Below are 72,089 nucleotides of genomic sequence, written 5' to 3'. Positions count from 1 at the left end.
ACTATATCCTTAGATAGCTTCTCTGTAAACTATATCCTTAGATAGCCTCTCTGTAAACTATATCCTTAGATAGCTTCTCTGTAAACTATATCCTTATAGATAGCTTCTCTGTAAACTATATCCTTAGATAGCTTCTCTGTAAACTATATCCTTAGATAGCTTCTCTGTAAACTATATCCTTATAGATAGCTTCTCTGTAAACTATATCCTTATAGATAGCTTCTCTGTAAACTATATCCTTAGATAGCTTCTCTGTAAACTATATCCTTAGATAGCTTCTCTGTAAACTATATCCTTATAGATAGCTTCTCTGTAAACTATATCCTTAGATAGCCTCTCTGTAAACTATATCCTTATAGATAGCTTCTCTGTAAACTATATCCTTATAGATAGCTTCTCTGTAAACTATATCCTTAGATAGCTTCTCTGTAAACTATATCCTTATAGATAGCTTCTCTGTAAACTATATCCTTATAGATAGCTTCTCTGTAAACTATATCCTTATAGATAGCTTCTCTGTAAACTATATCCTTATAGATAGCTTCTCTGTAAACTATATCCTTAGATAGCTTCTCTGCAAACTATATCCTTAGATAGCTTCTCTGTAAACTATATCCTTAGATAGCTTCTCTGTAAACTATATCCTTATAGATAGCTTCTCTGTAAACTATATCCTTAGATAGCTTCTCTGTAAACTATATCCTTAGATAGCTTCTCTGTAAACTATATCCTTATAGATAGCTTCTCTGTAAACTATATCCTTAGATAGCTTCTCTGTAAACTATATCCTTAGATAGCTTCTCTGTAAACTATATCCTTATAGATAGCTTCTCTGTAAACTATATCCTTAGATAGCTTCTCTGTAAACTATATCCTTAGATAGCTTCTCTGTAAACTGTATCCTTATAGATAGCCTCTCTGTAAACTATATCCTTATAGATAGCTTCTCTGTAAACTATATCCTTATAGATAGCTTCTCTGTAAACTATATCCTTATAGATAGCTTCTCTGTAAACTATATCCTTAGATAGCTTCTCTGTAAACTATATCCTTATAGATAGCTTCTCTGTAAACTATATCCTTAGATAGCTTCTCTGTAAACTATATCCTTAGATAGCTTCTCTGTAAACTGTATCCTTATAGATAGCCTCTCTGTAAACTATATCCTTATAGATAGCTTCTCTGTAAACTATATCCTTATAGATAGCTTCTCTGTAAACTATATACTTATAGATAGCCTCTCTGTAAACTATATCCTTAGATAGCTTCTCTGTAAACTATATCCTTAGATAGCTTCTCTGTAAACTATATCCTTATAGATAGCTTCTCTGTAAACTATATCCTTATAGATAGCTTCTCTGTAAACTATATACTTATAGATAGCCTCTCTGTAAACTATATCCTTAGATAGCTTCTCTGTAAACTATATCCTTAGATAGCTTCTCTGTAAACTATATCCTTAGATAGCTTCTCTGTAAACTATATCCTTATAGATAGCTTATCTGTAAACTATATCCTTATAGATAGCTTCTCTGTAAACTATATCCTTATAGATAGCCTCTCTGTAAACTATATCCTTATAGATAGCTTCTCTGTAAACTATATCCTTATAGATAGCTTCTCTGTAAACTATATCCTTAGATAGCTTCTCTGTAAACTATATCCTTATAGATAGCTTCTCTGTAAACTATATCCTTAGATAGCTTCTCTGTAAACTATATCCTTAGATAGCTTCTCTGTAAACTATATCCTTAGATAGCCTCTCTGTAAACTATATCCTTAGATAGCTTCTCTGTAAACTATATCCTTATAGATAGCTTCTCTGTAAACTATATCCTTAGATAGCTTCTCTGTAAACTATATCCTTAGATAGCTTCTCTGTAAACTATATCCTTATAGATAGCTTCTCTGTAAACTATATCCTTATAGATAGCTTCTCTGTAAACTATATCCTTAGATAGCTTCTCTGTAAACTATATCCTTAGATAGCTTCTCTGTAAACTATATCCTTATAGATAGCTTCTCTGTAAACTATATCCTTAGATAGCCTCTCTGTAAACTATATCCTTATAGATAGCTTCTCTGTAAACTATATCCTTATAGATAGCTTCTCTGTAAACTATATCCTTAGATAGCTTCTCTGTAAACTATATCCTTATAGATAGCTTCTCTGTAAACTATATCCTTATAGATAGCTTCTCTGTAAACTATATCCTTATAGATAGCTTCTCTGTAAACTATATCCTTATAGATAGCTTCTCTGTAAACTATATCCTTAGATAGCTTCTCTGTAAACTATATCCTTATAGATAGCTTCTCTGTAAACTATATCCTTATAGATAGCTTCTCTGTAAACTATATCCTTAGATAGCTTCTCTGTAAACTGTATCCTTAGATAGCTTCTCTGTAAACTATATCCTTATAGATAGCCTCTCTGTAAACTATATCCTTAGATAGCTTCTCTGTAAACTATATCCTTATAGATAGCCTCTCTGTAAACTATATCCTTAGATAGCTTCTCTGTAAACTATATCCTTAGATAGCTTCTCTGTAAACTATATCCTTAGATAGCTTCTCTGTAAACTATATCCTTATAGATAGCCTCTCTGTAAACTATATCCTTATAGATAGCTTCTCTGTAAACTATATCATCATCATATCATATCATAATTATTTATTTCATTTCAGTTTGGTTTTTACATATTCATTTTACATATTTTTCTTCTTTTTTTTTTTTTTACATATTCCAAAACTGAAAAGAAAAGGAGCAGGAAGAAGATAAATCTTATTTATACCTGCCCCTTAGATAGCTTCTCTGTAAACTATATCCTTAGATAGCTTCTCTGTAAACTATATCCTTATAGATAGCTTCTCTGTAAACTATATCCTTATAGATAGCCTCTCTGTAAACTATATCCTTATAGATAGCTTCTCTGTAAACTATATCCTTAGATAGCTTCTCTGTAAACTATATCCTTAGATAGCTTCTCTGTAAACTATATCCTTAGATAGCTTCTCTGTAAACTATATCCTTATAGATAGCCTCTCTGTAAACTATATCCTTAGATAGCTTCTCTGTAAACTATATCCTTAGATAGCTTCTCTGTAAACTATATCCTTAGATAGCTTCTCTGTAAACTATATCCTTAGATAGCTTCTCTGTAAACTATATCCTTAGATAGCTTCTCTGTAAACTATATCCTTAGATAGCTTCTCTGTAAACTATATCCTTATAGATAGCTTCTCTGTAAACTATATCCTTATAGATAGCCTCTCTGTAAACTGTATCCTTATAGATAGCTTCTCTGTAAACTATATCCTTAGATAGCTTCTCTGTAAACTATATCCTTAGATAGCTTCTCTGTAAACTGTATCCTTAGATAGCTTCTCTGTAAACTATATCATCATCATATCATATCATAATTATTTATTTCATTTCAGTTTGGTTTTTACATATTCATTTTACATATTTTTCTTCTTTTTTTTTTTTTTACATATTCCAAAACTGAAAAGAAAAGGAGCAGGAAGAAGATAAATCTTATTTATACCTGCCCCTTAGATAGCTTCTCTGTAAACTATATCCTTATAGATAGCTTCTCTGTAAACTATATCCTTAGATAGCTTCTCTGTAAACTATATCCTTAGATAGCTTCTCTGTAAACTATATCCTTAGATAGCTTCTCTGTAAACTATATCCTTAGATAGCTTCTCTGTAAACTATATCCTTATAGATAGCTTCTCTGTAAACTATATCCTTATAGATAGCCTCTCTGTAAACTATATCCTTATAGATAGCTTCTCTGTAAACTATATCCTTAGATAGCTTCTCTGTAAACTATATCCTTAGATAGCTTCTCTGTAAACTATATCCTTATAGATAGCCTCTCTGTAAACTATATCCTTAGATAGCTTCTCTGTAAACTATATCCTTAGATAGCTTCTCTGTAAACTATATCCTTAGATAGCTTCTCTGTAAACTATATCCTTAGATAGCTTCTCTGTAAACTATATCCTTAGATAGCTTCTCTGTAAACTATATCCTTAGATAGCTTCTCTGTAAACTATATCCTTATAGATAGCTTCTCTGTAAACTATATCCTTATAGATAGCCTCTCTGTAAACTGTATCCTTATAGATAGCTTCTCTGTAAACTATATCCTTAGATAGCTTCTCTGTAAACTATATCCTTAGATAGCTTCTCTGTAAACTATATCCTTAGATAGCCTCTCTGTAAACTATATCCTTATAGATAGCCTCTCTGTAAACTATATCCTTATAGATAGCTTCTCTGTAAACTATATCCTTATAGATAGCTTCTCTGTAAACTATATCCTTAGATAGCTTCTCTGTAAACTATATCCTTAGATAGCTTCTCTGTAAACTATATCCTTATAGATAGCTTCTCTGTAAACTATATCCTTAGATAGCTTCTCTGTAAACTATATCCTTAGATAGCCTCTCTGTAAACTATATCCTTAGATAGCTTCTCTGTAAACTATATCCTTAGATAGCTTCTCTGTAAACTATATCCTTAGATAGCTTCTCTGTAAACTATATCCTTAGATAGCCTCTCTGTAAACTATATCCTTAGATAGCTTCTCTGTAAACTATATCCTTAGATAGCTTCTCTGTAAACTATATCCTTAGATAGCTTCTCTGTAAACTATATCCTTAGATAGCTTCTCTGTAAACTATATCCTTAGATAGCTTCTCTGTAAACTATATCCTTATAGATAGCTTCTCTGTAAACTATATCCTTAGATAGCTTCTCTGTAAACTGTATCCTTATAGATAGCTTCTCTGTAAACTATATCCTTAGATAGCTTCTCTGTAAACTATATCCTTAGATAGCTTCTCTGTAAACTATATCCTTAGATAGCTTCTCTGCCACACTCCGCCACACTCCAGAGATTCCCAAGTTCACGCATGGAGATCAGCGGCAGATCATGGATCAATATTTGCGCTAATATCAACCCAATTTCCTCCTCCCTCCCGCCAGCCAGCCAGGCAGGCACCGGGTGTCTGTCTGCCTGCCTGCCTGTCTGCCTGCCTGTCTGTCTGCCTGCCTGTCTGCCCAAACTAAGGCATGTCAACAGAGCCTCGCCATGCGGCCACACTACGCTACGCTACGCGGTGCATGCTAATTTACACAGCCTTCATCCCGTTGTACAATTTAACAAATGACTTAACAAATGTAATCTCACTTAACCATGAGAAGAGAAGAGAGCAGGGGGGGGGGGAGCGGGATTTGCCATGAATAAAACATTAAAGCCAAGCTCATGATATTAATCCATTTTGACCCGAGGACAATTCTACAAATGTCTTCTAAATCCTGCACAGTTTTCTGAAAAACCCTATGTTTCTATGTCAGTGGTTCTCAACCCTTTTCATGTCAAGGACCCCCAAAAATATATGTAATTGCAGGCCACCAACCCCCCATCTAAAAATATGTTGTTCCAGGGAAAAGGAAAGGAAAGGTCAAAGGTACTATGTTTACCCTGCAGGGTAACTGGACTAAGGAAAGGAAAGGTACTATGTTTACCCAGGGTAACTGGACTAAGGAAAGGAAAGGTACTATGTTTACCCAGGGTATAACTGGACTAAGCTCAAGAGCTTGTTTACAGCCAGGCCCTGCTCATAGAACATTTCATGGTAGAGGTTCAATGCCTTGTCCAAGGGCACTTCAGCGGTGGTCATTTTAACGTTCGGCCACCGCTGCCAGAGGCAAAGATATGAGTTAAAAACGTTCGCTCTGAAAGAATATATATTCAAGATAAGATTTGCACCATTTAAAAAATAGCAGACCTACAAGCTCGTAGCGCGGCACTCGGTGCCGCGCTACGAGCTTGTAGATCTGCTATTTTCCAATAGCCTAAAGCACAACATAACGCTTTAAAAACCCCAAAAGGTGTTCCCGTTCAGAATGGGTTAAGAGAGAGAAAGCGGGGGTCCTTTGAGGCCGACAGGATCATCTCTGTGTCGTCGAGCACAAAGAAAGAGAAAGAGGAAAACTGTCCATTATTTGATTTGAAATCACATTTTCTCGTCTACATAATTAGCATAATAAGCTGTGTGTGTATTTCACAGCCCTATAAACGCAGCTTCCGGCCACATGCATTTAAAAAGCTGTAATACGCTACTAATTGTCATGAATAAAACATTAGGTTAACGTTTAACCCATAAAGTGTGTTGATACAGTATAGAACTATACATCTGTACGTATATTACGATAAGTCAATATAACTCGTACATCTATCTACATGATAATACATTATATAGTGTATATTTGTATGGTAGAGTATGTTAATACTGCATTAACCCATTCTGAACGGGAACCCATGTTGGTGTTAGCATCATGTTATGCTTTAGCTATTGAAAAATAGCAGATCTACAAGCTCATAGCGCGCCACCGAGTGGCGCGCTACGAGCTTGTAGGTCTGCTATTTTTGAAAAATCGAAGAACGACTGTGACATTTTTAGAATCTGATCTCAGGTCAGAATGGGGTTAATCAGACCAGTGTGTGTCCAGCGGAAACCTCGTATGAATCTGATCTCAGGTCAGAATGGGTTAACATACTAGTGTATCATCATGAGAAAGAAAGACCTGCTGTGTTGGTGAACCTGGAGCATTACAAAGTGACTTTAACCCATTTTAGACATGAAGACAATTCTACAAATCCTTTCTAAATCTACAAGGGTTTTCTGAAAAAAACCAGTCAGTGGTTCTCAAACTATTTCATGTCAAGGAGCCAAAAGATTATATTTCGCCGAGCCCCCATGTGAAAATATCTAGTTCCAGGGACCCCCCCCCCCCCCCCAGAAGCAAAGATTTGAGTTCAAAATGTTCACTTTGAAAGAATATATATTCCTAATTTGCGACACATTTTCACATTATTTCTATGAGCTTGTAGATCTGCTATTTTCAATAGCTAAAGTATAACATAATGCTTAAAACCTCAAAAGGGGTTCCCGCCCACCCAAAATGGGATAACAGTTTGGCTCAAGTCGATGTTAATGATATATAAAATGTATGGTTGATATCAGTTGGATATATTTTTAATGGGCAGGTATAAATAATATTTATCTTCTTCCTGCTCCTTTTCTTTTCTGCTATGGAATATGTAAAAAAAATAAAAAATAAGTACAAAGTAAAAATGAATATAATCATGTAAAACCATAACTGAAATTAAATAAATAAATATGAATGAATGAATGAATCTTTTTTCTAGAGTACATTGTGCTTCAAAGCATGTTGACCAATGAGAGGCCTTGGGGCGGTCGGCCACTCACGGGCCGTCTAGTAACGAGGGGGGGGGGGGGGGGACGTCCGTCGTGGGGGACAAATGTTCCACTGTGAAATATAATCACATGTTCCTTCTAGATGGCGTGCTAATTAATGTCATTCCTGTTGCTCTCGTGTGTGTGTGTGTGTGTGTGTAGTGTGTGCGTGTGTGTGTGTGTAGTGTGTGTGCGTGTGTGTGTGTGCGCACTGCATAGTGTGTGTGTGCGCGCGTGCGTGTGTGTGTGTGCTTGTGTGTGTGTGTGTGTGCTTGTGTGTGTGTGTGTGTGTGTGTGTGTGTGTGTCACAGGGATCGGGGTCAGCCGAGACGAGACAGACACACACGCATGCAGTCCTGGAACAAGTACTCTAAATGTTTTTACTTAAGTAAAAGTATAAATACTCCAATGTAGATGTAGTAGGCTACTCTGTTACAAGCACGAGTCCTGTGTTCAAAATGTACTCAAGTATAAAGGTACAAAAGTATTGGCATAAAAATGTATACTAGAAGCAAAAGTACTCGTATGGAGCGTCCCAGTCCCGCCCCCTTTCATGACGACGCCAGGCCCAGTCCCGCCCCCTTTCATGACGACGCCAGGCCCAGTACCGCCCCCTTTCATGACGACGCCAGGCCCAGTCCCGCCCCCTTTCATGACGACGCCAGGCCCAGTCCCGCCCCCTTTCATGACGACGCCAGGCCCAGTCCCGCCCCCTTTCATGACGACGCCAGGCCCAGTCCCGCCCCCTTTCATGACGACGCCAGGCCCAGTCCCGCCCCCTTTCATGACGACGCCAGGCCCAGTCCCGCCCCCTTTCATGACGACGCCAGGCCCCAGGGAAATAATTCCCCATTCATTTTTTTACCCCTATAGACATTTCAAAAAGTATTTATTTAAAATTTCACATTATTTCTACGAGCTTGTAGATCTGCTATTTTTCAATAGCTAAAGTATAACTTTTAAATGCTTAAAACACCAAAAGGGGTATTCACCCAGAATGGGTTAAAAGACAAAAGTCATGTTGATGTTGGTGTTCTGGATAACGATGCGATGTGACCCGTCCCAGAGCCCCAGAACTACAGTGACACCAACCAGTAAGACGCGCAAACGCGGGAAGCGAACGCAGCTCGTACATATTTGGGTTTTGGACGTATAGCTGCTTTGGGGACTCCTTATATGGTTATGGCTGAGTCATGGTGGCGTAATCACTCAGCTCCATATATGGGCACAAAAGCGGGATAGACAGACACAGACAGACATGATCTGCTAGGTCTCATAGTAAGTGCTCACTGCGTTCGCAATGAGTGTTTTTCGTACAAAACAAATGCTTGGCATGGGTCCAGAATAACTCCTAGTGTGACATGAACTTAAAGCATAATTCTTTGAAAATTTTAAATGTTTGCCTTATGTAGGTTTTCAATGGTTCCAATTAGTCCAACCTCTGAATTCATCATGATCCAAAATGTATATAATTAATAAACTCTTTTTAATGTTATTTGGACGACCCTAAGGATCATAAAAAAAAACTTGAGTGTGTGCGCGTGTGGGTGTGCGTGCGTGCACACGTGGGTGTGTGTGTGTGCGCGTGCACACGTGGGTGTGTGTGTGTGCGCGCGCACACGTGCGTGTGTGCGTGCACGGCGCGCCATCATCACCATGGGATTATTAACGCTCAGAGGCTCCCAGGCAATTATAAAAATCAAACAGATAGCCGCTTAACAGAAAATGACTGCAGCAAATCTGTCATCAATTTAAAGGCAATCCTGCAGCCGTGGACTCCATATCTCTGACTAGTCGGTGTACAGTGTTGTCCAATGGTTTGGTACAAATGTACAGTATGCCTACAGTACAGATCCCCATTTAACCCGTTCTGACCCGAGATCAGATTCTCAAAAATGTTCTTCTACATCCTGACAGTTTTCTGAAAAAGCTATGTTTCTATGTCAGTCGTTCTTTGATTTTACAAAAATAGCAGACCCACAAGATCGTACGAGCTTGTAGATCTGCTATTTTTCAATAGCTAAAGCATAACATAATGCTAACACGAAAAAGGGGTTCCCGCCCCAATATGGGTTAATGTCATTTATATCTCTGGGACCCCCAATTCATATTGTAAAAATCAGTGTTTACAAATGGAACCAAAATGGACACTATAACGGGTCCACTTCAGTGGCAACAATCACGTTAACCATGTACAACCCAGATTCGGCACAAACAAGGGACTAAATTATTTTCGCTCCTATGCCACCAAAATGCGGAACGCCCTACCAACAGTCATTAAGACATGTGAATCCCTTGACTCCTTCAAAACCGCTTTCAAAGGGCACCTATACGGACGGCTGCAATTATAAACTGGCCCCCGTAAAATCTGAATCCCCCCCCCCCCCTTTTTCCCCTCACTGTATATGTTTATTTTCCCTTTTTACCTCCTTAATGATGAATTCCTGTTCTGTTCTTTAACTATATAGAAGTGTCTATTTGTACGTCTCTAAATGTTTTGATGAATTGAACAATGTGGACCCTGTTGTAAACAAGTGTAATGCTTAGTTGGGTCGTCCACTCACAGTTAACAGTCTTTGTATTGAGTTTGTGCTTGAAATGTACTGTAATTCTGCAAACTGTTAATAAATATTTCAATCAATCAATCAAAACCCACATCCTTTCGTGTAATATTGCTCAAATGACAGTCAGTCAGGAACTATATGTCCACGGGGAAGGAGAAATCAATTAGGACTGGGTTATTAATCCCATAAACCCCCCCCCCCCCTCCCCCGACACATAGCCGCTAAGCCCTTTGCGTTGCCACCGTGGCGCTCCACTGAGGACGCCAACACATTGTTCAACATGGATGACGTTAGCGTAAATAATCCTCTGAACAACACGTTTGTTTGTTGTCCAACACTTTTAGCCCAAAAAGAAATAGACGATCTATGAGACACAGACTGGTTTCTGAACTGCCCACAGCCCTCCTATGAGACACAGACTGGTTTCTGAACCGCCCACAGCCCTCCTATGAGACACAGACTGGTTTCTGAACTGCCCACAGCCCTCCTATGAGACACAGACTGGTTTCTGAACCGCCCACAGCCCTCCTATGAGACACAGACTGGTTTCTGAACCGCCCACAGCCCTCCTATGAGACACAGACTGGTTTCTGAACTGCCCACAGCCCTCCTATGAGACACAGACTGGTTTCTGAACCGCCCACAGCCCTCCTATGAGACACAGACTGGTTTCTGAACCGCCCACAGCCCTCCTATGAGACACAGACTGGTTTCTGAACTGCCCACAGCCCTCCTATGAGACACAGACTGGTTTCTGAACTGCCCACAGCCCTCCTATGAGACACAGACTGGTTTCTGAACTGCCCACAGCCCTCCTATGAGACACAGACTGGTTTCTGAACCGCCCACAGCCCTCCTATGAGACACAGACTGGTTTCTGAACTGCCCACAGCCCTCCTATGAGACACAGACTGGTTTCTGAACCGCCCACAGCCCTCCTATGAGACACAGACTGGTTTCTGAACTGCCCACAGCACCCCATGGTAAAACCTGTCCGTAACGTAACACTCACCCCAGCGCGGCTCCCAGCTGCCTCTGGCACTGCGACGAGCCAAAGTAGTAGACGAGCGGGTCCAGGCAGCAGCTGGCGCTGCCCACGCACAGGAACACCAGGTAGAGCGCGTAGGACCCGTCGTGGGGGCGTGGCGCCCGCTCAGCTGCAGGTAGTGGACCAGGAGCAGCGCGTTGGACGGCGTGAAGCACGCCACGAACAGCGCCAGCACCGTCAGCGCCATCACCACCGCGCGGGCCTTGCGCCGGGAGCGGCCCGTCATGCCCAGAGGGATCCTGGTGTTGGAGAGGACGAGGAGGAGGAGGAGTTAGAGCACCATAGAGCCCGCGGACCCCCATTTGAAAAGACATGCCAGGGACCCCCCATAAGAGATAATATGCTTATATTCATTAGCACAGGGATGTCAAACTTAAATACACAATGGGCCAAAATAAATAAATTGGTACAAGTCGAGGGTCGGACTGTGTTTCAACACAGTACAAGATGTGTCCCAGTTATGATGATGCATTGTGAGCTTGTAGAGCTGCTATTGTAGGTGTGGTGCGGTATAACCGAACCGCCACGCAACGAGGTCGAAGTATGGGCACGATGGAAACTAAAAATGAGAACATGCAGAGATTTGCTGTACAGTAACAGCTGTACAGTAACACCTAAAGTCTCTTTAACCCATTCTGACCTGAGATCAGATTAGATCATACGAGGTTTCCACTGGACACACACTGGTCTGATGAACCCATTCTGACCTGAGATCAGATTCTAAAAATGTCAGTCGTTCTTCGATTTTTCAAAAATAGCAGACCTACAAGCTCGTAGCTCGGTTTGCACGCTACGAGCTTGTTCTCCCGTGTCACCGTGTCCCTGAGAACACCCAGGCCGATGTTTTTTCCCACGTTTAGTTTTTTACAAATACTATGCTACAACTACAAGTGTTTACCATATAAATTAAAACATTACCTTACTAAAAGTACTCCCTTTCACAAGTGTTTACCATATAAACCAGTAAGACGCGCAAACGCGGGAAGCGAACGCAGCTCGCAGGGTTTTTTAAAGATTTATTTTTAAGTTATTATTTTTTTAAGTTAAGTTATTTTTAAGTTAAGTTTTTAACTTAGCCATAACCATATAAGGAGTCCCCAAAGCAGCTATACGTCCAAATATGGAGTGTGTTGCATCAATCACAAATAAATCACGTACAAGTTGGACCACGCCATCACACTGATGTCACCATGACTCAGCCAAATCAATCAGCTCCATATATGGGCACAAAATGCAGCCAAATCACTCAGCTCCACATATGGGCACAAAATGCAGCCAAATCACTCAGCTCCATATATGGGCACAAAAGCAGGACACACACACACGGACAGACATGATCTGCAATGTCTCATAGTAAGTGCTCACTGCGTTCGCAATTAAAACATTACCTTACTAAAAGTACAAGGACACTTCATCCCATGTGAATTGGGAGATTGCCGGTTCAAACCCCCTGGGGGTTAGTGTTCAAGTATCTTCGCACCCATTGGTTGCCGTTTTGTGGTTGGACAAAAATCCCCTCTCTCTCCATCCACTACCATTGAAATAAGGTGTTTTAAATCCTCTCTCTCCATCCACTACCATTGAAATAAGGTGGTTTAAATCCTCTCTCTCCATCCACTACCATTGAAATAAGGTGTTTTAAATCCTCTCTCTCCATCCACTACCATTGAAATAAGGTGTTTTAAATCCTCTCTCCATCCACTACCATTGAAATAAGGTGTTTTAAATCCTCTCTCCATCCACTACCATTGAAATAAGGTGGTTTAAATCCTCTCTCCATCCACTACCATTGAAATAAGGTGGTTTAAATCCTCTCTCTCCATCCACTACCATTGAAATAAGGTGGTTTAAATCCTCTCTCCATCCACTACCATTGAAATAAGGTGTTTTAAATCCTCTCCATCCACTACCATTGAAATAAGGTGGTTTAAATCCTCTCTCCATCCACTACCATTGAAATAAGGTGGTTTAAATCCTCTCTCTCCATCCACTACCATTGAAATAAGGTGTTTTAAATCCTCTCTCTCCATCCACTACCATTGAAATAAGGTGTTTTAAATCCTCTCTCTCCATCCACTACCATTGAAATAAGGTGTTTTAAATCCTCTCTCTCCATCCACTACCATTGAAATAAGGTGTTTTTCAGTTGCTTCGTATTGATATTGGGCTGGCCCCCCGAATATCTCTCCGGGCTCGTAAAACCCTACACCCCGACTAGAGCTCTGCGCTCTGCGGATCAGGTACTGCTAGAGGGCCGAACAACTAACAAAAGCACTAGGGGGCGCTACGCTCTTTCGCGGCTGCAGCTCCCAGACTCTGGAAGAGCTTGCCCCTTCACATTCGCTCTGCCCCCTCCATTGGTGTTTTTAAGACTCACCTTAAAACTCATCTTTTCTCCCTGGCTTTTAATCCCTCCTGAGTCCATTTTATGCTTTCATCCTTACATTTTTTGTCATTTTTATTAGTGTGTTTCTCGTTTATATTCTGTGTTCTCCTGCCTGTTCTCTGTTTTTGCCACTGATGTACAGCACTTTGGTCAACCTTGGTTGTTTTAAATGTGCTCTATAAATAAAGTTTGATTTGATTTAATTTGATATTCTGTGCACTACATTTTTATTTTAAACTTGGTGTCAGTAACAGGGAACATCACAGATACAGCATGGTGATTGGGCATTAATTATTTGTTTTTAGTTTTTTTTTCACCCCAAAAAAATGATGTTTTAGCAAATTCATCATAAACAAGGCGGAGCCAGGCATAAAGAGCCTGCTGGTTGGTCAGGCGGGGACCAATCAGGAGGCTGAAGGTGAATTCCAAAGCAGCCACTCTCTCCCTCTCTCTTGGAGACACAGACACGCAGTCGTGTTGTTTAACAAAGAAGAAGAACAACAAAAACTTTGGCCTTGCAATTCTGCTGGGCTGGAGGAGGAGAAGGCCTCCATCTTGTCACCAACGTGAGGCAGCATTATGCTGGGTTGGAGGAGGAGGAGGCCTCCATCTTGTCACCAACATGAGGCAGCATTATGCTGGGCTGGAGGAGGAGGAGGCCTCCATCTTGTCACCAACGTGAGGCAGCATTCTGCTGGGCTGGAGGAGAAGGCCTCCATCTTGTCACCAACGTGAGGCAGCATTCTGCTGGGCTGGAGGAGGAGGAGGCCTCCATCTTGTCACCAACATGAGGCAGCATTCTGCTGGGCTGGAGGAGAAGGACTCCATCTTGTCACCAACATGAGGCAGCATTCTGCTGGGCTGGAGGAGAAGGCCTCCATCTTGTCACCAACATGAGGCAGCATTATGCTGGGCTGGAGGAGAAGGACTCCATCTTGTCACCAACATGAGGCAGCATTCTGCTGGGCTGGAGGAGAAGGCCTCCATCTTGTCACCAACATGAGGCAGCATTATGCTGGGCTGGAGGAGGCCTCCATCTTGTCACCAACGTGAGGCAGCATTCAGCTGGGCTGGAGGAGGAGGCCTCCATCTTGTCACCAACGTGAGGCAGCATTCAGCTGGGCTGGAGGAGGAGGCCTCCATCTTGTCACCAACATGAGGCAGCATTCTGCTGGGCTGGAGGAGAAGGACTCCATCTTGTCACCAACGTGAGGCAGCATTATGCTGGGCTGGAGGAGGAGAGGGCCTCCATCTTGTCACCAACGTGAGGCAGCATTATGCTGGGCTGGAGGAGGAGAGGGCCTCCATCTTGTCACCAACATGAGGCAGCATTATGCTGGGCTGGAGGAGGAGAAGGCCTCCATCTTGTCACCAACATGAGGCAGCATTCTGCTGGGCTGGAGGAGAAGGACTCCATCTTGTCACCAACGTGAGGCAGCATTATGCTGGGCTGGAGGAGGAGAGGGCCTCCATCTTGTCACCAACATGAGGCAGCATTATGCTGGGCTGGAGGAGGAGAAGGCCTCCATCTTGTCACCAACATGAGGCAGCATTATGCTGGGCTGGAGGAGAAGGCCTCCATCTTGTCACCAACGTGAGGCAGCATTCTGCTGGGTTGGAGGAGAAGGCCTCCATCTTGTCACCAGCGTGAGGCAGCATTCTGCTGGGCTGGAGAAGAAGGCCTCCATCTTGTCACCAACGTGAGGCAGCATTCTGCTGGGTTGGAGGAGAAGGACTCCATCTTGTCACCAACGTGAGGCAGCATTCAGCTGGGCTGTAGGCCTCCATCTTGTCACCAACATGAGGCAGCATTCTGCTGGGTTGGAGGAGGAGGAGGCCTCCATCTTGTCACCAACATGAGGCAGCATTCTGCTGGCCTGGAGGAGGAGGAGGCCTCCATCTTGTCACCAACGTGAGGCAGCATTATGCTGGGCTGGAGAAGGCCTCCATCTTGTCACCAACGTGAGGCAGCATTCTGCTGGGCTGGAGGAGGAGGAGGCCTCCATCTTGTCACCAACATGAGGCAGCATTCTGCTGGGCTGGAGGAGGAGAAGGCCTCCATCTTGTCACCAACATGAGGCAGCATTATGCTGGGCTGGAGGAGGAGAAGGCCTCCATCTTGTCACCAACGTGAGGCAGCATTATGCTGGGCTGGAGGAGGAGAAGGCCTCCATCTTGTCACCAACGTGCTGGTCAGACTCAGCGAGCGGTGGCCGTCGCCGTCACAGAGCTGCCGCCACTCACGGACATCTTCTTCAGCTTCCTGTTCAGCTCCTCCAGCTTATGGATCTGTCGGATGAAGAAGTCTCCGTAGCGATGGGCGACTCTCGTGTCGGCGATGTGGATGACGTCCTTGTCGATGTAAAAGTCGAGCTCGGAGGCAGACCGGAGCTCTCCGTCCGGGGCCGAGCCGCCGCCACCGCTCCACGCCACTTTCTTCATCTTGTGCTTGAAGACGAGGAGCTGGATGCGCAGCTCCCGCTCCGTCATGTCCAGGAAGCCCGCCAGCTTGGCCACGGGCATGGCGGTGTACAGCCTCAGGTAGCTGCGCAGGGTGGCCAGCTGGGCCTGCCGCTGCACCTCCTCTGCGAACATATTGAGCTGCTTCTGGACGGGCTCCTTGTGGGAGTTGCCATGGTGGACGCCGCCGCCGTCGTAGTCGGGCGCCACGGGGGACAGGAACTTGGGGCAGGCGAAGGTGAACACCTCCTGGAAGGCCTGCAGCTCGCCCTTCTCCATGCGCAGCATCTTGTCTCCGTAGCGCTCCACCAGCTGCGCGTGGACGCTCTCGTCGAGGCGCGCCGGGTGCAGGGAGTGGGCGATGGCGAGCAGGCCGTGCGTCTGCTCGTTCTGCTTGTTGATCATCTCGTACTTGTAGGTGGAGCGGTGGAAGGCGCTGCGGGTCCTCTCGATGTGCAGCAGGTTGCTGGCGAACGCCTGGATGGCGTCCTGGTAGCGGCTCACCATCAGGTAGGCGAAGCCCACGTAGTAGTAGACGGCGGCCTGGCACTCGGGAACGCGGGGGTACAACGACGCGCCGCTCTTCCCGTTCAGCGGGATCCTCTCCAGGACCTTCAGGGCCTGGTAGTAGTCGCCCAGCAGCGAGTGGAGCCTCAGCAGGCCCACCAGGCTGAAGTACCCCAGCGTGGCGTACAGCGGGCGGCGGCCGTACTCTCCGGCCACGCTCTCCGGATCGCCGCAGACGCCGGTCTTGTCGACCACCGGCTGGCGGTCGACGTCGCTCCGGTCCGCCAGGGAGTGCAGGACGTTGAGCACCGTGTGGACGTTCCAGATCTTCGGGCTGCTCCGCAGGAACGCCGTCTCGTCCTCGGACTTCTTGGCCGTCTTGCCGCGGTACTGGCTGAAGGACTGGAACTGGTAGATGAACTCGTCCACGATGTCCCACAGCCACTGCTCGGGCAGCTCCAGGGGCGCGGGGCCGTCGGCGTTGAGGACGTAGTTGAAGAGGTTGCAGTAGTTGTAGTAGGACTCCACCCTCTGGTCCAGCGTGGGCCCGCCGCCCACCTTGGCGTAGACGTGTCTGTAGTACAGCTCCCGGTAGAGGACCAGGAACAGGGCGTCGTTGCCCACCAGGGACGCGACGGCCTCTGCCTCCGGCCACGGGGAGGTCTTGAAGTAGCTGTCGGTCAGCTTGTTCCAGTTGTTCTCGTACAGGTCCTGGATCTCTGCGATCCTCTGCCTGTTGGTGGTCTCTCCGCCGCCGCCGGACGCCGCGCGGCTGGACGACAGCGGCTCGTACGGCTTCTGGTCGACGAGCGCCGACGAGATGGCCTTGTGGAAGTTGAGCAGGAACCTCTTGACGACCTCCGGGAGGCCGTGGTGATACGACGTCTGCTCGTACTGCCTCTCGTAGGCCGGGTCTTTGGGCTCGCCCGCCGCCGCGTGAAGGTGGTGGTGGTCGTTTCCGTACGAAAAGGGACTGTGCGTCCGTTCGTCCTGGCAAAACATGACGCGGACCACTGGGAGGGAGGTTGTTGATGTGAAGTGGACTATCAGACCTGGAGATGGTTGAAGTGAACTGGATTATCAGACCTGGAGGTTGTTTAAGTGAACGGCCACACCTGGAGGTTGTTTAAGTGAAGTGGACTATCAGACCTGGAGCTTGTTGAAGTGAAGTGAGGGACTTACAAAGACTTACAAACGGTGGAAAGGCAACCACTGACGCTTGTTTGATGTGAACACCGGATTATATATACAGTGGAAATGCTACAGATCTGACACGTCACAGCCTATTGGTGACGTAATGTCTTCCTACATTATGTATTACTTGGTTGGACGCTTGATTCCGATTGGCCACTCGCTGAATACGACAGTGATAAGCGACTAGCTCTATAGCAGGCCGCGGTCCAATTAGACTCAGAGCACCTGTTGGTGCTGCTTGATTTTATGCCGTATCCAACATGACGTCACTTACAGGTAAACGTTGCTCTCAAGAACACTTTTGATGTTTAGTACCGGCTAGCACTTATAATTTGGCTCTTGGCACTTTATGATGATGATACTTTATGATGCTATGATGCCTCACTTTGTACTGTACTTGGTTTGCTACCGATTTTCTCTTTTTTTAATCCTTTTTATCAATTGCACAGATGTGCTCATGCTGCGCAAAAAGCATGGACTACGGATGGGTATATTACAGGAAACTCCCGTTAAACTGTCCAACAGACTCTGCATGGTAAACTCCCCAATTGTACCATCACACTTTTGTATATTACCGTATATTAACTGTATATGCTGCTAAACTTGAGTTTTAGTCTATTAAATATCATGAGATTTTAGTCTACTAAATCTACAGTTGATTCAGTCGACTAAAATCTATTTTGGCGGGCCTTGATGCCGTCGCAACCAAGTGTAAAGTGACTTATACTGGATCTCTTGTCCACTAGAGTCCCTTCCTAACATTTTTAGTCTAGTTTTTATTTGTTGACGAAATTGTCAACACATTTTAGTCTCAGTTTTAGTCACCATAGCTTTACTTTTCATTTAGTTTCCATTTAGTTTTCGTCAGTGAAAAACAGGCAAAGGTCGACGAACAATCTTTAGTCGATGGGAATCAACAGTGCTGCTCTGCCAGTGTTCTGCTTGGTCCTCACGCCTGTCGAAGGAGCACCGGCAGGACGCGTGGAGCGGCCGGGGCTGGACGGTTACCTCTACGACTCTCAGTCCAGATACGACAGCCTCGTAGTTGTCTTGGAGACACACGTCAAAGATAGAACGGTTTCCGCTCATATTAATAACCAAAATGAATCGTAGGTGCAGTGTCAGGGATCTGGTCCTCTGCTGGAGGGTCAGGGATCTGGTCCTCTGCTGGAGGTGCAGTTTCAGGGATCTGGTCCTCTGCTGGAGGGTCAGGGATCTGGTCCTCTGCTGGAGGGTCAGGGATCTGGTCCTCTGCTGGAGGGTCAGGGATCTGGTCCTCTGCTGGAGGGTCAGGGATCTGGTCCTCTGCTGGAGGGTCAGGGATCTGGTCCACTAGTAGAGGTGCAGTGTTCATCATGTCACTGTAAAGAGTTCACATTCTCTGCACCGCTCCGGTTTTAGGCTGACCTGCCTCGTCAGCCATGAGTCACTCACGGTGACACTCTGGCCCAAACATGGAGTGTCACGTAGTTGCACACGCCATGAGGCATGGGCAAATATAATTATGTAACAAATACATATCCCTGATGTCATCAATGTGTCAAGTATACTATGAAACTTATTGATGACATCGGGGTACTCCAGATATGGGGATTTGGGGACAGCCCGGTCACATTGGTGCATGTACTGGGTTGAGCCCATAGACTCCAACGCATTCCGTAAACTTCTGTAGTTTAATAACACTGTACCTTATAGACAGGCAGCCTCTGTAGTTTAATAACACTGTACCTTCGACAGGCAGCCTCTGTAGTTTAACAAACTCCCACTGTACCTTCGACAGGCAGCCTCTGTAGTTTAACAAACTCCCACTGTACCTTCGACAGGCAGCCTCTGTAGTTTAATAACACTGTACCTTCGACAGGCAGCCTCTGTAGTTTAATAACACTGTACCTTCGACAGGCAGCCTCTGTAGTTTAATAAACTCCCACTGTACCTTCGACAGGCAGCCTCTGTAGTTTAACAAACTCCCACTGTACCTTCGACAGGCAGCCTCTGTAGTTTAACAAACTCCCACTGTACCTTCGACAGGCAGCCTCTGTAGTTTAATAACTGTACCTTCAACAGGCAGCCTCTGTAGTTTAATAAACTCCCACTGTACCTTCGACAGGCAGCCTCTGTAGTTTAATAAACTCCCACTGTACCTTCCACAGGCAGCCTCTGTAGACATTTTTAAAGCACAGCTCAAGACCCACTTCTACACTCTTGCTTTTAATTGATCTAATACATTATAAGTTATTAATGTCCTCACTGTATCGCATTACTGCTATTTTTTTTTTAAATGTTTTATGCCTTGCTTTCCTTTTCTTTTCTTTCTCCATTGCTCTGTAAAGCACTTTGAGCTGCATTTCATGTCATGAAAGGTGCTATACCAACAAAGTTGTATTAGTATTTTTAACAGCAAGTAGGACGATAGGACAGATGTTATCTGTCCAGTAAAGAATGTTTAGAGATAGGAGGAGAGGCCTTTTCCTTTTCACACGACATGTGTCTTCCTTCCATGTCCACTGTCTAATCTCCCTCACTTGCCCTATAGCCTAGCCACTTTATGTAGACTTGGATAGTATTTTAAACAGACTTGTAGCTCGTTACGTAGACATCACTACTAAAATTGCATTTTATGTAGTCATAGCACTTTATAGAACACCGTTAGAACACAACGTATAATATATAATATAGTATAGTATGTATAGTTGACATAGATACTCCACTGTTACGTTCTTAGTTTATACACGATTCATGATAACTACTTTTTATATATGTGATGTATGCCATGCTTTTGTTTTTGCTTAATGTAAGTCGCTCTGGATTAAGAGCGTCTGATAAATGACTAAATTGTAAATTGTAAAAAACACACACACACACACACACACACACACACACACACACACACACACACACACACACACACATCAGTCCTTCCTTATCTCCTTCCCTTCCATGCAGCCTTATCTCCTTCCCTTCCATGCAGCCTTATCTCCTCCCCTTCCATGCAGCCTTATCTCCTTCCCTTCCATGCAGCCTTATCTCCTTCCCTTCCATGCAGCCTTATCTCCTCCCCTTCCATGCAACCTTATCTCCTTCCCTTTCATGCAACCTTATCTCCTTCCCTTCCATGCAGCCTTATCTCCTTCCCTTCCATGCAGCCTTATCTCCTTCCCTTCCATGCAGCCTTATCTCCTTCCCTTCCATGCAGCCTTATCTCCTTCCCTTCCATGCAGCCTTATCTCCTTCCCTTCCATGCAGCCTTATCTCCTTCCCTTCCATGCAGCCTTATCTCCTTCCCTTCCATGCAGCCTTATCTCCTTCCCTTCCATGCAGCCTTATCTCCTTCCCTTCCATGCAGCCTTATCTCCTCCCCTTCCATGCAGCCTTATCTCCTTCCCTTCCATGCAGCCTTATCTCCTCCCCTTCCATGCAGCCTTATCTCCTTCCCTTCCATGCAGCCTTATCTCCTTCCCTTTCATGCAGCCTTATCTCCTCCCCTTCCATGCAGCCTTATCTCCTTCCCTTCCATGCAGCCTTATCTCCTTCCCTTCCATGCAGCCTTATCTCCTTCCCTTTCATGCAGCCTTATCTCCTTCGCTTCCATGCAACCTTATCTCCTTCCCTTCCATGCAGCCTTATCTCCTTCTCCTTCCCTTCCATGCAGCCTTATCTCCTTCCCTTTCATGCAACCTTATCTCCTTCCCTTCCATGCAACCTTATCTCCTTCCCTTCCATGCAGCCTTATCTCCTTCCCTTCCATGCAGCCTGGCACCTTGCAGTGTGAGAACCTGCGCTGGACAATGGACCCAGTACTGAATATATTATAGTAAATACCAAGTATTCAAAAGTACAAATTACTAATGGAGGCTCTGTTCCATTCTGGTTAAACAGAGTTAATGATACTAATGAAGGCTCTGTTCCATTCTGTCCCCGCCTGTCGACTACAAAACAATACTACAACATGACGTAACGATATCATCCGCTCCGGCCGGGCTCATATACCAAAATTAAATGGTGCCCAGGCTACGTAGCTCACAGTATACATACATACAGCCCAATAACACCCTCAGAGTAGGTACAGTATAGCTCATATACATACCAAAGTGTAAAATACTGAAGGTGTGACAGCACTAAAGTTACATTACATTAAAAACATGTCTTTGGTCTTTGCATGTGGGCTACTGCTGCTGAATGTGATGAACAACAGTGACCCCTAGTGGATATATTATTTTATGGAATAGTCATTCCATAAAATGGCATGTATGGACAGATTTACCAGTGTCTATTTGGGGAAGTGGCCAAGACTGTCAGAACCCATAAGACATGTTTCTGACAGTCTTTTGGTCCAAGACTGTCAGAACCAGTAAGACATGGTTCTGACAGTCTTTTGGTCCAAGACTGTCAGAACCTACAAGACATGTTTCTCTACAAATGCCTTCTAAATCCTGACAGTTTCCTGAAAAACCCCTATGTTTCTATTATATGTCATTCGTTCTCAAACATTTTCACGTCAAGGACCCCGAAAAAAATATGTCATTGGTCGCCGACCCCCATCTGAAAATATGTAGTTCCAGGGACCCCCCCCCAGAAGCAAAGATTTGAGTTAAAAACGTTCGCTCTGAAAGAATATATATATATATTCAAACATTTGGGCCACATTTTCACGATTTTTCTAAAATAGCAGACCCACAGGCTCATAGCGCAGCACTCTGTGCCGTGCTATGAGCTTGTAGATCTGCTATTTTTCAATAGCTAAAAAGTATAACATAATGCTTAAAAACACCAAAAGAGGTGCCCGCCCCAAAATGGGATAAAGAGAAATGGACAGAATTTTTTTCCGATATTATTATTCACTCAAATGTGTTTTTGCGAGTAAATGCTCTGTCCTCGTGTCCATCTCTTTGTTCCAAAGCTTTTGTCTCATCCAATCAGGCGATCTAATCACGGCGCACAAAAACCAGCCACTATTCAGACTGAGCGACTCGTGTAAAAACCTTTACGCCTTTTACCCTTTTTTTACAAAGACAGTTTTAACCCCTTTTGGGCGGGAGCCCCTTTTGGTGTTAGCATTATGCTATGCTTTTATAGCTATTGAAAAATAGCAGACCTACAAGCTCGTAGCGCGCCACCGAGTGGCGTGCTACGAGCTTGTAGGTCTGCTATTTTTTTTTTTTAAATCAATGAACATGTGGTGCAAAGCTTTGAATATATACTCAAATCTTTGCTTCTGGGAGGTGGTGGTCCCTGAAACAACACATTTTCAGATGGGGGTGATCAGTGGCCAATTTCATATATTTCTGGGGGTCCTTGACATGAAATATTGAGAACCACTGATACAGAAACATGAGGTTTTTCAGAAAAAAATACATTTAAAAAAATACATTTTTGTTATCTGCTATTAAAAATAGCAGATCTACAAGCTCATAGCGCGCCACCGAGTGGCGCGCTACGAGCTTGTAGGTCTGCTATTTTTAGAAAAATCGAAGAACGACTGACATTTTTTTAGAATGTGATCTCAGGTCAGAATGGGTTATAATCAGACTAGTAGTGTGTGTCCAGTGGAAACCTCGTATGAATCTGATCTCAGGTCAGAATGTGGGACTGTATCCTAGCAACCGACAGCCCTCAGTGTGAGGAGCGGGCAGCTCAACAATAGACCCGTTCACTTCACGTCAAAACCTCACATTACTAAAGCTATAGATGTAGCGTTTAGGAGCGATATAAGTGACGGCAGGTACAATGGGCACGTGTTCCACATGGGCACCATCGTAGTACTAGTAGTAATAATAATAATGATGATTATATAGACTCTATATAAGGAGGGTGATTACTGGCACACTGGCAAGTGTGTGAGAGCATTTTTGGTTTTAAATAAACTATTTAAAAAAATGCAGTCAAATAAATGAAGTCCCCTCACATTTTTGTGTAAATTACATCCTGCATTCTACATTCATTAAAACTGAACGTGAAAGAAAATATTTAAAAAGAAGGAGAAACTTTATATTTGTGGACAAGCAAAATATGTTGGAATTGTTCACGTGGTGTCATTAAAATTAATGAATGTTGATATGGCACACTGACGATCTAGAAAATAAAAGCATGGCACTTCATTTAAAAAAGGTTGCAGACCCCTGATAGAGTATATAACTCAAAATGTAAGCACTCAGTGTCTTTAAATCAGGGGTTGGGCAACTTTGACGATGGAGAGAGCCACTATATTTCCACACTCACGCCAGAGGAGCCACAGTGCATATTACTGTCACAGCAAAAATAGCCGATCTACAAGCTCAAAACGTGTCGCAGTTGAGCTTGTAGATCATCTATTTTTTGCTATATTTGAATTGAAATACTGAATAAAATTAGAATCCTGAATGAAAAGTCACCTTTTTGATTTCCAAATGGATTTTATAATACTAATCGTTAAGTACTATAGTCATTGCGAACGCAGTGATTGCGAACGCAATGAGCACTTACTATGAGACCTAGCAGATCATGTCTGTCTGTCTGTCTTTCTGTCCCGCTGTTGAGCCCATATATGGAGCTGAGTGATTTGTTTGTGATTGATGCAACACACTCCATATTTGGACGTATAGCTGCGTTCGCTTCCCGCGTTTGCGCGTCTTACTTGTTTAATACTAGCCATTAAGTATAATTAAAGCAGGTCATGTATGCATGTTTGGAATTGCAACAGCTGAACTCAATACTATATCAGTATTCTGCTATTAACGGGCGGGCCGCATTAAGTGAAGCTGGGGGCCGCGTGTGGCCCCCGGGCTGCCAGTTGCCCACCCCTGCTTTACATGGAGGAAAAAACAGTGAGTTGTGGAAATTGTACTGAGGAAACACTGCTGTGAATAAATACATTTTGACCTGGGAACGATTATACAACTTGTCTTCTAAATCCTGACAGTTTTCTGAAAAACCCTGATGTTTCTACAGTATGTCAGTCGTTGTCAAGGACCCCCAAAAATATATGAAACTGGTCGCCGACCCCCCATCTGAAAATATGTTGTTCCAGGGACCCCCTTCCCCAGAAGCAAAGATTTGAGTTAAAAACGTTCGCTCTGAAAGAATATATATATATATATATTTCAAATTTGTGACACATTTTCACGATTATTCAAAAAATGGCAGACCTACAAGCTCATAGCGAGGCACTCGGTGCCGCGCTATGAGCTTGTAGATCTGCTATTTTTCAATAGCTAAAGTACAACATAATACTTCAAAACACCAAAACAGGTTCTAACACATCTAGACCTGAGCTCGATTCTACAAATGTCTTCTAAATCATGACAATTCTCTGAAAAAACCCTATGTTTCTGTGTCAGTGGTGCTCAAACTATTACCTGTCCTTCGACCCCCCCCCCCCCCCATCAGAAAATGTGTTGTTCCAGGAAGGAACCCGACTGTGAGAGGGAGAGGGTGACTGATTGAAGCCTCTCCTGTGTAAAGGTAATATTATGGTAATTCTGTCCTCTGTCTGGACAGTGGAGAGATCGCCTCTCCTGTGTAAAGGTGATATTATCGTATATAATTCCCGACACATGAAGAAATAAAACTGTCCTTCCGTACCCTGGGTTGTGACTAGCTTTGTCACACCGACTCCCCCCCCCCCCCCCTATGAGCTTGTAGATCTGCTATTTTTCAATAGCTAAAAAGTATAACATAATGCTAGAAACACCAAAAGCAGTTCCCTCCCAAAATGGGCTAAAGTGTGTCAGATTTTGTTTAACAGATTTTGTTTAAACTTAATGGTTTCTCTGTGATAAACACCCAGTGGGGGGTATAACGGGGTATCTTACACATTACACCGATTATAATTACTTCACAAAATACAAGCCAAAAACATACTTCACAAGTAACTTCAAGCATACTTTGCATGAAAGCAGTATAAGTTCCAATTTATTCACAAAGTGGACAGTAAGTATACTGTCCTTTAAGACAGTTTGGGATTCATAAAGATAGGAAAGCTTTTGCCCAGTGTTAAGAGGCACATGTATCATTTATATACAGTATAATTCATAAATGATACTACTGTACATATATGTACAGTAGCATTTATACACGGTCACCTCAACGCGTCCAAACAGACAATAGACAATACAGAAGCATTCAGAATTTAAAGTGCATATATCTCAAGTTGAGTTGATTACTGATGTGAACATAAAACATTAAAGGATAATGCCATGCTAGAAGGCTTTCTTACCTTTCTTTGTAGTTGTTACGTCCCCACCAAAGAGGTCCAGGTGTTATTTGTGCAAAAGCTCCTTATTGGCTATTTCCCCTACCATAAGCCCTAAATGAATTGCATTGAATTGAATGGGAATTGAATGAGGCTATGGGGTGTTGTGCTAATTCCCTTATTTCCATCGAAATAAGTAGTAAAGTGTGCCGCTTGGGATATTATTTACATTATGAAGAGCGATGGAAATAAGCAAATTAGCACAACACCCCATAGCCCCATTCAATTCCCATTCAATTCAATGCAATTCATTTAGGGCTTATGGTAGGGGAAACAGCCAATAAGGAGCTTTTGCACAAAACAACACCTGGACCTCTTTGGTGGGGACGTAACAACTACAAAGAAATGTAAGAAAGCATTCTAGTATGGAATTCTCCTTTAAAAACAAATGTTGTGTACTGTGTATGTTATCCAAGAATGTACAGTACATGTCAGGCGCAATAAAATAAAAATAAAAATACTTCAGCCAGATCCCAACCATGACATGTCTCTGCCTCCTCAAATCTCCTCCACCGTCGCCCAGCGGTGTTGCAGTGAAATTGGTGACCTGCTGAACTATGTGACTTTCACACGACAGTGTCAGCAACGTCCAAAAGATGGACACATATTTCACCAGATCACCAATTTAACACATTGTAGACCGGAGGACGAGTCTACGAATTAATGTCTTCTAAAATCCTGACAGTTTTCTGAAAAAAAACCCCCCCTATGTTTCTATACGTCAGTGGTTCTCAAACATTGACCCCCAAATATATTATAATGTAATTGGCCGCCGACCCCCATCTGAAAATATGTTGTTCCAGGGACCCCCAGGGACCGCCCCAGAAGCAAATATTTGAGTTAAAAACGTTGGCTCTGAAAGAATATATATTCAAAAGTTTGCTCCACATTTCACGATTTTTCAAGAATAGCAGACCTACAAGCTCGTAGCATGGCACTTGTTGCCGCGCTACGAGCTTGTAGATCTGCTATTTTTCAATAGCTAAAGCATGACATAGAGACAGAGAGTTGAGCATTGGGATCAGATTTTTGTCCGGACGGACCCTCAGTGCCATCTACTGGACCATGTACGTATGTTACATAATAATGCCACAGAACTACTCGTTTGTCTACCATTGTTTACATACAAAAATACTAAAATAGTGGATCATTCAAAAGGGAAAAATCACATTTCAGTTCAAGATGAAACCATTTCCAAGCACAATAAGCCCAGCAGCACGTCTCTTTCAAAACAGAGCAGATAATACAGTACTACTGTAATGTTAAAAAGAAACGACATACAAACAAACCTATATACCTGCAAAAATAGAAAGGTTTATGGGGATAGCATTACACGCACACTTCTGAATCACACAAAGACGCAAATATAAATTACTTAAAATAATATATAAAAAAAGGTGCAAACACAGAACATTGCTTAGATATGCCCTGCACATCTTTCTGACATGTTGAACATACTTCAGTAGCTAAACCTCTTCTCTCTTCTGTCATCTCATTATCAAAACATATCAGTAACTGGACGGAGTGTCTATGCATCTTCAGTTCTTCCACATCAAAGTTATTCCTCCAAAAATCACACACAATTTTAAAGAGATTCTCATTCATCTTTCTGACAAACACTGACCCAACCGAGGAGAGTCCTCATGTAGGTTATTACATGAAAACAGAACAATATTCTGTATGAGGGTTTTCTCTGGGCAATAATATCGGTAGAGCGTACAGTGGAGTAATTAAAAGCATTTTTTTTCCCCCCGGGTGAGAAATAATCCCTTTTTGGCCAAAAGGTACCTTTTTAAACCTTGCTTACCTTTGTAAGCAGAAACTAATGGAGTCAAAACCACAGACACAAAGCAGCAACTAATGGGGTCAAAGCACAGACACAAAGCAGCAACTAATGGAGTCAAAGCACAGACACAAAGCAGCAACTAATGGGGTCAAAACCACAGACACAAAGCAGCAACTAATGGAGTCAAAACCACAGACACAAAGCAGCAACTAATGGAGTCCAAGCACAGACACAAAGCAGCAACTAATGGAGTCCAAGCACAGACACAAAGCAGCAACTAAACACAGACACGAAGCAGCAACTAAACCACAGACACAAAGCAGCAACTAAACTCAGACACAAAGCAGCAACTAAACCACAGACACAAAGCAGCAACTAAACACAGACACAAAGCAGCAACCAATGGGGTCCAACCACAGACACAAAGCAGCAACTAAACACAGACACAAAGCAGTAACTAAACACAGACACAAAGCAGCAACTAAACCACAGACACAAAGCAGCAACCAATGGGGTCCAACAACAGAACATGACTAATAGCAGATGGTAAAGAGGTAAAGATAAATATGATGAGTTGTTGGAAAGGTTTCCAACACTTGCGTTAAAAAAAGACAGCTTCCAACTATATCACAATTATGGTACAGATATTAATTCAAGGCCAAAAAATGCTCCCAACAGATTCATTAAAAAAAATGAAGAAAAACTATTTGGGCTCAAGTTCAAGCAACACTTTCTCCCTCGTCGTGGAACTGAAACAGCTATCGGCTGATTTCAAAGTAATCTACGTGTTTCAGGTACTTACACAAGTATATGTAGAGACATGTATGTTGTGATGAATGCTTGGCCCGACGATGGTTGATTTAAGAGTAATTTATGTACCGATCCACAGCCTCCATTGGTCGTCGTGTCTTCAAAACTAAGTTGTACGGCAGTTTTTTTGAATAAGCTTGATCCAATAATAATAATAGCGTTTAGGTAGGAGTAGGAGGACATTGTCTGTCTGTCTGTCTCCTTCTGCCTCAGTGCTGCCTACACACCTGTGCCCCCCTCCCCCCCATCGTCACCCAGCCCTGCAGTATCCTACACACCTGCGGTCACTTCCCTGATCTGCAGTTGTTCTGTCCCCTGTACCATGTTGATCTGTATTGTATTGTGTTGTCTATATCAGGGGTCTGCAACCTTTTTCACCTGAAGTGCCATGTTTTCATTTTCCTGATAGTCAGTGTGTGCCAACCCATATATAATTATGACACCACATCAAAATTAAATATTCCCAATTGATTTTGATTGTCCATATAGGATATACATGACAAGCTTTTACATTACAAGATTTTTGCATTGATCATTACACTCAGAGCAATAACGCACCTAATCCTCGATCCCCAGTCATGAGTTAGGAGTTTGAATGAATGTACAATTATGTGCAGGATGTAAATTATCATGTCATTTGTAGCATAGACTCAATTTAACCGACTACACTTTTTTTGGAATATTTAATTTTAAAAGAAAAACCTTCTCTCTCTCTCACACTAATGCCAGTGTGCCAGTGATCACCCTCCCCTGTGCCCATGTTTGCACCAGTGCCTAAGGTTGCCGACCCCTGGTCTATGGTCATAGTGTTGGGTAGCCCCGCAAGCAGAACCCGAATGTAGTAAAGTTTCTGACACTTTTATGACTTTACTGCATTGGGTCCTGCTTCACGCTAGGCTGTCGCCAGTTACGCACAAACAAATACAATGTAAACACGCTATGAGACGGACTTCTGCGCGCTTTTACCATGGTTATTCATGTATTGACTTACGAATGTGCGAACTATAAGTACCTTACATACCATACCGACACATCTCCTGTGTCGCGGAAGCCGTTAAGTATTTTAAATCCATGATTGATTAAAAATGTCGCTTCTTCCTACCTTGTTTATTGACACCTCATTGTACCGCCTATCTGGCTAGCTAGTGGTGCTACAGCTATGACGGAGCAGATCATAGGCAGGGACGTAGCCCGCAAAGCCAACCGCACATCGGGAGGCGGTACAATAAACGGTAAATAAACAAGAAGAAATCAAAGCGACATTTTTAATCAAACATGGATTAAAAATACTTAACGGCTTCCGCGACACAGGAGATTTTATCAGAGGTATGTAAGGTACTTATAGTTCGCACATCCGTAAACAAACACAATAAAAAGCGTCCTAATTCCGCGCCGATGGACTAAACGATGAGTTTGTGTATATCCGCGTCCCAACAATCGCATTGAAAAATCTTAGCGTGACCAGGAACCCTACGGGTCAGCCCGGTTCGGTTCGGATTGGGCTGACCCAGGGGGTTCCGAGAGGGGCTAAGTGTTGGGGTGCCCTACACTCTGTCTTTCTTTCTTTTATCATTCAATTTTTAAGAGCCTGCCCTGCAGGGACTACAGATGAAATGTAGCTTTGGCTAAACTCAGGCCCATTTACATTGATGTGAAAACTGTTGAAAATGTTGATTAATGAGCTTTAATTGTCCCCGTCAAATAAATAAATCTGCTTGCCACTACGTAATAGGACGGAAATTCCTTAATTCAGATCATTCTCTACAAGTAAAGAAGCAATGTCGCAAACAATGTTTCTGTTTTGGCTTCCATCATGCCATTTCTTTCTTTGTGTGCTTTTCCTTAAAAAAAAATAAACGTTGTACACACAGTACTTATATATTGAAACTAATTGTGTTGTACTTGTAATGGGTCCGGCTCACATGACATTTAAAGGTTTCATGACATTCATTTTCATGTTTTTCGTTTTTAGGTTTTATGACCTCAATTTTACACCCACACACCACCTGCACTTTGAACATTCAGTGGGTTTTCTGTGGTCCTAGCACTAGCATGTCTGAGAGGTCATTTTGACCGTTTTTATTTAGATTTTGAAGTTTACCCATTTTGGTGTTAGCATCATGTTATGCTTTAGCTATTGAAAGAATTGCAGATCTACAAGCTCATAGCGCGCCACCGAGTGGCGCGCTATGAGCTTGTAGGTCTGCTATTTTTGAAAAATCAAAGAACGACTGACATAGAAACAGCTTTTTCTATGTCTTTTTACAACTGTCAGGATGTAGAAGACATTTTTAGAATCGGATCTCAGGTCAGAATGAAAACCGTCAGGATGTAGAAGACACTTTTAGAATCTGATCTCAGGAATGGAAAACTGTCAGGATGTAGAAGACATTTTTAGAATCTGATCTCAGGTCAGAATGGAAAACTGTCAGGATGTAGAAGACATTTTTAGAATCTGATCTCAGGTCAGAATGAAAACTGTCAGGATGTAGAAGACATTTTTAGAATCTGATCTCAGGAATGGAAAACTGTCAGGATGTAGAAGACATTTTTAGAATCTGATCTCAGGTCAGAATGGAAAACTGTCAGGATGTAGAAGACATTTTTAGAATCTGATCTCAGGTCAGAATGAAAACTGTCAGGATGTAGAAGACACTTTTAGAATCTGATCTCAGGAATGGAAAACTGTCAGGATGTAGAAGACATTTTTAGAATCTGATCTCAGGTCAGAATGGTAAACTGTCAGGATGTAGAAGACATTTTTAGAATCTGATCTCAGGTCAGAATGGGTTAATGTATCTTTGCCCATGAAGCGTTCAGAATGTTCCCCTTCCATGAACATCATCTCAGACTTTTTTGACATCTGAAACATTTTGTAAATATGAATTTAACCCATTCTGACCTGAGATCAGAAATCAGATTCTAAAAATGTTTGTTTGAAAATGACAGTTTTCTGAAAAAGCTATGTTTCTATATCAGTCAAAAACGTTATTTTTGATACCAATAATAGAATATAAATGTATATATAATATAATATTTTTTTTTTCCTTTCTCAATTTAAATATACACATTCATATTATTTTTTTTGGAAAAGAAAACCCCCAGACCACAGGAAATATACTGAATGTTAAAAGTTCAGGGTTTTTGGGTGCAATAGCGCTCAGAAAACCTAAAAGAAAAATTACAAAAAAACGTTTTTTTAATGTCCCTTCAAGGTACCTCTTAGCCCCTCTCGGAACCCTACATAAAGCTTTTATGAAATTTGATGGGCGCTTTATAGGTAGGGTCCCTGGTCATGCTAAGATTTTTCAATGCGATTGTTGGAACGCGGATATACACAAACTCATCGTTTAGTCGATCGGCGCGGTATTACGACGCTTTTTATTGTGTTTGTTTACGGATGTGCGAACTATAAGTACCTTACATACCTCTGATAAAATCTCCTGTGTCGCGGAAGCCGTTAAGTATTTTTAATCCATGTTTGATTAAAAATGTCGCTTTGATTTCTTCTTGTTTATTTACCGTTTATTGTACCGCCTCCCGATGTGCGGTTGGCTTTGCGGGCTACGTCCCTGCCTCTGATCTGCTCCGTCATAGCTGTAGCACCACTAGCTAGCCAGATAGGCGGTACAATGAGGTGTCAATAAACAAGGTAGGAAGAAGCGACATTTTTAATCAATCATGGATTAAAAATACTTAACGGCTTCCGCGACACAGGAGATGTGTCGGTATGGTATGTAAGGTACTTATAGTTCGCACATTCGTAAGTCAATACATGAATAAACATGGTAAAAGCGCGCAGAAGTCCGTCTCATGGCGTGTTTAAATTGTATTTGTTTGTGCGTAACTGGCGACAGCCCAGCGTGGAGCAGGACCCAATGGGTAAAGTAAACAAAGTATCAGAAACTTTACTACATTCGGGTTCTGCTTGCGGGGCTAGGTACCTCTATACCCTGAATCTATAGGATCATTCTAACCCCTAACCTCCCTCGCGGCCATGCATGCATACGTTTGACAAAGTCCATTTCCAGTAACCAAAACATTTCACATTCCGATCGGCCACTTTTCTTCAGGGTTAAGTGACCAGTGCATTAAAGGGCCTTCTAGTGTCCTCAGACAGACTGAGGTTCTGGCATCCTCATCATCCTCCTCCTCCTCCTCCTCCTCCTCCTCTAAGACAGACTGAGGTTCTAGTCTCCTCCTCCTCCTCCTCCTCCTCTAAGACAGACTGAGGTTCTAGTCTCCTCCTCCTCCTCCTCCTCTAAGACAGACTGAGGTTCTAGTCTCCTCCTCCTCCTCCTCCTCCTCCTCCTCTAAGACAGACTGAGGTTCTAGTCTCCTCCTCCTCCTCCTCCTCCTCTAAGACAGACTGAGGTTCTAGTCTCCTCCTCCTCCTCCTCCTCCTCCTCCTCCTCTAAGACAGACTGAGGTTCTAGTCTCCTCCTCCTCCTCCTCCTCTAAGACAGACTGAGGTTCTAGTCTCCTCCTCCTCCTCCTCCTCTAAGACAGACTGAGGTTCTAGTCTCCTCCTCCTCCTCCTCCTCCTCCTCCTCCTCTAAGACAGACTGAGGTTCTAGTCTCCTCCTCCTCCTCCTCCTCCTCCTCCTCCTCTAGGACAGACTGAGGTTCTAGTCTCCTCCTCCTCCTCCTCCTCTAGGACAGACTGAGGTTCTAGTCTCCTCCTCCTCCTCTAGGACAGAATGAGGTTCTGGCCTCTCGCCGGGGCAGAACACCAGGCGGATCAGTGCCGAGGCCAGGCGGACCAGCAGCCTCAGCGCCAGGAAGGCGAACGGCACCGTGATCTCCATCAGGTGGAAGATGGACGCGCTGAACCTGCTCAGGACGCACGTCAGCAGGAAGCTCCCGAACGCCACGCCGGGGTACAGCGCCAGCTTGGCCAGCATGAAGGCGTGCTCCGAGCCGCCGTGCCGCACCTTGGGGTGCAGCGTGGCGCGCTCGTCCCACAGCGCCACCACCCAGATGGCCAGCTGGAACATGCCGGCGAAGAAGATGATCACGCAGCTGATCTGGATGGCCTCCAGCTCGTTGCGCGAGTCCCGCGGGAAGCCGTGGGTCAGCTGGTAGGCCAGCGGCAGGCCGCCCACGCAGGCCAGCGAGAAGGTGTTGAGGAGGCCCATGAGGCGCGTGGCCCGCGTCACGTGGAGGAACAGGGAGTGGTGGACGAACCACAGCAGGCCCACCGTGGCGAAGGAGCCGAAGTAGGCCAGGTACTCGGGGCCGTAGGACCGGAGCGCCGCCACCAGGCTGCCGCCGAACTGCTTCTCCACCGTGGCGGGGTCGGGAACGTTGTCCTCGCTGTGGAGGGGGAGGGAGGGAAGGAGGGAGGGGAGGGACGGACGACCCCACCACGGAACAACGGGACACATGGAGACAGTAGGGAGGCACGATGTAATCGCTAGCATTGTTGCACAACCACTTCAGATACTTTATACATCCACGTATGATAGAATCAAAGGTTACAATGGCTAGACTAAACATGGTCCATAAAATTAAATACGGAGAGGTCCCAGCAGTTTTAAGAACATGTTTTTCAGGCAGGTAAACGAGGTACACAACCATTTCACCAGAGCCAGTATTGCAGATGTGGTGCTCCCTGCTTTTAAAAGTCAAGTGGGCAAAAGGCTCATTCATTTATATAGGAGCCACACAGTGGAATAGCCTGGAATCCAGCGTTAAACTGACCAACAATTTTGACATTTTGACATTCTGACATTTAAACAGAAGACTAAAAAATGGCTACTGGAAAAGGTTCCCCTATAAAGGGTCATCTTAGAGCGACGGATAGGGATGTACTTGTTGTGTTGTGTATGTAATGTATATGTACTGTTATGTATTTGTGATGTATTTTAAAGTATTGTTCAGTGTGAGAGGACCCCAGTGGAAATAAGTCTTTGGACTTTTCTGTGTAATCCTTGAATCGCTGATTATAATGTTGTATTATGATTGCTTTTCTAAATAAATCAAATCAAACAACAGCATCCTAAGGTTAGCAAGGAATATCAACTCTAATACTAAGCATGTGTTGTATGGAGAGTATAAGGAATATCACCTCTAATACTAAGCATGTGTTGTATGGAGAATATAAGGAATATCACAGAGTCTAAGACTAGCCATGTGTTGTATAGAATATAAGTAATATCACCTCTAATACTAGCCATGTGTTGTATAGAATATAAGGAATATCACCTCTAAGACTAAGCCATGTGTTGTATAGAATATAAGGAATATCACCTCTAATATAGAGAGTATAGGTTGGTCCTTCAGGAAGGAGATACGGTGTTCCATCAATCATACAATAAGGTCAGACTAAAGAGGTCCTTTGTCCACCAGTCGACTCTGAGGCTTAATCAGGAGTTGTAGTAGCCACGGGGTAATCTAGGGACTTTGAGTCTTAATCAGGAGTTGTAGTAGCCACGGGGTGATCTAGGGACTTTGAGTCTTAATCAGGAGTTGTAGAAGCCACGGGGTGATCTAGGGACTTTGAGTCTTAATCAGGAGTTGTAGTAGCCACGGGGTGATCTAGGGACTTTGAGTCTTAATCAGGAGTTGTAGTAGCCACGGGGTGATCTAGGGACTTTGAATCTTAATCAGGAGTTGTAGAAGCCACGGGGTGATCTAGGGACTTTGAGTCTTAATCAGGAGTTGTAGAAGCCACGGGGTATTCTAGACGCTGGACATTGCTCTTGTCTTCATGTCTTTATGGATGTAATATCGTTTTGTTCTTTGTGTTTATGTCAAATGTGTGTACCAGTATATATGTTCTGCATACTTGGCTAGACAAATTTCAGTGTGAACTGACAATAAAGTACTGTATCATATCATATCATATCACAATCGGAATCAGCCATAAAAATGCCATATCGGTATCGGAAAAACAGTCTCAAAATAATACAGATGATTTAATCGGTTTTTCACCAGCAAGAAATAAAATGAAAATTAAAAATGTATTAAATCAAATATTTCTAGAACCTCTAGTCTACAACAAAAGCCAAATCACTCACACACACACACACACACACACACACACACACACACACACACACCTTCTTACTGTAACTTAGGGCTGTCAGAACGAATTTCATACTATGAATGAAAATGGAAGAAAAAAAAATATTCGAAAGCTAAAATTGCCATTCAAATGTACCTTTTATCATTTATTAATTCCATTTTATATTTTTATTTCGTTACATACTGTATTTTACCCACTCGCTAAATGTATTGAGTAACGAATCCACCGCTGTGAAATCACCCCGGACGCTTCTTGCCTCCCAGCGTGTGAAAAGGGTCACGTGATATCAACACTAGACTACTGACAGAGAGAGAGCGTCAGACCAGAGCCATCTAATAGAAGAGTTAGGACATTGAGGGGGCAGAAACCCAGAGCCATCTAATAGAAGAGTTAGGACATTGAGGGGGCAGAAACCCAGAGCCATCTAATAGAAGAGTTAGGACATTGAGGGGGCAGAAACCCAGAGCCATCTAATAGAAGAGTTACAACATTGAGGGGGCAGAAACCCAGAGCCATCTAATAGAAGAGTTAGGACATTGAGGGGTCAGAAACCCAGAGCCATCTAATAGAAGAGTTACAACATTGAGGGGGCAGAAACCCAGAGGCATCTAATAGAAGAGTTACGACATTGAGGGGTCAGAAACCCAGAGCCATCTAATAGAAGAGTTAGGACATTGAGGGGGCAGAAACCCAGAGCCATCTAATAGAAGAGTTAGGACATTGAGGGGGCAGAAACCCAGAGCCATCTAATAGAAGAGTTAGGACATTGAGGGGGCAGAAACCCAGAGCCATCTAATAGATGAGTTAGGACATTGAGGGGTCAGAAACCCAGAGCCATCTAATAGAAGAGTTAGGACATTGAGGGGGCAGAAACCCAGAACCATCTAATAGAAGAGTTACAACATTGAGGGGTCAGAAACCCAGAGCCATCTAATAGAAGAGTTAGGACATTGAGGGGGCAGAAACCCAGAGCCATCTAATAGAAGAGTTAGGACATTGAGGGGGCAGAAACCCAGAGCCATCTAATAGATGAGTTAGGACATTGAGGGGTCAGAAACCCAGAGCCATCTAATAGAAGAGTTAGGACATTGAGGGGGCAGAAACCCAGAACCATCTAATAGAAGAGTTACAACATTGAGGGGGCAGAAACCCAGAGCCATCTAATAGAAGAGTTACGACATTGATGGGGCAGAAACCCAGAGCCATCTAATAGAAGAGTTACAGGACATTGAGGGGGCAGAAACCCAGAGCCATCTAATAGAAGAGTTAGGACATTGAGGGGGCAGAAACCCAGAACCATCTAATAGAAGAGTTACAACATTGAGGGGTCAGAAACCCAGAGCCATCTAATAGAAGAGTTAGGACATTGAGGGGGCAGAAACCCAGAGCCATCTAATAGAAGAGTTAGGACATTGAGGGGGCAGAAACCCAGAGCCATCTAATAGATGAGTTAGGACATTGAGGGGTCAGAAACCCAGAGCCATCTAATAGAAGAGTTAGGACATTGAGGGGGCAGAAACCCAGAACCATCTAATAGAAGAGTTACAACATTGAGGGGGCAGAAACCCAGAGCCATCTAATAGAAGAGTTACGACATTGATGGGGCAGAAACCCAGAGCCATCTAATAGAAGAGTTACAGGACATTGAGGGGGCAGAAACCCAGCGCTGTTCTAATGCAGCCTGAACTGAGACAAGACAAACATGTTCTTTCTTTTAGTTATAACCAGGGGGGCAGTCAGACAGATAATTTGTGAAGCCACTGAGGAAATCGGGATTTCCTGAAAGTTCATATAATGGCCTGTTGTGGCGCTGTCTGTCATTGGACCCAGAAAAACCCATATCTCCATAGAGGTCCATGTATTTGGGCCCAACTTCACCTAGACTGTATTGCCTTAATAAACATGGTCACGAATCATTTCTGCTTCCAGTCACTAGTTTAAAGTCTCATTTCTAATGTCATGATATTATATGGTCCCATTTATTAAAAGAATGACAATAAAGTCGCGTATGTTCTGAGGAGCGTGGCTACCGTTACAGTCTATGATCGGGATTCCCCTCCCACTCGTGTCAAAACGGATCTAGAAAGATGGCGACTTACAATACAAGGACTGACAGGCTTCATTTTACGTTCATGTTAGACCCGGAGAACGCTTTGTCCATATTTTTTTACAGTCTATGGTTATAACGGGCTTTGTTGGCAACGACGGCCAACGCTGGTGTCCACCAGGTGGCGCTGAATGAGAAATAGCAGCTTTGGAGTTTCGAATATTAAAAAAAATAATAAAAGCAAAAATGGAATTTGAATGTGATTATAATATATGGAGGTGAAGTGACAGCCCTGTACTGTAACTACGACAGAGATAAAGGAAATTCAACCAACCAGATGTCCAGGATGAGGAGTGTGGCTACGATGGCGTAAACCCCGTCGCTGAACGCCTCCACGCGATCTTTACTGAGCGGCTCGTTGGGATGGTAGAGAAACATCTGGCTGGCCTCTGGAGTCTCCTCCCTTTGACCTGATGAAAACAAACACACATTAAAACATCTGGCTGGCCTCTGGAGTCTCCTCCCTTTGACCTGATGAAAACAAACACACATTAAAACATCTGGCTGGCCTCTGGAGTCTCCTCCCTTTGACCTGATGAAAACAAACACACATTAAAACATCTGGATGACCTCTGGAGTCTCCTCCCTTTGACCTGATGAAAACAAACACACATTAAAACATCTGGATGACCTCTGGTGTCTCCTCCCTTTGACCTGATGAAACAAACACACATTAAAACATCTGGCTGGCCTCTGGAGTCTCCTCCCTTTGACCTGATGAAAACAAACACACATTAAAACATCTGGATGACCTCTGGAGTCTCCTCCCTTTGACCTGATGAAACAAACACACATTAAAACATCTGGCTGGCCTCTGGAGTCTCCTCCCTTTGACCTGATGAAACAAACACACATTATAACATCTGGATGACCTCTGGAGTCTCCTCCCTTTGACCTGATGAAAACAAACACACATTAAAACATCTGGATGACCTCTGGAGTCTCCTCCCTCTGACCTGATGAAAACACACATTAAAACATCTGGATGACCTCTGGAGTCTCCTCCCTTTGACCTGATGAAAACACACACACATTAAAACATCTGGATGACCTCTGGAGTCTCCTCCCTCTGACCTGATGAAAACAAACACACATTAAAGGCGCAGTGAAATGAAAAAGACGTTTTTCACACTTTTAGACCATATCTGTGGTCATCATATGGGCATACCTAACAATGGATGCCAAAAAAATGGGAAAATTCTCATTTCTGTGTGTTTTTATATCAAAGGTCCATAAAAACGATTGTATTATTTATTTATTAAAACGAAAACGTGCTGCGTGATGACGTGTAGAGATACACATCGATAAAAGCCAATAAAAATGAAGCTCACCCGTTTAATTCCCCATATCTGCGCATCCGTGCAACACAGCTGCTTCTGATTACAGAAATCCTCCGTTTTTATTCCCATTCAAGATAACATCCAGACGGTGTATTACTCGGTTTCAACTTAATCATCACGCAAAAATATGTATCTGAAACGTTATAGGGTAGAAATAAGCCACATAACAGTAAACTGGTGTAGCTGGCCGACAATCTGATTTGTAAACAAACACACACCATGCGTGTTGCGGATAGCATAGCTACCGTCCCTAGCTACCGTCCCATCGCCTGAAGGGATGCGACACTCTGATTGGTTCAAAAACTTCAGACCGGTGTTTCATGTGGAAACACCATTTTCATGTTGTTCACCATTTCCGTTTCACTGCGCCTTTAAAACATCTGGATGGCCTCTGGTGTCTCCTCCCTTTGACCTGATGAAAACACACATTAAAACATCTGGCTGGCCTCTGGAGTCTCCTCCCTCTGACCTGATGAAACAAACACACATTAAAACATCTGGATGACCTCTGGAGTCTCCTCCCTCTGACCTGATGAAACAAACACACATTAAAACATCTGGATGACCTCTGGAGTCTCCTCCCTTTGATGAAAACAAACACACATTAAAACATCTGGATGACCTCTGGTGTCTCCTCCCTTTGACCTGATGAAAACACACATTAAAACATCTGGATGACCTCTGGAGTCTCCTCCCTTTGACCTGATGAAACAAACACACATTAAAACAGCTGGATGACCTCTGGTGTCTCCTCCCTTTGACCTGATGAAACAAACACACATTAAAACATCTGGATGACCTCTGGAGTCTCCTCCCTTTGACCTGATGAAACAAACACACATTAAAACACCTGGATGACCTCTGGAGTCTCCTCCCTTTGACCTGATGAAAACAAACACACATTAAAACATCTGGATGACCTCTGGTGTCTCCTCCCTTTGACCTGATGAAACAAACACACATTAAAACATCTGGATGACCTCTGGAGTCTCCTCCCTTTGACCTGATAAAAACACACATTAAAACATCTGGATGACCTCTGGTGTCTCCTCCCTTTGACCTGATGAAAACAAACACACATTAAAACATCTGGATGACCTCTGGAGTCTCCTCCCTTTGACCTGATGAAAACAAACACACATTAAAACATCTGGATGACCTCTGGAGTCTCCTCCCTTTGACCTGATGAAAACAAACACACATTAAAACATCTGGCTGGCCTCTGGAGTCTCCTCCCTTTGACCTGATAATTAATGTTACTAAAAACCATCTAAACAGAAAACCAAACCCGAACCCGTGTTCCTTAGGGACCCAAACTCATAAATACTTTTCAACTGGTCAAATCATGACAGTTTTCTGAAAAACCTGTGTTTCTGTGTCAGTGGTTCTCAAACCTTTTCATGTCAACGACCCCCCACTGTCCCCAGAATTATCTGTATTCGACTTGAGTTAATTTGAGTTAAAAATGATGGTTCTTTAATGCTTAAAGCACCATAAGGGGTTTTTCCCGTTCTGAATGGGATAAATAAATATATAAATCCACAGATAACTTTCTAAATATTTCCAAAGGAAATTGCTGGTCTACAATAACAGGACCTCTTCACCAGAGAGAGTGGAGGTTCACTTACCGGTATTTATTTCCCCTGCCTAATCTGGAACCAGTTCAGAGTGTTTCCACTAATACAGGGGTTCTAAAAGAAATTGGCTGGGGACCCCCGGAAGTGCTTTGGCCATGTCTCGTGACAGCCAGTCAGTCGCATTTAAAAGAATATGTATTTTTTTTAAAACTTTTTTTAAATAATTTGTCGACCCAACAAACAATATCATGCTCTACTGCCCAACACTGCATGAGATGAATAATTGCTTACCGATGGCTTTGCTGCGACACCACTTCAACGACTCTGTGATGTATGGAAGGAAGATCACTATGGCTAACAGCACGTAGGCCTGGGAGACAGACAGACAGACAGACAGACAGACAGACAGACAGAGTTACCACTAGTAGACAGACCAGACCAGTGTTGTTTTCGTCGACTTAAAACTATGACGAAAAATGTTCGACGACTACCATTTTTATCACTGACAAAAACGACATAAAAACTAAATTAAAACTAAGCCATGATGACTAAAACTATGACTAAATATAGTGAGGATTGTCGTCAACAAATAAAAACTAGACTAAAATGTTAGGAAGGGACTAGTGGACAAGAGATCCACTAGGAAGGGACTAGTGGACAAACAGATCCAGTATGAGTCATTTTACACTTGGTTGCATGCTGAAAATAGCAGATCTACAAGCTCACAGCGTGTCGCAGCAATTTTTTTTCGACTAAACTCGCATGACATTTAGTCGACTAAAACGGTGGCTCTACAATCCAAAAGCTGCAATTCATTATACGTCCAGCGGGGGGAGACATTGCACAGCCTATTGTGGAAAAATGCTTTTTTTTTTTTGTGACCGAATTTGATCGAGAGACTGCCATTGGATTTTTTTTTTTTCATTTTCATTTTTATCATGTACTTCTTTCTCTGCTATTTCTGTTAGCCAGTTAGTGAAAGACTAGTATTATCTTCCAAAACGATTGTGTACCAAAAAAGCGGATTTTAGCGGAATTTGCATACTTTAGCAGGGAAGCTGTATTTTCTGGTTAGCATTGGATGACTCAATGGTTATAACATTAGACATAGTGACATGTTTAAGCATTTATTTCACATATATATATGTCGATATCAGCTCTGACTTCGTTTTTGCCTTGGGACACAAGCTTTCATCCAATCAGGATAGAGAACAAAAACCAAACCTAAGGTTTTTTGACCCCCAGGGGTTAACTGGGGACAGGGAGGAACTCCTTATATGGTCAGCACACTCTATAGTAGAGAGGATTATCACAACAGAACAAAAAAATAAGTGATATTTGAATTAAGTGAAATCACTGACTCTACCTTTAATATAGCTTCAGATCATTTTAGACAGAAAGATAAAATTGTTTTTCAGCTGTCCTGAACAGTTGCAATCGCGTGGGGTCACACATAAACATCAATTTAAATAGAACATAAGTCCAGTAGAAAATGTTTTAAATCAACCAATTTGCAAAATGAACTCTTCAAGGTTGTGTGCCAAGAACTCAAATCTGTCAGGTAGAAGAGAATTCCTTCTCTTATTAAAACCCATTCTGAACGGGAACCCATTTTGGTGTTCGGCATCATGTCATGCTTTAGCGAATTGAAAAATAGCAGATCTACAAGCTCATAGCGCGCCACCGAGTGGCGCGCTACGAGCTTGTAGGTCTGCTATTTTTTGAAAAATCGACATTTTTTAGAATCTGATCTCAGGTCAGAATGGGTTATAATCAGACCAGTGGTGTGTCCAGTGGAAACCTCGTATGAATCTGTTCTCAGGTCAGAATGGGTTAAGAATATACCCCAAGCCTTGGAAAATATGCATGACACATGTTGGCTCATTTTTATAACTTTGAGTACTCGCATCGCCGCCTTTCCTCCAGTATGGAGGAATGCCCACCGAGTACCCCAACCTTCACATAGTGTGTGTGGCCCCCAACCTTCACTTAGTGTGGCCCCCAACCTTCACTTAGTGTGGCCCCCAACCTTCACTTAGTGTGGCCCCCCAACCTTCACTTAGTGTGGCCCCCAACCTACACTTAGTGTGGCCCCCAACCTTCACTTAGTGTGGCCCCCCAACCTTCACTTAGTGTGGCCCCCAACCTTCACTTAGTGTGGCCCCCAACCTTCACTTAGTGTGGCCCCCCAACCTTCACTTAGTGTGGCCCTCAACCTTCACTTAGTGTGGCCCCCAACCTTCACTTAGTGTGGTTAATTATTTCAGTCTAAATTAGAAAATCTTTTTTTTATCTATAATTTTTATCCCACGATTTTGTAACCCATTTTTCACCCCTGTGTCAATGATCTTGTGTGTGTGTGTGTGTGTGTGTGTTTTTTGATTGATTAATTTTTATTGAAATATTTATTAACTGTGTATGTGCGTGACTGCGTGTGCATGTGTTAGGGCATTCATTTTTACTAGTTTACTACTTACTTATTTCTTTTTTTTATAAATATTTGTAAAATCTGTACATTGGTGACTATAACTATACTATTATACCTGATCTTGAGGCCTACAAAATAAATAAATAAATAAATCAACTAGTACGGTAGTACCAACAAGGTCCACTAGTGGATTTACTAGTAAACTAGTGGACTAGTTGCTTAATGCCCTTTGTTTAGAGGACTATGTTATTTTCTCAGCTTCTGTTGCCAGTCATGGCTGCCAGTTCCCACCTGATGTCGTGTGTGAGTCCAGACTGATCCAGACCGTACTGAATAACTGCCAGCTTGCATAATGTCTTGAGGCTAGGACTGAAGTCTAAGACATACAGGTCACCTGGTCTGTTGTCTCCTCCAAAGAGGATGACACGATCTCCCAGCATGCAACAGCACATATTCTCCATCTTATGTGGACGTTTCCCCTTGGGCTCAACCTTCTTCCAGGAGAAGGTTTTTGCGTTGAATATCTGCAGATCATTGAAGTACTGGTTATTGTTCAAGCCACCAAATATGCACAGCTCTCCATTGTAGGTAAAGGCAGAATGACCATAGCGTCCGTTTGTAAGATGCTGTGTAGAAGGTGTGTTCATCCACTGGTTGGTCTGTGTGTCAAACACTCTGATGGTGTAGTAGGTCTGACCCCCCCCATAGCCCCCAAATACAAACATCTTTGTCCCAATGATGGTGGCAGAGTGACGGTATGTAGCAGGAGGTGAAGAAGTTCCTCTGGTGTTGATTAAAGTCCAGACCATTGTGGTGGAGTCCAACTTGTATATGTCATTACTGGATCCAGTCTGGGTCCATCCTCCATGGATAAATATGACCTTTCCCAACACACAGGTTGAGTGGTAGTACCGCCCCTCTGGAACGGTCCCAGAAACCTGTGGTTTGAACCATGTCTGGGCGTCGACATCAAATGCATAAAGGACATTGCAGGTATTATAACCTTGGTTAGTCCTCCCTCCCCAGAGGTAGACAGTGTCTCCAATCAGCACAGCTGTGTGACCCCGCCGCCTGGAAGGAACCTCAAGGTGAGGTTCTCCTGTTCCAAGGGTGACAGGGGTCAACTTCCTCCAGCATAAAGACGCTGTGTTGAAGACGTGTACTTCAATGTGATCTTGTCTCCTCTGGTTTACGTCTCCTCCAAAGCAGTAGATCTCGTGTCCGACCACCACAGCAGCAGCATGGTGCTTCCTATGTTCTCCTTCCAGATGTATCGTCCAGTGAAACATTTCACACAGCAGCTCCACCGCCAATGAGTGTTGACAACTAGTTTACAGATTAACTTGTTAGGATGAAGGCAGCTCAGGTTTCCTTGTTGCAAATCACTAACTGATGTTCAGTGTATCGGACAATTATTTATAAACTACAATGATATGGTTGTGATGTCATTGCATGATTACGTCATATTGTACGATAGCTAATGATTTCACACAATCTCATTGGCCATATTTGGGCATATTCATGGAGAGAAATAAACACAGACAGGCAACACCAGAACAGTAGTGGGTTGCACCACCAGAACGTAAGTTCTGTCCTAAGTTAGGGAGTGAAGTCCTTACTAGAGGCTCACTAACTACTAGTTAGTTTGTAACTAGTGGCTTACTAAAGTGTGTTGCACCACCACCGTTTAAGGCACAACGTAACTAGTAGTGTGTAGAGACTGTCCTAAAAAAAAACATCACACCTGTGTGAAGTGAGGGGCGCTCTTATATTCATATAGTTATAGAAGATATATGAAATGTAAGATGACACCTGAATTTATGTGAAAAGTGTATTTTCTCGTCCACATGACGTGAAGTATCACTTTTAAACCTTTCTGCATCTCCATCAGGCACCTGGTTGATTCTCTCTTTGTCGCTTGGAAAATATGTTTTCCGAACAGTGTTGATTTTGTTGACCAATACTATTACAAAAATTGTTCGTTGACAAAAACTAAAATGGACTAAACTGGACTAGACTAAGGCTAAATAAAATTGACAATTTTGTCAACAAATAAAGACTAGACTAAAATGTTAGGGCAGGAATAGTCTTGCGTTACCAGACTGTTGCCTCTCGCAATTTCCAAATGCTTCCGTCATACGGTCTGGAGCAACGGAAACTCTGATCATGAGTAAAATATAAATGCTTCATCGTACAGTCTGGAGCAACGGAAACTCTGATCATGAGTAAAATATAAATGCTTCCGTCGTACAGTCTGGAGCAACGGAAGAGCTGTTATGAGTCAAATATAAATGCTTCCGTCATACAGTCTGGAGCAACGGAAGAGCCTTTATGAGTAAAATATAAATGCTTCCGTCATACAGTCCGGAGCAACGGAAGCTCTGATCATGAGTAAAATATAAATGCTTCCGTCATACAGTCTGGAGCAACGGAAGAGCTGTTATGAGTAAAATATAAATGCTTCCGTCGTACAGTCTGGAGCAACGGAAGAGCTGTTATGAGTAAAATATAAATGCTTCCGTCGTACAGTCTGGAGCAACGGAAGCTCTGATCATGAGTAAAATATAAATGCTTCATCGTACAGTCTGGAGCAACGGAAGCTCTGATCATGAGTAGAATATAAATGCTTCCGTCGTACAGTCTGGAGCAACGGAAGCTCTGATCATGAGTAAAATATAAATGCTTCCGTCATACAGTCTGGAGCAACGGAAGCTCTGATCATGAGTAAAATATAAATGCTTCATCGTACAGTCTGGAGCAACAGAAGCTCTGATCATGAGTAAAATATAAATGCTTCATCGTACAGTCTGGAGCAACGGAAGCTCTGATCACGAGTAAAATATAAATGCTTCCGTCGTACAGTCTGGAGCAACGGAAGCTCTGATCACGAGTAAAATATAAATGCTTCATCGTACAGTCTGGAGCAACAGAAGCTCTGATCATGAGTAAAATATAAATGCTTCATCGTACAGTCTGGAGCAACGGAAGCTCTGATCATGAGTAAAATATAAATGCTTCCGTCGTACAGTCTGGAGCAACGGAAGCTCTGATCATGAGTAAAATATAAATGCTTCCATCGTACAGTCTGGAGCAACGGAAGCTCTGATCATGAGTAAAATATAAAGACCCTCCTTCGCCACTTCCCTTTTGTATTTACAGTCGCGCACATCTATCCTAATATAAATAGAAAACATCTAAGCATGTATAGCTTGTTGCTTAGCAGACAAGGAAATAAAAAAAATAAGCTCTAAAGATATTTTAAAATATATCTTGGCAGCTTCCTTGTGTAGTTCCAGACTCTATATAGCATTCTGGGAGGTGTAGTTCCAGACTCTATATAGCATTCTGGGAGGTGTAGTTCCAGACTCTATATAGCATTCTGGGAGGTGTAGTTCCAGACTCTATATAGCATTCTGGGAGGTGTAGTTCCAGACTCTATATAGCATTCTGGGAGGTGTAGTTCCAGACTCTATATAGCATTCTGGGAGGTGTAGTTCCAGACTCTATATAGCATTCTGGGAGGTGTAGTTCCAGACTCTATGTAGCATTCTGGGAGGTGTAGTTCCAGACTCTATATAGCATTCTGGGAGGTGTAGTTCCAGACTCTATATAGCATTCTGGGAGGTGTAGTTCCAGACTCTATATAGCATTCTGGGAGGTGTAGTTCCAGACTCTATATAGCATTCGGAGACTGTGGAATAGTTGTCTGGCTACACGAGACTAGGAAGGGACTAGTGGACAAGAGATCTAGTATAAGTCATTTTTACACTTGGTTGCATGCTGAAAATAGCAGATCTACAAGCTCACAACGTGCCGCCTACCACTTGGAAGAACATGAAGGGTTAGTTAGTTAGTTAGTTAGAGATCAGCCTACCAGTTGGAAGAATATGAAGGGTTAGGGTTTAGTTAGTTAGTTAGTTAGTTAGAGATCAGCCTACCAGTTGGAAGAATATGAAGGGTTAGGGGTTAGTTAGTTAGAGATCAGCCTACCAGTTGGAAGAATATGAAGGCGAAGACGCTGGCGAAGAAGCACATGACAGGAACCCTCATGATGACCTGGAGGATGTGGTGCTTGTAGAAGCTCTGGTTCTCTGAGATCTGGATCTGCTCGTTGAGAAGGAACGGACGGCTGAACGCATACACCACGATCACAGCCTGGGGGAGGAGAGAGAGTAGTCTGTCTAGAACAGTCCAGACAAATATAATCTTTGTAATGTATATTTTCTGCCCTTTTTCTGCCTTATCCTGATGTGAGGACTCCCTCTTGGACATTGTATACTTTTAAGTGTTTGTACTGAGTGTGTGTGGCTCTGGGGGTTTTGTTGCACGCCAGCGGAGAGTCACACATGGCACCAAAGCATGGTGCTGTTGGTTGGCGAGTGGCGAGACCCTCGGAGCAGCACATGCAGGCGCAGGCATTTGGGCTTTAGGGGGCGTTGCGTTGCGGATAGTACACATGGCACCAAAAGCATGGTACTGTTATGCTCGCGCTCTCTGGCGCCTAAGTGGTTGTGCGCTAATTGGAATTGATGTATATATTATGTATTATGATGTATTATGATGTATGTATTTGATGTGATGTTTTTTATATGATGACAAGCAGCATATTTTTGTATGGATTTCCAAGCTCTTGATATCTGTAATGTGATCACTTAGTAACTTTGTGGAAATTTAATAAAATACTTATAAAAAGCGAGAGAGAGAGAGAGAGAGAGAGAGAGAGAGAGAGAGAGAGAGAGAGAGAGAGAGAGAGAGAGAGAGAGAGAGAGAGAGAGAGAGAGAGAGAGAGAGAGAGAGAGAGAGAGACACAGAGAGAGAGAGAAAGAGACAGAGAGAGAGAGAGAGAGAGACAGAGAGATGAAAGAGATAACGCTGAGTTTCGGTAGGTTATGTCCGTGCGGCTGCAATTCGAAGCTGATGTTGCACTGACTGTTGTGCTTCAGCCATTACTACCTTTCGCTACCTGGCGGTCCTATAATAAGCAACCATAGGGTCATTTTCGTAACCATATAAACCCCTTATCCCTAAAACTTCTTTGCCTTTTTTTCTTTTACTATTTTGCAAAACATTTTTGAATAGTTCAAATGGCCAGTCTACAAGCTCACAGCGTGTCAGTGTAGATTGGCTAGTGAAGTATTCAAAAATGTTAAAAATAGTAAAAAAGGTGAAGAAGTTTAGGGATAAGGGGGTTTAGTGGTGACGAAAAAGAACCCTTTACTTTGCATTGGTTGAATAATTATAAGACAGACACATTTTCCAAAATATCTTAGAGGGACAGGGGGTGCGCAAAAAAAACATATATATCATACATTGATTCCTCTCTGCCCATTTTGACTCCTTACCTGAATTAAACCTATCACCATGACACACACACAGACACACACAGACACACACACACACACAGAACTAGTCCTTACCTGAATTAAACCTATCACCATGACACACGCACAGAAGAGCAGGATTCCCAGGATGTTGTTAGGGAAGGTTGCCATGAGGCTGAACTGCAGAGGAGAGAAAAATGCAAACGTTACGTACTTACGTTACGAGTGTGGAATTAAAAAAAACACCAGATTCAACGCTTTCTGTTCTGTCGTGAACTCAACATGAGAATCAAAATATGGCTTCATGTTTCAAACAGTATTTGTGAAGGTTGTGAAGGAAGCATGGCTCACGCGACATTCCATGTTTAGTCACAATGCAACTACAACTACTAAAGCTATTTAACGAAACAGGTTGAACTTTCACAGACTCACAACTGCCTCATTATATGCCGATGTAATCGTATACTCACTGTGTAAGGCAGGAACGTTATTATCATCATGCAGGCCTGAAACGGAACCCAAAGCAGAACTCAGCATTAGAACAGGAACCTTTTCATCAGAGAAAACAGACATTACTATTCTATCCACTGTCGTACATTAAGCCTTATGTAACCCCTAGTCCTAAGTGAGACGTATATTTAAGGGTGTTCTGAACAGGCAGATGACAGGACGTCAGTTGTGGGTTCTTACCAACGCCGTAACGTTCATGCGTTGTGAGAGAGGTATGCTCGGCTGCAGACTTGTCATTTGGTCTACACCACACTTGCTGCAGTGCGCTGTAGTGTAGCCTGGGATGTTCCCTGACAAATGTTTGGGGTGTGGCTTCCCCAGTATCCTGTGTAGGAAATGAACGTGAGGAATCTACAGGTGGAGATGTTGGCCTGTATGACACCATTGAGAGACAGTTCAGGGGTTTAGACTTCAGAGACCTGGTTCAAGTTGAAACGGCCCTGTAAAGGACTGTTGTCCCGTTTCCTTTCCCTTGTAGTTTTGTGAAACAACCATTCTTCCCCATTTTAAGTCATCTCAAACACTGCTTTTAACAATTTTTGATATACGAATAAAAGCCTTTTGTACCATCTTTATAAATAAAACTATTGTTATGCTTGTACCATACTTCTGTATCCTGTCCAATCTGTTTATTTAGCGGGGGTTACACTTACATTAGACATTATGACTGTAGAGGGCGGCCCTCACACCCGCGTCGCATTACTACGAGGAATTATATTGTGATAGTAAGCATTGCTAATAGTGCATGTTCACTAATAGGAGTCTCCCCATCTCTACAGCTCTTTAATAAAAAACTAAAGAAAAAAGAAAACAACATGTCGGGATAACAATTTGATCTAATCGGGACAGAGACTTTATGCTGCAAACAAGATAAACAACTAAAATGGAAGAGATTCCTTTTTTACTCGACACAACGAACTCTGACTGAGGTGAAGCTGATGAATCAGAATATATAGCTTCAACTCCACCTTAATCCATTCTGAACGGGAACCCCTTTTAGTGTTTTAAGCATTATGTTTTACTTTAGCTATTGAAAAATAGCAGATCTACAAGCTCATAGCGCGGCACTCTAAGAGCTTGTAGGTCTGCTATTTTTGAAAAATCGTGAAAATGTGCCTCAAATCATTGAATATATTCAGAGTGAAAGTTTTTAATCTTTGCTTCTGAGGGGTTCCTTCCTGGAAAAACGTATTTTGAGATGGAAGTCGGCGGCCAATTACATATAATTCTAGGGGTCCTTGACATGAAATATTGAGCACCACTGAACTGATACAGAAACATGAGGGATTTAAAAAAAAATAGAATCGGCCTCAGCTCTAAAGGAGTTAAAGTCACTTACGAGGTTCAGAAGAGCAAGACTATCGTCAATCCGTTCAATGACTTGAAACAATCTGTGGAAACATAAAACAGGAATGAATGGATGGATGGATGAATGGATGGATGGATGGATGGATGAACGAACGGATGGATGGATGGATGGATGATGGTTATGGAAAACATCAACATGCAGTTGTGGCGGCGGTTCAGCGGTAGAGTGGCCGGATGGTAACCGCAAGGTTCCCGGTTCGAACCCTGTGGGCTCCCCCAGAGTTAGTGTCAAAGTGTCCTTGAGCAAGACTCTGAACCCCATGGATTCCGCCGCCATCCATCGGTGTATGAATGTGTGTGTGAATGTGTGAATGTAATGCACAATCTATGTAAAGGTGTGTGAATGTGTGTGTGAATGGGTGAATGTAATGCACACTCTCTGTAAAGGTGTGTGAATGGGTGAATGTAATGCACAGTCTATGTAAAGGTGTGCGAATGTGTGTGTGAATGGGTGAATGTAATGCACACTCTATGTAAAGGTGTGTGAATGTGTGTGTGAATGGGTGAATGTAATGCACAGTCTATGTAAAGGTGTGTGAATGTGTGTGTGAATGGGTGAATGTATAATGCACAATCTATGTAAAGGTGTGTGAATGTGTGTGTGAATGGGTGAATGTATAATGCACAATCTATGTAAAGGTGTGTGAATGTGTGTGTGAATGGGTGAATGTATAATGCACAATCTATGTAAAGGTGTGTGAATGTGTGTGTGAATGGGTGAATGTATAATGCACAATCTATGTAAAGGTGTGTGAATGTGTGTGTGAATGGGTGAATGTATAATGCACAATCTATGTAAAGGTGTGTGAATGTGTGTGTGAATGGGTGAATGTAATGCACAATCTCTGTAAAGCGCCTTGGATAAAAGGCCCTATATAAATGCACCATTTACCAGTGATAACATACATACCTAACGTGAGCAGACCACGCCATGGTGACAATGGTGAACGTCATCAGGTAGACTGCAATCTTTGTTGACAGCATCAGCTGAATGCTTTCCCTTAGCTCCTACACACACACACGCACACACACACACACACACACACACACCCATTCACACACACACCCCCACACACACACACACGCTTTAGTATGTCATAGAACCCTTCATATTTACAGATATTTTCTGCATGAAAAATTAGTGCGTCGTGCCGACTCACCTCGTCATCTTCAATCTTGGTGTGTGCAACAGGTAATATCTATAAAGAAATGGAAATATATACAGTTACAGTAAGTACAGTAATGTAAGGAGGACATGCGTGTTGTTGTTGAGCGGTTACATTGGCGGGTCACAATAGGATGCAGCATTCAAATGCATTATCACTATATTGTACCAGTAAAAGTAGCTATGATAGAAATGAGTGCATCGCTGTAGGATATGATAGATACAGTAATATATACAGTAATAGTCTAATAGACACAGTACCATGACAGTAGCGATGATAGAGATGAGTGCATCGCTGTAGGATATGATAGATACAGTAATATATACAGTAATAGATACAGTACCATGACAGTAGCGATGATAGAGATGAGGGCATCGCTGTAGGCCAGCAGCCTATGAGAGGACTGCGTGCTGCTGTGTCCAGACTGTCCCCCAGAAGGATGAAGATGATGATGATGGTGATGATGATGATCCGTCGTCATAACCACGTTCCTCCTCTCCTTCTCCATGTCCTCCTCGGCCTGGCACACCTGCACAGTTTGGATTAGGATCATTAGTACATTCTCAGAAACCGCTGAGAATTCTCCTTTGCCGCAGAAGCCGTTTTAAGTATTTTTTAATCTGTGTTTGACCGATTGGTAGCTCCTATGATTCCTCTCTTCCTCCCATTGTACCGCCTCCCGCTGCGGGATTGGCTAGCTGTGCGTCCCTACGTTCCTGCCTCTGATCTGATCTGTCTTATAAAGCCAAATTCCAATACCCCAAATCTCGGCCACTCGCTCACTTAAGGTCATTACACACTGGCGAATTAGCGACGCGATGCGAATAAGCGATCTGAAAATGCGAAATATTGCATGTTGCAGTTCGCCTGCGAATCTCTGCACAATACGACACCAGAGCGAACAAATAAAGAGCGAAAACGGTCGCATTTTCGCACATTCGCCACTGATGTGGAAGCTTGCAAGGATTTCAATTGGTTTTTTTTAAATGCGAATTATTCGCACGAATATATCGCGTCGCCAATTTGCCAGTGTGTAATGACCTTCGCACTCGGTCACTCCAGCATGGTGGTGTTACAGTGAAATTAGTGTTTGAACTCTGCTAATAAACAAACGTCAACGATTTATGTTCGGACAGACGGACACTGACATAATGTGATTGTCTACACATGATTGTCACATATTCTAGCAGGTCACCAATTTCACCGTAACACCACCATGCTGGGGTGGCCGAGTGTGAGTGAGCGAGGGGCCGAGATTTGGGATATTGGAATTTGGCTTTAGGTATAGCCACTAGCTAGCCAGCTAGGCGGTACAACGGGATGTCAATAAGGAAGTCAAGGAAGGAAGGAAGGGAGAATTTCAGAGCTGCCAAAACGGTCAAACACAGATTAAAAATACTTAACGGCTTCTGCGGCAAAGGAAAATTCTCAGCGGTTTCCGTTATATGCTTCTTTTTGGGCCATCGGACCCGCACGAGGAAACCGCAGCAATGACGTTGACAGCGGTATGTTCGTCTGTCTCCCGTTATACGCTATATAGCTGGGACCGGACCCTATGGGAAGTAAAGTTATCCAAATGTCAGAAACTTTACGTACCATTGGGTTCTGGCTCGCAGGGGGCTAGTTGAGTGGTTGAACCACTCAATTAATTTCAATTCAAAGGGCTTTATTGGCATGAGAAAACATACGTTTACATTGCCAAAGCAGAAACAACAATACAACAATACAGCAATACAATCCAGTGTTTCCTGCAGGAAAAAGCTTTGGCATGGTGCTGGGCGTGGGGGGGGGAGCTTATGGCGCGCGGCCTTGGGCCGCGCGTCGAAAAATTTGATTAATTAATTAATAGGATTAATAAATTAAGATTAATTCGTATTATTGCTCTTGTATTGCGATTGGAGACACTGGGGGGACACTGGGGGACACTGGGCAGGCACTGGGGAGGCACTGGGAAGGCACGGGGAGACACTGGTCAGGCACTGGGAGACACTGGGGAGGCACTGGGGAGGCACTCAGGGGCACACTGGGGATGCACTCAGGGGAACACTGGGGAGACACTGAGGGGACACTGGGGAGGCACTGAGGAGACACTGGGGAGGCACTGGGGAGGCACTGGGAGGCACTGGGGAGGCACTGGGGAGGCACTGAGGGGACACTGGGGAGGCACTGAGGGGACACTGGGGAGGCACTGGGGAGGCACTGGGAGGCACTGGGGAGGCACTGAGGAGGCACTGAGGGGACACTGGGGAGGCACTGAGGGGACACTGGGGAGGCACTGGGGAGGCACTGGGGAGACACTGGGGAAGCACTGAGGGGACACTGGGGAGGCACTTAGGGGCACACAGGGGAGACACTGGGGAAGCACTGGGGAGACACTGGGGAGGCACTGAGGGGACACTGGGGAGGCACTGAGGAGACACTGGGGAGGCACTGAGGGGACACTGGGGAGGCACTGGGGAGGCACTGAGGGGACACTGGGGAGGCACTGGGGAGGCACTGGGGAAGCACTGGGGAGACACTGGGGAGGCACTTAGGGGCACACTGGGGAGGCACTCAGGGGGACACTGGGGAGGCACTGGGGAGACACTGGGGAGGCACTCAGGGGGACACTGGGGAGGCACTGGGGAGACACTGGGGAGGCACTCAGGGGGACACTGCGGCACTCGGGGGGGGGGGGGGACACTGGGGAGGCACTGGGCAGACACTGGGGAGGCACTTAGGGGCACACTGGGGAGGCACTCGGGGACACTGGGGAGGCACTGGGGAGACACTGGGGAGACACTGGGGAGGCACTCAGGGGGACACTGGGGAGGCACTCGGGGGGGGGGGGGACACTGGGGAGGCACTGGGCAGACACTGGGGAGGCACTTAGGGGCACACTGGGGAGGCACTCGGGGACACTGGGGAGGCACTGGGGAGACACTGGGGAGACACTGGGGAGGCACTCAGGGGGACACTGGGGAGGCACTCGGGGGGGGGGGACACTGGGAAGGCACTGGGCAGACACTGGGGAGGCACTTAGGGGCACACTGGGGAGGCACTCAGGGGGACACTGGGGAGGCACTGGGAAGGCACTGAGGGGACACTGGGGAGGCACTGGGGAGGCACTGGGGAGGCACTCAGGGGGACACTGGGGAGGTACTGGACATTTCATATCACACACACCATGATTCACTAGCCCCCTTAAAAAAAAAAAAAAAAAAAAAAAAAAAGTTTTTTTTTTTTAATTTTTTTTTTGTTGTTATATGATAGCTTGGCATGGCGCAAATAATTCCAGGCATGGCGCAGCGCCATGCCAAGAACATTGTGCAGGAAACCCTGCAATCAAAACAATGTACTTTGAAGGTCAGAATCTTCAATAGATCAACTTCTATGTACCAAGATCACTCGATGCAGGTATAGTGCAGGAATATACCACTCAAAAAATGCTTTCTAAGGTGTGATTTGGGGCCCTAAGCGGATGAATATAAAATTAATATCAACATCCTAATACTGTCCAATACTTAGATAGGGCACCCTTCCTTTCTTCGATCAATACTAAAAAATTAAAAAATTCCACACACTCTTTTTTTCACCTAGTAAATGAATGTTGAATCATGTGACAATAAAGCGGATTGTGTTCATCATGCATGGAGCTTAAAACAGGCCCCATGCAATGCATGACGACTCCCTGGCATATCTCTTCAAAGGGGGGTCCTATTAGCGGGGCTAATCAGTGTCAATTTGGGGGTCCTTGGCATGAAAACGTTTGTGAACCATGTGGTTCCTAAACCTAGGCCTACCTGCTCCTGGTCCAGCACAAGCAGCACGTCGTCTTCCTCATGTCGCTGTTCAACCGCCTCCTGGTCGTCCTGGTTCATCATCGGCTTCTGGTTCTCTGCCATGGCGGAGGTCGGAGGACACCACGCCGGGGACGGAGAGGAGTGGACCGTGGACGGACACACCGTGGACGGATAGAGAGGAGGAGAGGACGGTCCAGGACGGACACACCGTGCACACCGTTGGCCCGGAGCCGAGGACACCACACCGTGGACGGATATAGGTATACGGAGAGGAGACTCTAGGACCGTGGACGGATAGGAGTGGACGGATAGTTAGGAGAGGAGGACCGACTTCGGGCACAGCGTGGAGTCGACGCCGTGGACGGATAGGTAGGAGAGGAGAGGAGAGGAGAGGACGGTTCCGGACGGACACAGCGTGCACACCGTGGGCCGGAGCCCGGAGGACACGACGCCGTGGACGGATAGGTAGGAGAGGAGAGGACGGTCCAGCACGGACACAGCGTGCACGCCGTGTTGCTCCTAAAGTGTGTATAATAATATCGGTAATGTCTCTCCTCTCCAACCGCTTGTTTGCAAACACACTCAGAAAGTCAGCTGACTGACTGGAGAACCCCGGAAGCAGGGAAGCACCGGCCGTGACGACGTCATTCCTCCCGGAGTAATCTAGTCAGAGAGTGGCGACAGCAGCGTGACTCCCATTGTTGTAACAATGGAATGCGGAAGTGCTCATTATATCACAATGGGATATAGTTCCAATGTTTGGAACTATTGCCCGTAGGCATGGTGTCGCAGCTCAATTCAATTCAATTCAATTCAACAGGCTTTATTGGCATGACGTTTTACAAGTGTTGCCAAAGCACAATCACAGATAAAACAAACAACAACATAACAACATAATATCAATGACATGAAAAAAATAAAATAAAATAAAATAAAAAATAAAGCAGGTGGTGCATGAAATAAAACATGGCATACTGTATGTGTGTCCTACTGGTTGTCCCTTTTCTTGTGACAGGAATTGACATATTTTGCAGCCAAAACTGCACATTCTTTCTGTTCCCCCAGAAGGACTGGTAATCTTTCCCTTTCTGTCATACTTCGGAATTCTGGGAAATTTGTTTCAAATTTTGGGAAGAACTCCTCTCTAATATTTGTGTAGTTTTTACATTGTGTTAAGAAGTGTAACTCTGTCTCTATAGCTCCGTCATCACAGTGACAGCACAGCCTCTCCTCTCTGGGCAGCCAGGTCTGTCTGTGTCTGCCCTTCTCTATTGCCAGACTATGATCACTCAGTCTGTACATTGTCAAAGTCTTTCTCAGGTTTTTATCAGTTACTGTGGTTAGGTGTAGTCTGCCACAGTATACTGTCTGTTTAGAGTCAAATATGTTTCTAGTTTGTGTTGTGATTGTGTGAGTTCGTTCCAATATGTGATGTATTTATCTTTTTCTTTATTTATATTTTGGTTGGGTCTAATCTTCTGAGTGATAGTGTAGCTGCACTGAGGCTGTCTGGGGTTTGTGATGTCAGAAGGTGAGAGGTCAGCTAGTTTCAGAACCAGCTGACTGAGGATGTTCAACTCTTGGCAGGCAAGGGCTTTATAATGGTGACAGGCAAGGGCTTTATAATGGTGACAGGCAGGGTCACTCTTTTTAATATGGCTCCAGAATTGAATAGATCTTTTCTGTATATTTAGAAGTAAAGGATATTGGCCTAATTCAGCCCTGCATGCAGAGTTTGGGCATTTTCTTTGTACCCTGATAATAGTTTTGCAGAACTCTGCATGCAGGATCTCAACTGAATTTTTGTCCCATTTTGCCCAATCACTTTGTAATGAGGGACCCCATACCTCACTGCCATATAATGCAATTGATTCTATAACTGATTTGAATATTTTGAGCCATGTCCTAATTGGAATTTGGATTTCAATCGAACGCTTGATGGCATAAAAAGCCCCTTTCTTACTAGAATAACTAGATTACTCTGGTTTTCCCCAGCATGCGCAGTTTGTACATTTGATTACGATATACAATTTTAATTGTAGACAGAGAGAAAAGCCTGGTCACAACCTAAGACAGAGAGAAAGGCCTGGTCACAACCTAAGACAGAGAGAAAAGCCTGGTCACAACCTAAGACAGAGAGAAAGGCCTGGTCACAACCTAAGGTAGAGAGAAAGGCCTGGTCACAACCTAAGACAGAGAGTAAAGCCTGGTCACAACCTAAGGTAGAGAGAAAGGCCTGGTCACAACCTAAGACAGAGAGAAAAGCCTGGTCACAACCTAAGACAGAGAGAAAAGCCTGGTCACATTTCATTAAATTATCTACATGTTTTGCAGTTTGATGAACTGCAGCACACTTAAAAGAAAGACAAACAAGTCATTTTAAAGAAAAAAATAAAGAATTTATTCACCTTCATACAGTATACGGCATAACAATATCCCTAGTAATTCTTCATATTAATAATATATGCAGTTTATACATCACTCTTTGTATTGCCCATATATTAACAGTATTGTTCCTCAATACAATTTCTACAGTCCATCCTTGTTTCCACTCAAAAGACCTATTATAGATTTCTCATTAGAAAACATTTTCTGCATAATGCAAATTCAAAAAAAGAAAATATATACAAAAAAAGAGAATTAAATTAAAAAGACATGCGACAACACGACCGTTTGCAGTGCATAAATCCTGACAAGTCCACTTGTCAGCTTCACCTTTTTTATCAGCTTTCATTGCTATGCTATAGTGTACCGACAGTATATAATATCATCATTATTATGCTATATAACTTAGATCACGTAAAACAGTTTCCACACAATAAGTTAGATCTAGTTCTGATTAATTAACTACAACCATAAAAACAGGTTTGATAGTCTTTCATTAAGCCTGTCGTCCCTCTTGTTTTGTGTCGTCACAGAATCAACTTTTTGGTCAGAGTGGGGTTTAAGTTCAACAACTTATGAGTCCCTATAAACATTTTGTTGACCAGGCCAGGGGGGGGGACACAAATGTCTTGGGAGCGAACGCAGCCCGATCTACAAGCTCCACCAATGTGTCTCAAGCCAAAAGGAGAAGAGTTTTGTGAGCTTGTAGATCGGCTGTCTTCACTGAATGTTGTTTTCCTATTATTATGACACAATAGGGAGTCTATAGGTTATGATGTCACATGTGACTGTGGACCCATTTTATGAATATAGGTGCATCAAAAAATATATTAAAAAAAATGAATATTGTGGAAAGTTTTTTTTATATATTTTTGCAATGTAATTCAAGAAGTGAAACTTTCATAGTTATATTCTAGATTCCTGACACAAAGTAAAATATCTCGAAGGCTTTTTTTGTTTGTCGTTTTGTCTCGATAATTATACGGCCTATAGCTATAATATAATATAATTATACGACCTATATAGCTTGTGGAAAATAAAAAATCCCGTATCTCAAAAGTTCTAGTCTATATATATCTTCTTAAATTGCGATAACCAGAATAATAATACTATACATTTTAATGTGAAAAATATGTTTTTCTTGGATTAATTTGTGTCATATTTCTTGTACCTTTCCACACAATATACATATATATATATATATTTTTTTTTTAAAGATGCACCTATATAAGTGTAAGCCTTTTGGACAATGAGTTGCACAGACAATTAACTCATTCTTACACCCACACGCAGACAGACGTGTGGTACGAAAGGTTTCTCTAGCCAGGGGGAAAGGCGCTAACCCCTTCCGGGACCTCCTCAGGGGAACCGAGGAGGTCCTGAAAGAGGACTACGGGAAAGCTTACATTATACAGTACAAGACAGCTCATGGTCGCAAGACAGAGCCACGCCCCATTTGTTTGTTATGCAAATGTGCACCGCGGCGGGCGGGCGGGTGCACTTCTGGGAGGAAAGCATATTAGATATTAAGATATTTTAGATTGTAGCAGTGAGCCCAGTGTCCATGACATCAGAGACACTGGGCTCACTGCTACAATCTAAAATATCTAAAAACCACATAATTATTACACACATAAAGACCCCCAGGAAAGTGTTCTAAAGCTTCTAAACGTCATTAACATATTTATTTATTTTTGCAAAAAGGGTGAAGTGTCCCTTTGACGTAGGACAAGTCTCCATAACAAAGTCGAAAAACGTGCTGGAGTAGCAAGCGAGGACCCCCCACCCCCCCTCTAAACCTCCGATGTACTGAAAGGATCGGGAGGAGTGTGTGTGACACGGGAGGACGTTGGATAAACAGAAGCCGCTAAACGTTAACGTGCACGGCTATGTTTGATCATATCGATGTGGAAAGCACAGAGGGTCATGCTTGAGAACAAGATGGCAGAAAAAAAACCAATTCTCCTGAAATGCTGCGTTCCGGCATGACATGGAAAGGAGAGGCATTCTTTTTTATCTCTTTCACCATGTAGTAAAATCATGGTCTAAAAGGGGCAGACGGGTAAAAGGGGCTGTTGTTTTACAGACGGGTAAAAGGGGCTGTTGTTTTACAGACGGGTAAAAGGGGCTGTTGTTTTACAGACGGGTAAAAGGGGCAGTCGTTTTACAGACGGGTAAAAGGGGCAGTCGTTTTACAGACGGGTAAAAGGGGCAGTTGTTTTACAGACGGGTAAAGGGGGCTGTTGTTTTACAGACGGGTAAAAGGGCAGGGGCTCAAGCCCCCTTTGATGTCTATGTGTGGCGCGACCCGACCCTGTACGCTACGTTAAGTCCACCAGATGGTCACGCATCTCGGCATGAGGTCACCAGAAATGCACCAATAACCAGGAGGGAGGGAGGAGGAGGAGGCGGAGCTTTGTATTGGAGGCGTGGCTCTTCAGAGAAGATGCATGATTAGGAATGGAGGAGAGGCTCAATGTGGAATTGGGCCGTGTTGGATATTATAATAATATTAATAATAATAATAATAATAATAATAATGATAATAATAATGATGGGAGGAATTCAGTGTTGATCAGACAGTGCTTTGGTAAACATTAAATTGGGGAAGGATCTCTACTTTAACCACAGTAATGGACTGGGTTCAATGAACAAGACACGATGTCATTGGTTCAATGAACAAGACACGATGTCATTGGCTCAATGAACAAGACACAATGCCATTGGTTCAATGAACAAGACAATGCCATTGGTTCAATGAACAAGACACAATGCCATTGGTTCAATGAACAAGACACAATGTCATTGGTTCAATAAACAAGACACAATGCCATTGGTTCAATGAACAAGACACAATGCCATTGGTTCAATGAACAAGACACAATGTCATTGGTTCAATGAACAAGACACAATGTCATTGGTTCAATGAACAAGACAATGCCATTGGCTCAATGAACAAGACACAATGCCATTGGCTCAATGAACAAGACACAATGTCATTGGTTCAATGAACAAGACACAATGCCATTGGTTCAATGAACAAGACACAATGCCATTGGTTCAATGAACAAGACACAATGCCATTGGTTCAATGAACAAGACACAATGCCATTGGTTCAATGAACAAGACACAATGTCATTGGTTCAATGAACAAGACACGATGTCATTGGCTCAATGAACAAGACACAATGCCATTGGTTCAATGAACAAGACACGATGTCATTGGTTCAATGAACAAGACACGATGTCATTGGTTCAATGAACAAGACACGATGTCATTGGTTCAATGAACAAGACACAATGCCATTGGCCTGGTGGAATACAGCCTATTACAAAGTGATTTCCAACCTTTTTTTCATTTCAAGCATTTTGATAACATTTTGATACCATGTCTCATCTCTGGTACCCCGAATGGAAACTGGGAAATGCCCAGTTTTCTTATTTCAGTGTTGATTTCGTACTACGACAAAAAAACTCTTGACTACCTTTTTTCACTGACAAAAAAATAAATGGAAACTAAATTAAAGCTAAGCTATGATGACTAAAAGTAAAAATTGACAATTTCGTCAAGTCATTTTAGTCATTTTACACTTCAGCAAGTGTAAAAAATCAGTCATTACGAGTCATTTAGTCGACTAAAATCTCAGGATATTTAGTCGACTAAAACTAGACTAACACTAAAACATTTCCAGATGACTAAAACTAAATGAAAACTATTCAAGAGACTATGACTAAAACTAAAATCTAAATTTGCTGCCCAAAAAAACAAGACTGGTTTATTTATCAAAATGTCAGAGTCGTGCGCAGTTTAATCAATATGCGTCTTCTGTCGGCTAGCGTTCAGTTCATTCCAGCCCAAACACAGAAATCCACTCCGTACATCTTCATAGATTCAAATCACTGTTTTGCATAAAGTTAAAGTATTGCTGACATAATAAAACCATAATCTCTATGAATATTATAACATTTCTATACAGTACATATCGACTATATACACAAAGTAGTTTACGGTGACGTTCTGTTGACGTCGACCTGCAAACTATCTTCCCCCCTTCACCCCCCTGCACTCAATTAAGATCAATTAACAGTTAATTAATAATCTAAAATAATTATGTCCTCCCCACAAACATTAGTGAGTTGGGTTTAAATAAGACCACTCTGACGCGTGAGAGAGAGAGAGCGCTGCAGCACAATGTCTTTTCTCTGTTCCCCAACAATCTCCAAGAAAAGTCGTCGTCCCCCCCACCCTAAAACCACCCCAACCCCCCCCCCCATAAAACCACCCCAACCCCGCCCTAAAACCACCCCAACCCCCCCCCCCCATAAAACCACCCCAACCCCGCCCTAAGACCACCCCAACCCCAACCTCGCCCCCAAATCAGCAGCAATAGAACAGTCTACATCCTTTAGCTACAAAATCCCTAAAGCTTGTGCAGCCTGCCCCCCCTCCATAGGTCAAAGGTGAAGGTGCAATCCCCCCCAAAGGTCATAGGTGAAGGTGCAATCCCCCCCATAGGTCATAGGTGAAGGTGCAATCCCCCCATAGGTCATAGGTGAAGGTGCAATCCCCCCCAAAGGTCATAGGTGAAGGTGCAATCCCCCCCAAAGGTCATAGGTGAAGGTGCAATCCCCCCATAGGTCATAGGTGAAGGTGCAGCCCCCCCTCCCCCCATAGGTCAAAGGTGAAGGTGCAGGCTCCCCCCCATAGGTCATACATGAAGGGGCAGCCCCCACATAGGTCATAGGTGAAGGTGCAATCCCCCCCATAGGTCATAGGTGAAGGTGCAATCCCCCCCATAGGTCATAGGTGAAGGTGCAGCCCCCCCTCCCCCCATAGGTCAAAGGTGAAGGTGCAGGCTCCCCCTCCATAGGTCAAAGGTGAAGGTGCAATCCCCCCCAAAGGTCATAGGTGAAGGTGCAATCCCCCCCATAGGTCATAGGTGAAGGTGCAATCCCCCCCAAAGGTCATAGGTGAAGGTGCAATCCCCCCCATAGGTCATAGGTGCAATCCCCCCATAGGTCATAGGTGAAGGTGCAGCCCCCCCTCCCCCCATAGGTCAAAGGTGAAGGTGCAGGCTCCCCCCCATAGGTCATAGGTGAAGGTGCAATCCCCCCCATAGGTCATAGGTGAAGGGGCATCCCCCCAAAGGTCATAGGTGAAGGTGCAATCCCCCCCATAGGTCATAGGTGCAACCCCCCCATAGGTCATAGGTGAAGGTGCAATCCCCCCCATAGGTCATAGGTGAAGGTGCAGCCCCCCCCCCCCCCCTCCCACTAACTATCGGTTAGTTCAGGAAACCTAAAAAGCCTAAGACATTTTATTTTCTTCTCCTTCGTAATATTAGGTCTTTGTTCAGCTAAATATCATGGATATATATATATTTATGTACAGTAATACAGTGCACCGTTATATTCATAAACTGCTCTTACTCTACTTTCTGCTTCAGCTCAACAGTACTGTATCCTATCCATGCCTAAAGCCAAGCATTCACTTTGTTTGTATTTTTAAATAGTGCGTCTCTAGTTCTACTGCATTTTAGACGTTGAGACCTAGAAGCTTATAGCGTTATGGTATAACCTAGAAGCTTAGCGTTAGGGTTATGAACATAACCTAGAAGCTTATAGCATTAGGGTTATGAACGTAACCTAGAAGCTTATAGCGTTAGGGTTATGAACATAAACTAGAACCTAAACCTAGAAGCTTAGCGTTAGGGTTATGAACATAACCTAGAAGCTTATAGCGTTAGGGTTATGAACATAACCTAGAAGCTTAGCGTTATGCGGAAGAGAGATGTGTTAACATTTTTTTTTTCTATCTTTTTTTCATTCTCAGCTACGACTGGCCAGCAGGACTTTGCAGTAATACATGCTTCATATTTTATGCTAAACCGCAAATGGTTACGATCGGGTTTTTTTACGCAACAGACAGACAGACAGAGCATCCTCGACCAATCAGAGACTACGTTACATTAGCCTCGACCAATCAGAGACTATACGTTAGCAGCGACACACAGAGGTTCCCAACCTCTCTTTACCTTATAGTCTGTGAAAAGCGCAAGACACCCTCTCATGAGCGCGCACGCACACACACACACGCACACGCACACGCACACGCACACGCACACGCACGTACTAAACTCAGCCCAATTATGCGGCTTGTTAATTAGAGAAACTTTTTTTTAGATGTACAATTCAACAATGTGCCTAAAACAGGTATTCCAAGTTGAAAGTAGTATCCCTATAAAAAAGTAGGTTATGGTTGGGAACGCCTGATAATCCTGTTGGGCTGTTTTCGACCCCATCTCACCACCAAAAACAACCCCCCCTTCCCCCCCCTCCCCTCTTCAGTGCGCCCACAGTGCTGCTGGCGGCGGTGGAGGTTTTGCGTCCCGTCTCGTCTCGTCCCACACGTACACTTCGTTCTGTTCTGCTGCGTACACGCCGTGCGTTTGTTCTGTTCTGCTGCGTACACTTCGTGCGTTTGTTCTGTTCTGCTGCGTACACTTCGTGCGTTTGTTCTGTTCTGCTGTGAATCAGTGCAATATGCTTTCGCCCCGCGGGGGGAAGAAGAGGAACTCCTCCTCCTCCTCCTCGCGGCGTCTGAGAAACCGTGTGCTTTAAGAGTGTGTTTTGCTTCGTGGAGCGTTGTTGATGTTGTTATTGTTGACGTCATTTCTGTGCAAGTCCTGGTTGGTGGAAAGAAATGGAAGTCTGCAAATGATTACCATTGTTTTTTGTTTGTTTTCTTTTTCCTTTTCTTTTTCTTTACGAAGTAAGGCGCCCGGAGAGCCAACTGAAGCCGTAGGTAGGTAGGTAGGTCGGTAGGTAGGTCGGTAGGTAGGTAGGTAGGTCGGTAGGTAGGTCGGTAGGTAGGTAGGTAGGTCGGTAGGTAGGTAGGGCGGGCGATGCATGGTTGGAAATCTAAATGAATGACGGATCACCCAGGGATCATAGCATACCGCGCACACGCGCGCACACGCCGAAAACAAAAACCAAACTCCCCAATCATCATCATCATCATCATCATCATCATTTCATCATCATCGTCGTCATCGCTCCCCTCTTGGCCTGCAGGGTTGGAGCGCGTCAGTGCGCCTGTGCCCCAGCAGGGGGCAGCATTCCCCTCTCTCTCAGGTGGGAGTACAGGGTGTTGAAGATGCTGAGCTGCTGCTCCGGCTGCAGGACCAACAGCTGCTGCAGCACTTTGCTGGGGTTGGGCCCCCTGGTGGAGGAGAGAGAGAAAAACACTGGGTTAGTGGGTCCCCTGGTGGAGGAGAGAGAGAAAATACTGGGTTAGTGGGTCCCCTGGTGGAGGAGAGAGAAAACACGGGGTTAAACTACTGGGTCCCCTGGTGGAGGAGAGAAAACACTGGATTAAACTACTGGGTCCCCTGGTGGAGGAGAGAAAACACTGGATTACTGGGTCCCCTGGTGGAGGAGAGAAAATAAAACACTGGATTAAACTAGTGCTGGGTCCCCTGGTGGAGGAGAGAAAATAGTCCACTGACTCACCATTGCATGTTTTGTTTTTATTTTCCAACTGTTCAAAAGCGATATAATGCGAGTTCAATGCTTTCTAATTAGAAATCTTTTCCGCAAGTGTTTCCATATAATACCCCATTTTTGCATTTTAACTTTTTCGGTATAGCCCAAAAATCCACCCTCAAGCAAGTGCAAAAGTGTTTTTGTGAAAAATGCATTTTGAGGTGTTTCCATTCAGGATTATATTCGCAAAGAGCCTTATTGAGCAAAACCAGGACTTTATGGAATTCAATTAGGATTATCTTATAGAGTTTGAACCTACACAATCCGAGCAAGGAAGCTGGCATTTCCAATAATTGTATATGTATATAAATATTTAAAAATATATATTTATTTTAGTATTGAAAATGCATCGAACTGTGACACCAAAATATCTTGCCGAATGGTGGATTTTGTGAACCGCTGCACTGCTTTCTATGTAGGCATGTGTTCAGTTCACCTGATGACGCTGGCTGTGTAAACGTGTGTTCAGAGACAGAGAGGCTCACCTGATGAAGCTGGCTGTGTGAACGTGTGTTCAGAGACAGAGAGGCTCACCTGATGAAGCTGGTTGTGTGAACGTGTGTTCAGAGACAGAGAGGCTCACCTGATGAAGCTGGTTGTGTGAACGTGTGTTCAGAGACAGAGAGGCTCACCTGATGAAGCTGGCGATGTAAACGTGCGTGAAGGTGGCCATGAGGTACTGGCAGTCGAAGCGGTCCATGATGCCGCCGTGACCCGGGATGGTGTTGGCAAAGTCCTGAAACCGGACGACAACAGAGACAAAACAACTGGTCAGAATCAAACTTATTTTCACATCACATTACAAGTAACATGGGTGAAATTATTGTACATGACTAAACTACATGGTACAATATGTATGCATATATAAAAATAATTAAATAAAGTGATGTAGCCTATATATAAAGTAGTCTCTACTAAAAGGAGACCAATCTAGTTCAAACTGTGCGGCGTCACCGGTCCTATACATCGACATACGGCTGCAGCTGTGTACGCTCTAGTCTTTGCGTGTCTGCGTGTGTATGTGCGTGTGCGTGCGTGCGTGCGTGTGCATGAGCGTACTGACTTTGATTTTAAACGCTCTCTTGAAGCCGCTGGCGAAGAAGCCGCCGAACGGGCCGATGAGCGAGGCGAAGGAGGACAGGAAGACGCTGTGGATCTGGAAGGGGAACAGGTTGACCGTCTTCTGCACGCCAAGACACCGAGACAGAACACACGTTATTAACAACAATACATCGTTACAGTACAGACGTTATTAACAACAATACATCGTTACAGTACAGACGTTATTAACAACAATACATCCTTACAGTACAGACAGAACACACGTTATTAACAACAATACATCGTTACAGTACAGACAGAACACACGTTATTAACAACAATACATCGTTACAGTACAGAATATTTGAGATTCAAGATTTGACATGAGAGAATACACTGGATATATACAGTACGCCAAACGCCATTTATAAAACGCACTGATATGCGCCGACCGTTGCTTCAAGTCCCCGTTCACTGGGTTTCCAAACAATGTCCATAGAGCACCGAAGTCTGACGTCACTTTCAGTAGAGGGCTCCAGTACACAGGTTCATGTGTTTTTGAGTGGTGCAACCACTCCTACAACCAGCAATGTCCGTGTATGTACCTGTTTGTGTACCTGTTTGTGTACCTGAATGAGCACGAGTATGTGACTTATTAATAGCAGTAGGGGGCGCCAGAAACAGAGAGAGGGGTAGTGCTGTGTCTCTAATGAGAGAGAGAGAGAGAGAGAGAGAGAGGGGGAATTGCACCACTCAGTTCACACGTGTGTGATTTTTATTTGCATTGAAATCCCCATATCCTCATATAAGAACTGTGTTTGAAAAATAAACCGACCACCCGGGCCTTTCTGTCGGGGGGAGTGGCTGTGTGTCGTTAATGATGTTCATTGATATTTGATACAGCCAGTTTCTGGAGAAAATGGAATTAATGTGGCCGCAAAAGCCTTGAAACTACATATGAAGGCAATGTCGCTAATATACATCACGCCCAGCTGTCAACACATTGTGTTCCTGAGAGCCTGGGAGTGGGGACTGGCGCCCTCTACTGACTGACGTCAGGACTTCGGTGCTTTATGTGCCAGGCCAGGCCAGGCCAGGCCAAAGGCAAGGCAAGGCAAGGCAAGGCAAGGCAAGGCGAGGCGAGGCCTTGCAGTAATGACTTCACACCTTCCCTCCTCCCTCCTCCTTCTAGTCTCTCTCAAGCAGAAACAATGAACCGGATATCTCCATGATAATTTCAAGTTGTTGTCCTGTTAGGTTGTGTTTATATATGGTACTTGAAGCTATGATTCCCTGCTTTCATACGACGTGAAAAAAACGAAAAATCCAAAAAATCCAATGGCAGCCCCTTAGTTAAATTTAGTTGTTGTTAATTGTTGTGGACTACATTGTGGTCCCTGCAGCGTGTGGCGTTCCTTACCCAGCCCAGGGTGTTGTGGACGACGGCGGGCAGGTTGTACTCCTGCAGGACGAAGATGTCCGGCGGGTCGCAATCCACCGTGAAGCGGTTGGTCTCACTGTTGTAGCCCACGGGACACGTGAAGTACTGGAACTGACCCAGCAGCGTGGCCAACTGGAGAACGTGCACACACACACACACGCACATGACACACACACACACACGCACACGCACAACACACAACACGCACACACACACGCACGCACACACACACACACACACACACACACACACACACACACGTCACAAAAACTGTGATTTTGATTGAAGTGCTAACTGAATAACAAAAGATACTCTATATGTTCTTTCACAGCGAACGATTTTAACTCAAATCTTTGCTTCAGGGGAGGTCCCTGGAACAACATATTTTCAGATGGGGGTCCGCAGCCAAATACAGATAATTCTGGGGGTCCTTGACGTGAAAAAGGTTGAGCACCAACTGACATAGAAACATTAGGTTTTTCAGAAAACTGTTTTGGACAACTTTAGTTTTTTTCAACCAAGGTTCATGTTTTAGGTTGTTATTAGAGAAAGTACAAGATGAGTGTTATTTATTTTTTTCATTTGCTGCTTTCTTTCGTTTTAGCCGTTTTGACAGGGGGGCGGGGGCATTCGAGCATGGGGCTAAATATGTATTTTGTTTTACAAAATATTATGGAGATTTATTTTTTTATTATTTACTATAGTCCTAATAAACCCCAGGAAATTACATCTGGCCACAAATAAATCACAGGATCTACTGAATGTGAAGGTAGCCCCCCATTCCGAAACACCGCCATTCAGAAACCCGGTTAGGGTTAGGGTTAGGTTCTGAATGGTGGTGTGTAACCCGTCAAAGTTGCCCAGCCCTGCTCTACGTTCACACGGGGCTGAATATTCATACTCGCATCATCAATGTGTCAAACTGACATGACACGCGGTGTGGCTTCCCCGGAGGGCCACTATATTTCCACACTCACTCCCTAGGGCCATATATTACTGCGTCGCAGCGCGAAATCTTGAATAATTTTTTCCTATTTTTGAATTGGAAATCCTGAAAATTAACATTGTCATGTAATTTCAAATGCCTTTAATTATACGTGTGTTGAAGCAATGAGCTACTAATTTAGTAAGCAATTAAAGCGGGTCATGTTTGCATGTTGTGGAATTGTAAACAGCTGAAACCAATAATATATCAGTGTTCTGACATTAACCCATGAGGGCCACATTAAGGGAAGGTGAGGGGCCGCATATGGCCCCCAGGCCGCCAGTTGCCCACGTATGACGTAGAGAGAGAGCGCTCACCAAGAAACCGAACACCACCGTGGCGAGGAATCCTCCGATGAAACCCTCCCAGGTCTTCTTGGGAGACAGCTGGAGGGTGGAAACAAAAACACATCTTTACCTTTACACATCTTTATCTTTACACACACCTTTACCTTGAGCAATATTACACCAGAGCAGTGTTGTTTAAACACACACACACACACACACATCTTTACCTTGAGCAATATTACACCAGAGCAGTGTTGTTTAAACACACACACACACACACATCTTTACCTTGAGCAATATTACACCAGAGCAGTGTTGTTTAAACACACACACACCTTTACCTTGAGCAATATTACACCAGAGCAGTGTTGTTTAAACACACACACATCTTTACCTTGAGCAATATTACACCAGAGCAGTGTTGTTTAAACACACACATCTTTACCTTGAGCAATATTACACCAGAGCAGTGTTGTTTAAACACACACACCTTTACCTTGAGCAATATAGAGGGTATGCGTGTGACATCATCATCGTACCTGGAAGTTATGCGGGAACACCCACTGAGTGGCAAAAAACTACTTTCTGGCCTCGCCAGCCCATTTACATCCAAACAGAAAAGTCCTGTCCGATTGCATTAAAGGACGTTAAACTCACCAACATTGCAGCTGTACGAAAAGCTTGAATTATTCTCTTTCTATCTGCAAAGTTTTTGTTTCATAAAAATCCACCATAGAAACGTTATGAGCTATACTTTCTGTCAAGCATTTGATGATTTTGTCAGAGTTTGGAAGTGCTTGTTTTTCAATAAAGCCCTCACAACACAACTCTTCTGTCAACCACTGTTGATTTGTAGTCTGAAGCCCAACACACACGGCTCCGTCCGGCGCCGCGCGGCAACGCGTCGCGCCGCGACTGGAAAATAGAACTGTGTTCTATCGGCGCCGTAAGGCGACGCGGCGGACGGAGCCGGTGTGCGATAGGTTCATTGAAAATAATGGAGGCGGCTGTTTTGACGAGCGGCGGTCGCAGACGGTGTGTGATGGGCTTTAGTCATCGTCTTTTGAATCAAATTTCATTTAGTCATCTGAAATGTTTTACATTTAGTTTAGTGGCTTCCTGGTAAAATAGTTGGAATAAACACAATGAAAAGATTTAAAAAACATGGCGGTCGGCGAGCCAGAGCTTTGACTCACCTTGATCAGCGGAGTTCTCCCGAAGAAGAAGCCAAACAAGTAGGCAAAGATATCGTTGCTGATCACGATGGATATGGGGACGATGAACCTGGAATGGATGAAACACACAGGGTTAATGTTAGGACACACAGGGTTAATGTTAGGCAGAAGACAGGAGTTTATTAAATGCTGCAGAAAAAGGAATAGAAATAATATGCATTTTCTGGGGGCGCGGCCACTAAATGCACAATTTTGTATCTCCAGATAATTTTGGGAAATCAATGCCCTAGTAGTTGATCATACTATACACTGTATAGTAAAACTACTAGGGCATTCATTTCCCAAAAAGGGTTACTTTTGCTGCGTCAAACCACGTGACTCCCGTTGGACATGCATTGTGAGCCGTGAGACACACAGAAGGAACAGGAGACACAGAGGAGACAGCTGTCTCTCAGGTGTGAACGGCGCCCTAGATTATTGTGTGTTGTTTGTGAGGGTACCGACCCTACAGGGCAGTGGTTCCCAAAGTGGGGTCCGCGGACCCCTGGGGGTCAGCATTTTTTTTCTCCAAAAATGTTTTCTTTGCCAGTGAATTATGGTATGTGTGATATATGAGTTTACCACAGTAATCCTTAATCATCTTCCATCATTCAAAAGGCCTTTGGATAGAAATTACTCTTCAGTTAAGAGTGCTGCAGACTAGAGGCTATTTCAATAAATGTTGTGAAAATGAGTTGTGACTTTGATTGAAAAGTTTTAACACAAATAGTTCCAATGGCATCTGTAAGGTTGCAAATAAGCCCTATCGGTGCCCTAGCAGATCTACAAGCTCATAGCGCGCCACGCTCGTGGCGCGCTATGAGCTTGTAGGTCTGCTATTCTTTTTTTAAATCGAAGAACCACTGACATAGAAACATAGCTTTTTGCAGAAAACTGTCAGGATGTAGAAGAACATTTATAGATTCTGATCTCAGATCAGAATGGGTTAATGGCAGGTGACAACAGAACCGGTGCTGCTTACCAGATCATGCCTTCAAACAGGTTCTGGATGACCAGGTGGGACTGGGTCACCACGATCAGCAGGGTCACGTGGGTCCAGGCAAACTGCAGAGACAAACACAACCACAGGGGGGCGTCAGCGCACCGATATGCAGCGCCACTGAGCTGTGTGTTAATGAATGAATGGAGGAAGGAATGGAGGGAGGGGAGGGGAGGGGGAGGGAGGGAGGGAGGGAGGGAAGGAGGAGGGAGGGAGGGAGGGGAGGAGAGAGGGAGGGAGGGAGGGAGGGAGAGAGGGAGGGAGGGAGGAGGGAGGGAGAGAGGGAGGGAGGGAGGGAGGGAGGGAGGGAGGGAGAGAGGGAGGGAGGGAGGGAGGGAGGGAGGGAGGGAGGGAGGGAGGGAGGGAGGGAGGGAGGGAGAGAGAGAGGAAAGGTTGAAGGAAGGAAGGAAGGGAGGAATGAAGGAAGGGAGGAATGAAGGAAGGGAGGGAGGGAGGGAGGGAGGGAGGAATGAAGGGAGGGGAGGGGAGGGGAGGGGAGGGGAGGGGAGGGGAGGGGAGGGGAGGGGAGGGGAGGAGAGAGGAAGAGAGGAAAGGTTGAAGGAAGGAAGGAATGGAGGAATGAAGGGAGGGAGGGGAGGAGAGAGGAAGAGAGGAAAGGTTGAAGGAAGGAAGGAATGGAGGAATGAAGGGAGGGAGGGAGGGAGGGAGGGAGGGAGGGAGGGAGGGAGGGAGGGAGGGAGGGAGGGAGGAATGAAGGGAGGGGAGGGGAGGGGAGGGGAGGGGAGGGGAGGGGAGGGGAGGGGAGGGGAGGGGAGGGGAGGGGAGGAGAGAGGAAGAGAGGAAAGGTTGAAGGAAGGAAGGAATGGAGGAATGAAGGGAGGGAGGGAGGGAGGGAGGGAGGGAGGGAGGAAGAGAGGAAAGGTTGAAGGAAGGAAGGAATGGAGGAATGAAGGGAGGGAGGGAGGGAGGGAGGGAGGGAGGGAGGGGGGGAGGGAGAGAGGGAGGGAGGAAGAGAGGAAAGGTTGAAGGAAGGAAGGAAGGAATGGAGGAATGAAGGGAGGGAGGGAGGGAGGGAGGGAGGAAGGAAGGGAGGGAGGAAGGAAGGGAGGGAGGGAGGGAAAGGTTGAAGGAAGGAAGGAAGGAATGTCTGACAGCGCCACGGCACAAACGCTACGGTTGTCTTAATTGACTTTTTAATCGAGATTTTAGTCGACTAAAATTTATTTTGGCCGGCCGTTGAAATGCCTGATTTATACTCAGCTGTGTGCGGAAAACAGCCGATCTACAAGCAGATCCATACAGATCTCACAGGATGTCCCGCCCCCCCCCCCCCCCCCCAA

General features: G+C 44.0%; 3 protein-coding genes across 3 annotated transcripts in view; all 3 read right to left on the bottom strand.

Annotated features, from left to right (window-relative positions):
• Positions 1-15,475: 15,475 nt before the first annotated feature.
• On the bottom strand, positions 15,476-18,791 carry LOC308330373 (eukaryotic translation initiation factor 3 subunit L-like; the record flags this gene model as incomplete). The annotated part of the gene is made up of 3 exons (XM_080785219.1): positions 15,476-17,295; positions 18,391-18,486; positions 18,536-18,791. The coding sequence occupies 3 exons, from the start codon at positions 18,789-18,791 to the stop codon at positions 15,476-15,478; spliced, it is 2,172 nt and encodes a 723-aa protein (XP_080641345.1).
• A 14,097-nt stretch (positions 18,792-32,888) lies between these two features.
• tmem175 (transmembrane protein 175) lies at positions 32,889-54,998 on the bottom strand (the record flags this gene model as incomplete). Its single annotated transcript, XM_080785218.1, has 11 exons — positions 54,890-54,998; positions 51,451-51,636; positions 51,102-51,140; positions 50,852-50,949; positions 49,913-49,964; positions 48,534-48,569; positions 48,160-48,243; positions 46,733-46,897; positions 40,606-40,684; positions 37,672-37,807; positions 32,889-33,576 (listed from the first exon to the last, which is right to left on the bottom strand). Exons 1-11 carry the CDS (start codon positions 54,989-54,991, stop codon positions 32,889-32,891), a joined length of 1,665 nt encoding a protein of 554 aa, XP_080641344.1. The 5' UTR covers positions 54,992-54,998.
• A 9,089-nt stretch (positions 54,999-64,087) lies between these two features.
• cds1 (CDP-diacylglycerol synthase (phosphatidate cytidylyltransferase) 1) overlaps positions 64,088-72,089 on the bottom strand; it is a 49,509-nt gene continuing 41,507 nt past the window's right edge. The window contains exons 7-13 of the mRNA XM_080786638.1: positions 70,771-70,853; positions 69,771-69,858; positions 68,605-68,673; positions 67,282-67,434; positions 65,884-66,003; positions 65,453-65,556; positions 64,088-64,497 (exon numbers count right to left, since the gene is read on the bottom strand). Of these exons, the coding sequence (XP_080642764.1) occupies positions 64,362-64,497; positions 65,453-65,556; positions 65,884-66,003; positions 67,282-67,434; positions 68,605-68,673; positions 69,771-69,858; positions 70,771-70,853 (753 nt within the window). The 3' untranslated portion in view covers positions 64,088-64,361. The remainder of the gene's footprint in view (positions 64,498-65,452; positions 65,557-65,883; positions 66,004-67,281; positions 67,435-68,604; positions 68,674-69,770; positions 69,859-70,770; positions 70,854-72,089) is intronic.

The sequence above is a fragment of the Protomyctophum bolini genome (genome assembly GCF_963924005.1).
Source record: "Protomyctophum bolini genome assembly, chromosome: 16".
Classification (NCBI taxonomy): Eukaryota; Metazoa; Chordata; class Actinopteri; order Myctophiformes; family Myctophidae; genus Protomyctophum; species Protomyctophum bolini.
Note: the sequence above shows the minus strand (reverse complement) of the source record. Positions and strands in the feature narration are given on the sequence as shown.